Source organism: Bombina bombina, chromosome 7, assembly GCF_027579735.1.
Source record: "Bombina bombina isolate aBomBom1 chromosome 7, aBomBom1.pri, whole genome shotgun sequence".
NCBI classification, from domain to species: Eukaryota; Metazoa; Chordata; class Amphibia; order Anura; family Bombinatoridae; genus Bombina; species Bombina bombina.
Window position 1 is genome coordinate 559,186,213 of NC_069505.1, and position 72,089 is coordinate 559,258,301.

Consider the following 72,089-nt stretch of genomic DNA (forward strand, 5'->3'; position numbering starts at 1 on the left):
AATAAATATTAATCCTAAAATAGCTATAATATAATTATAATTTATATTGTAGCTATATTAGGATTTATTTTACAGGTAAGTATTTAGCTTTAAATAGGAATAATTTATTTAATAAGAGTTAATTTATTTCGTTAGATTTAAATTATATTTAACTTAGGGGGGTGTTAGTGTTAGGGTTAGACTTAGCTTTAGGGGTTAATACATTTATTATAGTAGCGATGAGCTCCGGTCGGCAGATTAGGGGTTAATAATTGAAGGTAGGTGTCGGTGATGTTAGGGAGGGCAGATTAGGGGTTAATACTATTTATGATAGGGTTAGTGAGGCGGATTAGGGGTTAATAACTTTATTATAGTAGCGCTCAGGTCCGCTCGGCAGATTAGGGGTTAATAAGTGTAGGCAGGTGGAGGCGACGTTGAGGGGGGCAGATTAGGGGTTAATAAATATAATATAGGGGTCGGCGGTGTTAGGGGCAGCAGATTAGGGGTACATAAGGATAACGTAGGTGGCGGCGCTTTGCGGTCGGAAGATTAGGGGTTAATTATTGTAAGTAGCTGGCGGCGACGTTGTGGGGGGCAGGTTAGGGGTTAATAAATGTAATACAGGGGTCGGCGGTGTTAGGGGCAGCAGATTAGGGGTACATAAGTATAACGTAGGTGGCGGTCGGCAGATTAGGGGTTAAAAAATTTAAATCGAGTGGCGGCGATGTGGGGGGACCTCGGTTTAGGGGTACATAGGTAGTTTATGGGTGTTAGTGTACTTTAGGGTACAGTAGTTAAGAGCTTTATAAACCGGCGTTAGCCCAGAAAGCTCTTAACTCCTGCTATTTTCAGGCGGCTGGAGTTTTGTCGTTAGAGCTCTAACGCTCACTTCAGAAACGACTCTAAATACCAGCGTTAGAAAGATCCCATTGAAAAGATAGGATACGCAATTGACGTAAGGGGATCTGCGGTATGGAAAAGTCGCGGCTGAAAAGTGAGCGTTAGACCCTTTAATCACTGACTCCAAATACCAGCGGGCGGCCAAAACCAGCGTTAGGAGCCTCTAACGCTGGTTTTCACGGCTACCGCCGAACTCTAAATCTAGGCCTAAGTGTCTTTACCTTGATACACAGCACTATTGAAACAAGATTTATAGCATATTTAAATTGAGGTTATACGTTAAATAAATTATGTTATATTGTTACTTCAAACAATATAAGAGTAGTGCCATTGTTTTTATTTATTAAATACATATACATTTCTAAAGATGTATATGTATGTATATTTATACATCTATATATGTATACATATGTAATTATATATTTATGTATATAGACATATATAGAAGTGCATTGGAGCCCTTTTCAGTTAAGTAGATTAAAACGTGTAAAAGCATATTTATGCAATAATCATATTTAATAAAGATTTTTTTTTTTTTTTTCGTTTTCAAAAGAGCTTTATTAAAGGAAATTCTAGTTACAAGCTTTTCAGTTTTTCCAAAGTAAATGTAAATACAAAATTGTTCGAATGTAGCTTTACAAAGTGTAACAGGGAAATACTAACACATAAAAATCGTTCTACCCCTGGCACCCTTGAGCATGTGAAATTATTAACCGATCCAAGAGCAGGTGGAGTATAGTTCCCAAGGGATTAGGACACAGTTCCGTAAGCACTTAAGTGATGAGAGTCCAAAAGTCCATTAGTGCTTTGTCCCTGGTGCTCTATGTCCATTCCCGCCAAGTTATACAAACATAAGCTAGGGTTACCAGAGGACAGGAAGCAAGAAAGGGTGAAGGGAAAAGGGGAAAGGAGGGGGGGGGTCTGTTTCCATTGGGCCGATTGGAAAAGTTTGCACAAACATTCCCTATACTGTGCACCCATTATCTGGGGTTGTTTGTGGCTCATTTGCGCATGTCTTGTGGAGGATAGGCGGGGGTGATGAGAAAAGGTGGAAAGAGGGGGCGGGGAAGGAGGGTGAGGTAGGGGGGGGAGGGGGGAGGGGGCGTCAGTGAGGGAGTCAGGGGACCAGAATGCGGTCTGTCCCATCCTACACTATCTGTTATCTGTGTGCTGCCCAGCTCTCCAGCATCATCTCGTGTGTGTCTACAGTCCCCTGCCGGATGTGGTGGTATCTTTCTAGTCGTAGCAGTGTGTCTACTTGTTCTCGCCACTCCTGAAAGGTCGGTGTGATTCTAGACTTCCAATGCTTTGGGATCAATAGTTTGGCTCCATTCAGCATAACCAATAATAGAGCCCTATTTGCTTTACAGGGTAATTTGGGCAGTGAAAGGTACAGCAGAGTGCTTGGGCTGTTCTGCAGGGGTTTCCCCAGGACTAGTTCTATGTGGTTGAAGACGCTGACCCAGTATTCATCTAGCTTAGGGCAGTCCCACCATATGTGTGTTGGAGTACCAGCTGCGCCGCAATCCCTCCAACATTTGCCTGAGGCCTGTTTGTAGATCCTCTGCAGCCTGCTGTGGGTGAGATACCACCTTGCTAAGCATTTGAAACTGGATTCCTGCACTCTCATAGAGATTGAGGCTGACTTGGTCACTAAGAAAGCATTCTGCCAATCCTCATAACCTATCTCGGTCTGCCACTCCTTTTCCCACATCTTCGTGTAGGAGGGAAGTGTCTGGGTGTCATCTATCAATAGCAGTTTGTAAAGTAATGAGATTGCGTGGGCTGTTGGCGTGTCCTTTAGACATAAAGTCTCAAAGGTGGTAGGTGTTCTGGTTAAACAGGGTCTGTGTTTATGTGTCGTGAGGTAATGGTTCAACCGCATATGTGAGTACCAGCTCAGCATCAGGTGAGGTTGTTCCTCCGAGATGTCTGTCAATGTCTTGAACCTATGTCCATCGGTCAGGGACCTGAAGACGTAGTCTTTCAAGGGTGTGTCAATAGTGGTGCTGCTGTCGGGTAAATTCCAGGGCAGGGCAGCGTTCTGATAGATAGGGGTTAATGGGGAGTGTTTAGTTGTTATATGAGATGTGGTATTAATTATCTTGTCCCATGTGGAGTAAAAGTCCATCAGCAGGGGGTACTTTGTTGTGGCTGTGTGCCTATCCTTTTCTAGTATCCAGGCGCCTAAGCCTGCGTTGTTTGTGTCTAAGATATCACAGTCCAGTCGTACCCATTCTTTATTGGGGTCATTAGAGCACCAGTCCAGCAGTCTGCTCAGCGTGATTGCCTGTTTGTATGTTAGTATGTTTGGGACCCCCAGGCCCCCCCCTGTCCCTGGACAGATACAAAGTTTTCCTGGCTACCCTTAGTCTGATCCCTCCCCAGATGTATTGTTCAATTAAGTTTTGAATTTTTTGTAGGTAATTCCTTGGGAGGGGAATCGGTGTCGTTTGGAGAATGTAAAGCAGTCTGGGTAGCACGTACATCTTGACGTTTATTCGCCCTAACCAGGAAATAGATTTGTTCTTCCATCTAGACAAGTCCGCTGTCAGTGCGGTTTCCAAACATTTGTAGTTTTCTTGGAAAACAGTCTGGGCGTCTGGGGAGATGTATATCCCTAGGTATTTGAGCTTATCTTGTTGTAATCTCAAGGGGCAGCTGCCTAGTGCTGTGGTCAATACCTCTGTGTTATATGTAATGTTCAATATCTCAGATTTAGCCACATTGAGGTGGAAGTTAGAGAATTGACCGTACTCACTAAAGGTGCTTAGAACTCTGGGAAGGGAGGTCTCTATGTCAGAGAGTGTCAGTAGGACGTCATCAGCGTATAATGCCTTTTTTTTGTGTACTTGATTTAACTTTAATACCCGAAATCTGGCGGTCCTCTCTAATTCTCTGCGCCAAAGCCTCTATTGAAATAGCGAACAGGATCGGCGAAAGTGGGCATCCCTGCCTGGTCCCGTTTCTGATGTGGAATCTATCTGACAGTAGGCCATTGACTTTTACTCTGGCGGAGGGGTTTTCATAGAGAGTGAATATCTGTCTGACAAAGGTTTCGCTAAACTTCATTCTGGCTAGTACCGCCTTCAGGAAAGGCCAGTGCACCCGGTCGAACGCCTTTTTGGCATCTGTTGAGACCAGTATGAGAGGTGTGTTCTGATGCTGCGTGTGCGATACAAGCTGTAGCACTTTCAGCGTATTATCGCGTGCCTCTCTGCCAGGCACGAATCCCACCTGATCAGGGTGTATCAGCGTAGGTAGAATCTTATTGATTCTGTTGGCTAATACCTTGGCATAGATCTTTACGTCCACGTTGAGGAGCGAGATCGGGCGGAAGTTTTCTGGCCTGTCCGGGGTTTTGCCCTGTTTAGGTAGAACAGTGATATTAGCCTCCAGCATCTGATCTGTGAATCCCCCCTCTGCCAGAAGTGAGTTGAACAGGAGTGTCAGGGGTGTTAACAAGTGATGTGTAAAGTCTTTGTAATATTTTACCCCCAGACCGTCAGGCCCAGGACTCTTTCCATTGGGCATACTCTTGATGGCTAATTTAATTTCGTCAGCTGTTATCGGTCTGTCTAATTGTTCTGAGTCTTCTTGAGAAAGTGTGGGAAGCTGGATGTCCCTTAGGTATGCGTCTATGTGTGGCTGTGGGCTTTTGTTGGTGATGTTGTAAAGTGCTTCATAATACCGTCGGAAAGTCTCAGCTATTTTCACGCTGTCTTTCTGCGTATGCCCTAGTGCATCTGTTAGGGAGTGTATATGTGTGTTTAATTGCTTGCGCTTCAGCGCCTTGGCTAGTGAGGGGCCTATTTTATCACTCATCTCAAAGTATTTTTGTTGTAGCATTGAAGCCTTTCTCTGATATTCTTTGATAAGGTGGTTATTCAGTTCGGTCTTAACCGTATTCAGGGACTTTAGTATTGTAGTGGAAGATGTGTTCTTCTTTAACTCAGACTCCCAGTATCGAATCTGTGACAGAGATGAGTTCAGGAATTGTCTGTTTTGTTTGGTTTCTGTGGCTTTTGAATTTCCCCCTTGAAACACATTTGTGTGCTTCCCATGTCGTGGAGGTGGGCAGGGCGTCTAGTGGGTTTTCGTTGAAGTAGTGTCGTAAGGTGGAGTCAATGGCCAGTTTGTGTAGAGGGTTATCTAGCGTATGGTCGTCAAGTCTCCAGATGTAGGATTTTACGGGTACATCTGGCCAGTCTAGCGTGCATTGTACAGGGGCGTGGTCTGACCAGGTAATTGGCAGTATGTCAGCATTGTCAATCAGCGAGAGGCTTAATTGGTCTGTTATGAGGTAGTCAATTCTGGTGTAGACATGGTGTGGGTGTGAAAAGAAGGTGTAGTCCCGTGTGTTTGGGTGTAGAGATCTCCATATGTCGTGTAGTTTTAGTGAGCGGAGTTGTGAGTTGACAGTTCTGATTACTCTGTGCGGTGTAGTGGTTTTCCCTGATGAGGTGTCAAGGGAGGGGTCTAGTGGTAGATTAAAGTCGCCCGCTAGGAGCAATACACCTCTCGTGTGTTCCAAAATCAGTTGTGTCAGCTGTTTGAACATGGTATGCTGACCTTGGTTTGGCAGGTAGGCATTGGCTATTGTGATGTGAGAGTTAAACATAATTCCCACCACTAACAGGTAGGATCCGTTGGGGTCTTTAAAAACTTTGGTTGGTTGAAAGGGGATTGAGCTCCTGACGAAGATTCCCACCCCGCCTTTCTTTGAACAGCCCGATGCTAGATAGAAGGTGTTGTACCTGCGAGTGATGTACCTAGGCTCCCTCCCTTTTTTGAAGTGTGTCTCTTGGATACAGATAATATCCCCTCCTGTTTTGTGTAACTGTGTGAAAGCGACCGATCTCTTTTCAGGGCTATTAAGCCCTTTGGCATTAATGGTTATGAATTTAATGGGGCGCGGCTGCATATTTCTGGGGTTTAGTAGGTCCGACCAAGCAGCACCAGAGTACTTCGGTTGCGTTTAGTCTGTTTGTTAATGTACGGGTGTACTGGAGGCTGGGCAGCGTCTGTCTAATCTGTGAGCCTTACTCCTTCTGTAAGTCTGTGGTATAAGTGGTGTCTAGGTCTCTCCAACCCTGTGTGCAGTGGTAGGTAGAAGGTGGGGTGGAAGAAGAGGGAGTAGGGAGAGGAAAATGGGGGGTAAAGAGGATGAAAAAGGAGGGGTGGGTTTACAAACAGTTGTGGTATTATAACAGTACGGCTGCCTCACTGTGGGAGCCGATGTTGTATAAGAAGATTTATCTCTAAAAAACTATAAAAGCAGCAGTCAGTGATAACAGTTAACTAGCAAAATAAGTAACTAGCAAATTAGGGTAGTATCCCCATCAACAAACCCAGCATTTGAAAAGGTAATTTTAAAGATAACATTATATTATATACGACCTGTTGCCTTGATTCAGGAACTGACCCCCAGCTTGGGCCGTGAGGGCGAGCAGTCCGAGTGTTGATGTGGTTCCTCCACATCATCAGCGACAGTCACTAATGTGGGGTGTTTGTGAAAGCCCCTTCCATTGTTGAGTGTAGATGCGGGTCGCACCCGGCTCCCTGAGGGGGGCCTCGGTGTAGGGCCTTCCTTTGTTTGGTCCTCTGTCTGGATGTGTATCTGTAAAGCCTCGCAAAAACGAGGTAAGTCATCTTGGGCTTTGTAGATCGCTGTGGTGTTGCCATTATTGGCAATGATGCTGACCGGGAACCCCCACCGGTAGGCAATCTTCTTCTCTCGGAGCACTGTGGTTATGTGGTTCAGTTCCCTCCTTTTCTGGAGTGTCGTGGGGCTCAAGTCTGTAAAGATCTGGATACGATTGCCTGCATGTGTGATTTCCTGTTTTTGCCGTGAGTGTTTTAGAATGTCCTCCTTGTCCTTGAAGTGCAGCAGCTTCAGGATGACGTCCCTGGGGGGTGCTTTAGGAGGAGGCTTTGCCCTGAGGGCCCTGTGTGCTCTCTCAATAATTACCTCAGGGGCATTCTCGTCACCTTTTAACTTACGGAACAGGGCCTGCAGGCAGCCCTCCAGGGCTCCTGGGTGTATGGATTCCGGGATCCCTCGAACTCTCAGATTGTTCCTCCTGCCCCTGTTGTCTAGGTCCTCAACCTTCTCTAACAAGTTGTATATGGTTTCTTCTTGATCATAGAGAAGGCGGGACATATGATTAATATCATTACTGGTTGTATTGTGATTTTCTTCTAAGTTGGTGACTCTCTGCGTCACCCTTGATAAATCCCTTTTGAGGTCGCCATACCAGCCCTTTACTTCAGTGAGCATTTCTTTAAAATCTTCTTTAGAGCATAAAGATTTAAGGTCCTCTCTAGTGATTGGCTGTGTAGTGCCAGGATCAGGGCTCACAGTCTGGGCGCTGGGCTGTGAACTAGTTGCAGGCACGCTGTTGTCTGAAGTTTGTTGTGTTTGCTTTGGTATGAGTTCAGAATGTTTTAAAAACTGCTGCATGGTCCTAGGTTGTGATATATTGTCCAGCCTAGTTGTTTTTTTCCCTGGCATGCTGATGTGATATGATGGAGGCTGGCGTGGATGATGGCTGATTGCTCCTTTAGGATTGTTATAGGCCAAAAATAAAGTTTATGAGGCGAGGGTGTTTGTGCTGCCATTTGAGCTTTTCCTCCCTGTACTCTTTAAGGGATTGCTGCCCTGTGGTCTGCTTTTTATGTAATATGAGGAAGGCTAGAGTGGATAATGGCTGGCCGTTTTTTTTTTTTTTTTTAGAAGCCAAAGAGAGAGTTTATAAAGCAAATGGGTTTGAGCTGGTGCTTGGGCTTTTTCTCCTACACACTTTAAGGGGCTACAGTCCTGTGGTCTGCCTTTTGCACAGTGCAGCTCAAGGGTCTCCTGAGTGTAACTGCTGCCTTAAGGGAACTGTGTAGGCGTACTATCTCTGGTGTCTGTGGCTTTATGGGCAGGTGAACCGGTAGCCTAGTGATGTGCAGCGGTAAAAATAAAAATAAATCCCCCAGGAGGTGCGCAGTATGTGTATTGCACAGTGACCACTATAGGCAATATGGGTATACCCCTTGATTCAGTGTCTATCTGGGTGCAGAGAGTGTGCTCCCTCCCCACTGCGGGCTCCGGTAATCTTGCGGGGTGCTTGGTCTCTGGACTCCCCTGTGCTGTGGTGGGTGGTTATGCGGCGGAGCTGTAAGAGGTTGAGTCCGTTGCCGCCTGAGGCCTGTGATGCGCGCCTTCTTACCTCGCCACCACAGTGTGTGGGTCGCGTCCTAGGAAAGAGTCACACCCGCGGGGCTGCGATGGGCTTTGGCGTGTGGGGTCGTTGGCGGGTGCCAGCAGCCGTTGGCTTGCCGCGTTGTATCTCGCTGGATTGAGCCCAACCCTGGTGCTGCTGAGGCCTGAGCGCGTGTCGTCCTCTCCCCCAGGTCCGGGCGCCACCCAATGTTATAAGCGGGCCCGGTGCCGATAAGAGGGGTTTGCGGCTGTTGAAATGTTGAGCCGGGTTCAGCGGGCTGTCACCTCTGATGTGGAGCTGTATTTAAGGCTTAGGTCAGGTATGGCTGCTGGGTTTGAAAACTTAGGGCCTAGGAGCTATTGCACTACACGGCCATTTCTCTGAACGGCCAAGCTCCGCCCCTTTAATAAAGATTTTTAAGTATGTATTTACTATAACTTTTTCACATTCCAATGTTCTGCACATAATAGAATATGTTCTATGTATTTTTAAATAGATATTCCTATATATATCTGTATATATCTATATCTAGATATAATCATCTATATACATAGGTATAGATATTTAATGTACAAAAATACATCAGATGTATGTAGAAATATTTATTTATGAATTTATTTACTTGTATGTGAAGAACATTGGAATGTGAAATATTCATATTTTCATGTCAGGTAAGCACACATGAGAATATGTGATCAGGTTTGCGTGAGAGTGGGGTGTTTTTTCTTCACTTTTTTTTCTCCATTGACTTCTATGGTGGAATACATGAACACTTGTTGGGTTAGCGTGCGAGCTACAACAGTTTACTTTTCAACTGTTGTAATAATATGAGCACAATCTGCCGCGCGCAAAAAACTTTCTTCTAGTGCAATTAATGATTAAGGCCTTGTAATCTGCCCTTAAGTAAGTGATTTTAATCTTAAAACCATCTGTTAAATCTCTTGAGGCAATATGTAATATTATCACCAAGGAGTGGTGTTAGCCGGGTGTTTCATTTAAACCAACAACTACATTAAAAAAAAATTGGATCTTTGAGGAACAATCCCTAAGAGAGAAGGTCCATTTCTACTCTTACAAGATGGACTACTATCACTTTAAAGGAGAGTTTCTCGCTTAAAGACCCTATGGACAAGAAATTAGGGTCATTTCTCAGAAAGGTTTTTATTCAAGATGGTTATCTGCTAAAAACAGCAATTACTATTGGTTGCATAGTGACTGACTCTACATTCAGGTGAGACATTATATCCAAACAGAGGTCAGAGGATTAAGAATATTCTCTTATGCTTGTTCGGTCAGCAAATGCATTTATAGGTGACTTTATTAAACTTAATGCCAGGAACATGGCATTAGCGGGGGAGCTTTGTGGCTCAAAGTTTGGTCTGCAGTCATGGTTTCTTAACTAGACTTTTATCTCTTACACTTCAGGGGAAGATTGTATTAATCCTGGTCTAGACACCATAGTTTTGCCTGTATTAAAGGAAAAGTAGTTTTTCTTCATTAAAAAAAGAAATGAAAAAAGAAGCACGATTCCTTAAGATCTTCCTCGGAGTCTAATCTTTTCTGGAACATGGTCATTCAATCAAAGAAGCACACACCTTCCCCCCCAATCTGTATGAAGGTACGGTCCCAATCCTGATCCAGATTCTCTTCTGGAAGGGGCAGATTATACCTGTTTTTTTTCACAGGGCCTGGTCTTGGTCTGTTTAGGATCCTTAGTTAGTATCTCAAGGGTTCAGAATGGGTTTCAAATCAAGGCCTCACAGAGGAAGGTTTTACTGGAAACATCTCTTAATTGTTATTCCAGAGTTTCCTTTCTAAGAGTCATAATATACTCAATGTCAATAAAGTTTTCATTTATAGATCTAAGAAGTAGGAATTTACAGTCTTTTTGTGATAAACTTCAGTCAATTTCCAATTCAACTATAGCTTTCTGTATGGAGTTTTCTGGGTCCGATGATTGCTGCATTCCCCCTTTGCAAAAGTGTGCAAAATTGTATGCTTTTTCAATGGGACAAGAACTTTTATGCAACTCCCTCTACATCTCATCCTCATCCAGGTGGATAATCATCCAATCCATTCATCTGGGAGCATCTTTCATTTGTTCAAATTGGACATTAACCACAACAGAAGTATTTCAGCTTGGGCGGAGTATGGGAGTCCAGGAGGACTCTGGAAATTTGTTCTCCTCCTGAAGGGAGGTTAGAACTTCAGGGCTCTTCAGTGCTGGCCTTTCTCAATAAAACAAAGTTTTTTTCTTATTTTCCAAACAGAAAATGTTACAACTGTGGCATATATTAATATCCAAATGGGAAGTAGCCTGTATTCCTTTTTTGGCAGAAAGAATTAATTGCACAATGTCAGCTTTTCTCTTTCGGCTAGTCAATCTTTTTATCTGGGGGAATAATCTGTACATCAAGTGGTATTCTATCAGATAGTAGACTAATAGGGTCTCCCTAATGTAGATAAAATTTCAAGGTTCATACTGAGATCCAGAGATACTGAAACAGATTCAGTGGATGCTCTAATAGCTCCTTGATCATTTCAGTTTGCTTCACCTTTCTTCCTTACAGTCCTGCTGCCAAGAGATCTTTTGGATCATACAAAAGCAATCATCAGTATTTTTGATTCTTCTACCCTGGTCACACAGGTCTTGGTTTGTGGACCTGATTCAGATGTCCTATTATTTCCTGTGGCCTCTTCCCCTGTAGCATGATCTTCTATCTCAAATTATGGTTTATCTGACAGTTCTTTAAAAGGTATATTTTCAGCCCTAACAGTTGTTTTTCATGAGAAGATTGCAGAACTTCTGGACATTCAATGATTCAAAAATTCATTAGGTAGGATTCAGTCTGTTATTAAGCCTATTCCTACTCTTTGGAATTTAAATGTGGTTCTTAGTATTCTGCAAGTTTTTTCTTTTGATCCAATGCATCCTATATACATATTTTTCTTTTATGGAAAGTGTTGTTTCTTCTAGGCATTTTATCTGCTACGGGTTCAGAGTTACCTGCTTTTTCCTGTGTCTCTCCTTAACTTATCTTTCTCCAGCAAAAAACTGTTTTAAGAGCAAAATTTGATTTCTTACCTAAGGTTGTTTTTTCGGAATCTATAATTCAAGAGTTTATAGTATCTTTACTTTTTTTCTATAATCAAAAGTAGAAGGAGAGTTTTCATTCATATTCTGGATGTAGTAGGAGCCTTAAGATTTATCTTCAGGTTTAGGGCTGCAACAACTAATCGGTAAGATTGATCATAAAAATAGTGAATCTCATTATCAATTAGGTGGTCTGCAATTAGTTGGTCAGTTGCATGGCACCAGCTGCTTCACTCCAATGAACTCCTGCTCATAGTATTATGCAAAAAATGGGATTTATTCTTTTTTTTTTCTATCCAATTAATCGACTGTTTATTATCCGATTAATTGTATATAAAAAGAAAAAAAGAAAAATTAAATACCATTTTTGCACAATACCATGTGCAGAAGTTCATTGAAGTGGATCTGCTGATGCCGTGATCAATCTTACTGATATTTTTTGCATCCCTATTCAGGTTACTACGGTTTTATAGTCTTTTCATTCATTTTCAGGTTCTCATAAAGACCAAATAGGTTTCAGCTGTCTCATTAGCATTGTGATTAAAATACCTGATTAACAAAGCTTACTTGGAGGCAGACAACAACTTGATCATTTTTACATACCTTTACTAAACTTTATCTTTTAATTATATTTTGCGTCCTCAGAAGCAGGTTTTTGGTAGGTAAGTACACCAGACAGCAGTGTCCGGAAAATAGGTTACTGCCTTCTTCAAATCTTTTTCTTCATCCCTTCCAACATTACGGGTTGAATCCACAGCTTGGGTATTTGCTCCCATGCGTAATGGATTGTGGACTCATTTTGGTGAGAGTCTATTAGCCCTGCCCAGGTTACACTAAATTTTCCCTGTTTTGTCCTTTTTTTACCTTTCTATTTCTCCTGCTTGGCTAAATGTAAGACTAAGATACCAGTGAGGTAGGAGGGATGAAGTCCTCTTAAAGATTTGGAATCTTTGCCTCCTCCTAGTGGACTCTCACCATTACCGTAATGGATTGTGGACTATCACCACCATGAAAGAAAGGTATCAAGAAAGCATACATTTTGTTTTGCTTCATTAAAGTGACATAAGAGGTTACATTTCTATGAGACATTTAAATAAGCAATTTTTTTTATTTTATCAGAAAATATGTTTCATATACACAGAAAACCTGCAGATGAAGCCCATTGCTACATCTAAACCTCTAAACAACTTGAGATTTTAATATAAGATGTATGGTTAATTGCAGTCAAACAATTTTGCATTATAATTGATTATTTATTTTGTACACTTTTCAAGTAATAAATGTAGATGTTCTCTTCCTCAGAACTGGAAATGGACACAGCAGACTTCCCAATTTACTTCATAGCTTTCCCTTATTGACTTAACAACTGCAAAACAATGCATTTTATACTAACATAATGACAGGGGCTAAGTCTTGTCTATTTCAGAAGCAAGCCATTAATAGTAAGGCAAGTGTTGGGTGTAGTTTGCCTAAGCAATTGCAGCAAACCATGGTGTTAATCACTTTAATACTGTTTAGACTTGGATTGAATGCTATCACTAGACAAAAGAAATGTCTTGTAATTAAAAGGGGTTTACTTTCCCTTTATTTCCCATACCCAGTCATAAGCTATTTACACAATGCTATTATATACTTGCAAGCAAAGCACTACGTCATATGAAAAATATCACTGTTATGCCAGAACTTAGTTTTATTTGCCTCTAAGCATAGATGTACAGCCAATTATTTCACCTGTGCAAGCAGTACCCTTCAAAAACATATTTGGTAAGGTATGTTTAATCAATTACAACATTTTCCAAACATATTTTAATCAAAATAATGCAAAATGTTACCTTTAAACCTTATTAAAAATCAGATATTGCAAATGTGCTTTATTCAAAATATTTATTGACATTAAATGGATATTCTAGTGTACAAATTTAATTCTCTATTGCGTTAGAGTAGAATATTTTTTTAAATTCAATTTTCTTACTATAAGGTAGATCACACTCCGTTAGAAAAACCTAATGATTTTTTTTAACAGAAAATCACTATTATAGTCTATAGTGAGTTTTGGAGATGCATTCCAAATATTCTGGTCAATCAAAATATTTATCTAATGATTTTTATAAATAATTCACTATTATAGTCTATAGGGATTTTTGTAAATAAATAATTTGAAAAGCTTTTCTAAAGGATTGTGATTTACACCAATGTTTTAGCTAAAACGCTTTCCTAGATTTCAAAAGCTGTAGAAAATGTATTAAATGAGAAAGCTCTAAATACACATAGCAATGTAATCCTATTTAAACGTCTTTATTTCATAACTCTTAGAATCAAACATTCAAGACAATCCATTACACTTATATACATAAATCAATACATAGAGAAAATACACTGTTTAATCTAATTATTTAGGCCTTTTGTTGTCAATTATTGATTAATTAGAATTGTATGTATTGTTATTTTGTACTAAATTCTAGTATTGTGTGATATAGCAATGTTTAATATACAGGGCCCTTGAGGAGCAAGCTTGCTCATGCAAGTCTACTTGGCACAAGTTTAGAACCAGTGGTCATTAACGGTCCCTGCTCACGAGCGATTGGTCGCGTGAGACAAGGGACCGGTCCTGCACAAGAAAATACTTGTGCAATGTTAAATGTGGGCAGCAGACTCTGTAGGGAACCTTGTCCTTCCATGATTTGATAAACTGAGCTGTTTCTGGGGAAACCAAATGTATTCTGTACCACATAATTACTCTAAAAACATCACAATCTATATGTTTACCAAAAAAAAAATATGGTCATCTTTAAAATAACCACTTTAAAAGTATATGGCATTGAAGGATATATAAAGCATTCCGTCAACTAAGTAAATGTGTCCCTAGATGTTAATCTGTTTCAGTAATTGATGCAGTTGAATAATAATGATGCGCTTGTTGAAGAAGAATCATAAAAACTTTATGCAACTAGAGAAGCAAATGTTCTGGCAGCCCACGGTCGCTGAGGATGTGACTGAACATGATTCTAGGCAGGTACCTGAAACAAAATACGTTATAGAGATTACCTATTGGAGGAAACTGTATTAAGAATGTTTAAGTGACAGTGTACTGCAAGATTTTCTGCCGTTTAACGTGTTTATATTTCATTCCATTTTACAGACTAGAGTGTATTAAGATAATTATTTTGCGAGCTAGCAAAGGGGTATATTGCAGCTGTTAGCACTCATAGGGAAGAATCAATCGCAATTGATTTTAACGCACTTCCGGATAACGCGTCTTTAGAGCTCTGGTTAACTGTTATGCATTGTACAGTACAGTAACACTTATATTAACACTGTCTGATAATTATTTCTTAATAAAATTATTGCACAGATAAGTTTTAAGTGTTCAAAGTTATGACATGTAAAGTGTTAGAAAAAAAACAGGCTGCAAAGTGCTTTTACAAAGAGATCCATTGAAACACATTTAAAAATAATAATATATATATACTAGGCGATAAGCCTGCCCAGAGGGCAGTCTATTTAAAAAAAAAAATACAACCCCCAAAAATTACAAAAAATAAAAAATGTAACATTACAGATAAAAAATAAACAAAGCTATCCAAAATAAAAAAATTAAACTTAAAATAATACCCCTATAAAAAGAAAAAACCCCCCCCAAATAAAAACACCCCCTAATCTAATACTTAAAGTGTCAGTAAACATTAAAAATAATGTTATATAATTCTGCACATAGTGCAGAATTATATAACATTATATTAGCGCAAACGTTTTAAAACAAAATTTCCCCTTTGAATTTTTAAAAAAACTGCTGTTTTACAGACCCGCTCTCTGTGATCTTCTGAGCGGGTCTGTTTTTTTCAAACAGCGCATCGGGCCAGCTGTATAGTCACAGCCCGGCCTGACCGCGCCATAGCACTAAGTGCAGCTCGCTCCTGCTCTGTCAGACAGCAGGAGCGAGCTGCACTTAGTGCTATGGCGCGGTCGGGCCGGGCTGTAACTATACAGCTGGCCCGATGCGCTGTTTGAAAAAAACAGACCCGCTCAGAAGATCACAGAGAGCGGGTCTGTAAAACAGCAGGTTTTTTTTAAATTCAAAGGGGAAATTTTGTTTTAAAACGTTTGCGCTAATATAATGTTATATAATTCTGCACTATGTGCAGAATTATATAACATTATTTTTAAGGTTTACTATCCCTTTAACTACCAATAGCCCTTAAAAGGGCTTTTGTAGGGTATTGCCCTAATTTAAACAGCTCTTTTACCTAAACAACTTAACAATTACCCCCTAACAGTAAACCAGCCCCACCCACCAAACCCCCCAAAATAAAAAAAAATGAACACTAAAAAAACCTAAACTACCCATTGCCTCTAAAGGGGCATTTGTATGGGCATTGCCTTAAAAGGGCATTCAGCTCTTTTCCAGCCCATTAAATACCTAATCTTAAAAAAAAAAAAAAATCCTAACACTAAGCCCCAAATAGGTACTCACCATTCCTGAAGTCCGGCGGAGAAGATCTTCTTCCAGGCAGCTCCATCATCTGCTATCTTCATCCAGAGCGAAGGCGGCACGGTGCGGAGCTGGGGATCCTCAGCGGTGGTTCTCACCGGCGGTGTTGAGCGGTGGTGCGGAGCTGTCTTCCCCGAAGCGTGGATCCTCAGCAGTGCTCCTCAACGGTGGTGGTCCTCGAAGGCGGTGGCAGCAGTCCTCGGCGGCATGGATGCTTCTCTTCATCCGATGTCCGTTGTACACTAAAGATTGAATGCAGGGTACCGCAATCAATTCAGTGTGCGACGGAAGATCGCATGAAGAGCAGCCTCCACACCGCTGAGCACCGCCGCCATTGAAGACCGCCGCTGAGTATCCAGACATCGGGAAGACAGCTTCACACCTCCGCTCCGTGCGGCCTTTGCTCCAGATGAAGATAGAAGATGATAGAGCCGCCTGGAAGAAGACCTTCTCCGCCGGACTTCAGGAACAGTGAGTACCTATTTTGGGATTAGGTTTAGGCTTTTTTATTTTAATTTTTTGGGTGTTTTTTTTTTTTAGATTAGGGTTTTTTTGGGCTTAAAAAAAAGCTGATTGCCCTTTTAAGGGCAGTAAAAGAGCTGAATGCCATTTTAAGGGCAATGCCCATACAAATGCCCCTTTAGATTAGTTTATTTTAGTTTTAGTTTTTTTTATTTTGGGGGGTTTGGTGGGTGTTTTTTTACTGGGGCTATTGGTAGTTTAGATTAGGGGGATTTTTATTTGGGGGGGACTTATTTTCAAAGGGGTTAGGTATAAAAAAAAATGTATTTTTGAAAATTTTGTTTGTTTTTTTCTGTAATGTTAGACTTTTTTATTTTTTGTAATTTAATGTTAGTTTTTTTATTTTAATTGTAATTTAGTAGTAATTGGGGTTAATTTAGGGGGTGTTAGGTTAGGGAGCTTAGTAATTAAATTAGTTATTTGCGTTGTGGGGGGTTTGGTGGTTTAGAGGTTAATAGGTTAATTAGGTTGATTGCGATGTGGGTGTTTGGCAGTTTAGGGGTTAATAGGTTAATAAGGTTTATTGCGATGTGGGGGGTTGGCGGTTTATGAGTTAATAGGTTAAATAGGTTTATTGCGATGTGGGGGTTTGCGGTTTGGGGGTAATTAGGTTTATTGTGATGTGGGTGGTTGACGGTTAAGGGGTTAATATTTTAATTATGTTATATGCGGATTATGGGTTAATTACTTTATTGTTTTGCAATGTGGGGGTTGACTGTTTAGGTGTTTGTTAATACTTTGTGCTGGAGTTTTTTTTTTGTTATACTTCGTGCGGGTGGTTACGTGTTTTTATTTTGGTTACGTGCTTTTTAGTTATTTAGTGCAGGCGGTTGCGTGTGGTGTTTTTTTTTAAAGCTTTGGGTTTGCCTACCCAGCATCCAGGTAGATTCCGAAAATGGCAGGGTGGTGAAAGAATCCACCTTAGGTTTGCTTTCACCACCCTGCCATTTTTGGAATCCACTGGGATGCAGCGGCAGGTGGATTATTTTGGCTGCGCGCGCAGCCAACATTCTTTTGGCTGCCTCGAGCAACCAACATTCTTTTGGCTGCCTCGTGCAGCCAACATTCCTTTGAGGATGTGTGCGCAACTGGCGACACCGACGGACGCTTTACAAACGCGATTATAGTATAGATGTGTGTGTATCTTAACATATACATATAAATACCTGTACATTAATATATATATGGTTAGTGTAAAATTCCTGTCAAAAGTGCCAGATTGTATTTGTGCAGGAATAGGGGTGTTAGTTTCCTTGCTCTATTCACTTCTATAGGGGAATATGTTAATACGATTGTGGTATTGTAAGTTTGGTTTTTTTTGGCGTGTCGGGTTAGCTCAAGTGTGAAAACTTTTTGCTTTCAACTTGTTATTGGTGCTCTACCCGGTGGGTGCAAAAAAACAATTTCTAGAGGACATAACAAACAAGCATATTACATAACGCGACACTAGTAATCTAGTCTTAAATTGTTTACAAATAACTCTTTTACCTTTATACTTTCATTTGAAATAGCTGGTTTTGCCTGTTGTATCCTTGTTTTAAGACTATCAATTTTACACTATTAAGTACGCTCAAAAAGAGTTACATCTGTCTATTTAAGGTCTATTTAATTTCTTTTTAAACGTCTAATAAAAGCTATTGCTATATATTACACAGCATTATTTTGTTCAGATTTGTTAAAGGGACAGTCAAGTCAAAATTAAACATTCATAATTAAAATAGGACATTCAACTTTACTTTTATCATCAAATTTGATTTGTTCTCTTAGTATTCTTTGTTAAAAACTAAATTTAGGTAATTTATAAGCCATTGAAGGCCGCCTCTTAACAGTGCATTTTGACAGTTTCTCACAGTTATACACTGCTAGTTTGTGTGTGCCATATAGATAACATTGTGCTTACTCCCATGAAGTTATTGATGAGTTAGCACTGATTGGCTAAAATGAAAGTTTGTCAAAAGAAAACAATAAAAACAATTTTGGAGTAGACTGTCCCTTTAAGCTTGGAAATTATAAGTAAGCACGATCTCACCTGTAAGGTCAGTGACCTCTTCCTCGGCTTTTGTTATTTTTTATTCCTTTAATAATCAGAACCATACCAGCAATAATTCCGATGATTCCCACAGCCAGTCCCAAGCCACAAATCATATTTTCTACTGCCTCTGATTCATGAGAAGGGACCTCAGTTACTAAAGGAAAAACAAATATACAAGGTTACTTTATGAAAAGTACATTCAGTTTAGGCGCCAATTCTATGGCAGATGTATTTATATTTTCCAATCTCCTGTGTCTCTAAGGGTAGAAAAATACCACTATAGTTTATAAGTTAGGGGTTAAACGTTATTAGGGGTTAAAATTTGTACTTGTCCGATGTAATTTATAGTGGACTAGTAGAAACTAGATAAAAAAAATGTAGCACACCAACGGGCAGGTTGTATTACTTCCCTCCCTTATAGGCAAATTAATTTGTATTACAAAAGAAAGTGAAAGGAAGGGAAGCTTTGTAAGTTCTGCTATGATAAGATATAGAGATTACAGTAAATACATTAAATACATGGGTGTCTGGGAGGGTATCAAATATCCAAGCCATCACACCCACTTGATTTACTGATTGAACCACTGTTTTTAAAATGATGTGCACCTTATCCATACATCAGACAACCATCCCATGCTGCACATGTTTGCTACTAATATAATAATTGCATGGTAAATTTTATTTCCCTTGCCCCCCCCCCCGAAAGATTTCTGTGGGAGCGCATAAGTACGTCCAATTTAATTTATGTTATCGGCTACTTTGGGGGTTTTGGTTTTACAATTTTCAAATTATGCACGTCATGAACTTATATTATTGGTTATCAATATGGAGTATGTTAGCCACCATGATTTACTTTCGCATTGGCCTTGTGTCTTTTACTATTGCAGAGGTCTTTACAAAAACACTGTAAAAGCCTACTTGAAGTGTCTGAAATACCGGTGTCACATAGCTCCTGCACTTTTATCTGTAGCGCCATGCATATCTGGAGTAGTGATGTCGCGAACTTAAAATTTTCGGTTCGAGAACGGCGGACTCGAACTTCCGCAACTGTTTGCGAACGGGCGAACCGGGCGAACCGCCATTGACTTCAATAGGCAGGCGAATTTTAAAACCCACAGGGATTCTTTTTGGCCACAATAGTGATGGAAAAGTTGTTTCAAGAAGACTAACACCTGGACTGTGGCATGCCGGAGGGGGATCCATGGCAAAACTCCCACGGAAAATTACATAGTTGATGCAGAGTCTGTTTTTAAGCCATAAAGGGCATAAATCACCTAACATTCCTAAATTGTTTGGAATAACGTGCTTTAAAACATCAGGTATGATGTTGTATCAATCAGGTAGAGTAAGGGTTATGCCCGCTTCACAGTGACAGACCAAACTCCCTGTTTAACGCACCGCAAACAACCGCAAACAGTCCATTTGCACAACCACGAGATAGATAGATTTGATAGATACATAGATACATAGATTAGATAGATAGATCAATAGATGCAATATACATTTGATAGATACGATAGATATATAGATTTGATAGATAAATAGATAGATTTGATAGATATATAATTTCCCAGACAGAGAATTACAAGACGTGCCGTCTGGGACCCATGGTAAGGTTCCCAGAGGCAGTTGCGGCGCCAGGGGACGTGTATATGGCATGGATTTTAGGAACCGGGAGATGGAAAAAGATGCTTGGTCGGTCCTCCTACTTCAAATTTGGGGCACTGCGCGTGCAATCTACTGTGCCACCAGATATGAGTGGTGTTAAGTAGTACTATTCTGATCAGTTTAATACCTGTTACTCCCCCTATCGGGGGAGGTGTATATGGCATGGATTTTAGGAACCGGAAGATGGAAAAAGAGGCTTGGTCGGTCCTCCTACTTCAAATTTGGGGCACTGCGTGTGCAATCGTGGCCGGACTTTTAGCCGACGGCCATTTGGCCGATGGACATTTGTCCGACGGACATTTGGCCAAAACACAAGTGGCTGTCACAAAACAGTCCGGCCACGAGATAAATAGATTTGATAGATAGATACATAGATTACATAGATCAATAGATGCAATATACATTTGATAGATACGATTGATAGTTAGATAGATTTGATAGATAGATAAATAGATAGATTTGATAGATATATAATTTCCCAGACAGAGAATTACAAGATGAGATGGGACCCATGGTAAGGTTCCCAGAGCCAGTTGCGGCGCCAGGGGAGGTGTATATGGCATGGATTTTAGGAACCGGGAGATGGAAAAAGATGCTTGGTCGGTCCTCCTACTTCAAATTTGGGGCACTGCACATGCAATCTACTGTGGCAGCAGATATGAGTGGTGTGTTAAGTAGTACTATTCTGATCAGTTTAATACCTGTTACTCCCCCTATCGGGGAAGGTGTGTATGGCATGGATTTTAGGAACCGGGAGATGGAAAAAGATGCTTGGTTGGTCCTCCTACTTCAAATTTGGGGCACTGCGAGTGCAATCGTGGCCGGACTTTTAGCCGACGGACATTTGGCCGACGAGCATTTGGCCGACGGACATTTGGCCGAAACACAAGTGGCTGTCACATTTCAGTCCGGCCACGAGATAGATAGATTTGATAGATAGATACATAGATTACATAGATCAATAGATGCAATATACATTTGATAGATACAATTGATAGTTAGATAGATTTGATAGATAAATAGATAGATTTGATAGATATATAATTTCCCAGACAGAGAATTACAAGACGTGCGGTCTGGGACCCATGGTAAGGTTCCCAGAGGCAGTTGCGGCGCCAGGGGAGGTGTATATGGCACGGATTTTAGGAACCGGAAGATGGAAAAAGATGCTTGGTCGGTCCTCCTACTTCAAATTTGGGGCACTGCGCGTGCAATCGTGGCTGGACTTTTAGCCGACGGACATTTGGCCGACGGACATTTGGCCGAAACACCAGTGGCTGTCACAAAACATACCGGCCATGAGATGGATAGATTTGATAGATAGATATATAGATTACATAGATCAATAGATGCAATATACATTTGATAGATACGATTGATAGTTAGATAGATTTGATAAATATATAATTTCCCAGACAGAGAATTACAAGACGTGCGGTCTGGGACCCATGGTAAGGTTACTTCCTTTTGCACAATCGAGTACAGGTTGGGGATTGCCTTTTGTGCAAAGAAATTTCGGCCGGGTACCTTCCACTGCTGTGTCCCCTATCAGGGGATGTGTATATGGCATGGATTTTAGGAACTGGGAGATGGAAAAAGATGCTTGGTCGGTCCTCCTACTTCAAATTTGGGTCACTGTGCGTGCAATCTAATGTGCCACTAGATAGGAGTGGTGTGTTAAGTAGTACTATTCCTATCAGTTTAATCCTGTTAAGTGTCTTTTTTTTTGGTTTTGTTTTTGAAGCCACAGTGCAGCACCAGAGGCCAGAAAAATTTGGCATGTACACATGCCTGAAAAATTAGGTATTGTTGCAGCCGCTGCTGTAGCAGCGGCCAGAAAAATTGATGTTTGTTTCCCAGGCAGAAAGTGCCCTAAAACATTGCGGCTTGAACCCTAGTTGGTGGCGGATAAGTCACGCAAGTAATCCTGCATTTGAAGATAAAATACAGCAGTGTGTGGACCATTTTTAGCCCAAGGCAGCTCATGTCATCGGGCCTTTTTTACTCGAATGTATCACCCACTGTCAGTCCCTTCGGGATCCATCCCTCATTCATCTTAATAAAGGTGAGGTAATCTAGACTTTTTTGACCTAGGCGACTTCTCTTCTCAGTGACAATACCTCCTGCTGCACTGAAGGTCCTTTCTGACAGGACACTTGAAGCGGGGCAGGCCAGAAGTTCTATTGCAAATTGGGATAGCTCAGGCCACAGGTCAAGCCTGCACACCCAGTAGTCAAGGGGTTCATCGCTCCTCAGAGTGTCGAGATCTGCAGTTAAGGCGAGGTAGTCTGCTACCTGTCGGTCGAGTCGTTCTCTGAGGGTGGACCCCGAAGGGCTGTGGCGATGCATAGGAGTTAAAAAGCTCCGCATGTCCTCCATCAACAACACGTCTGTAAAGCGTCCTGTCCTTGCCGGCGTGGTTGTGGGAGTCGGAGGATTACTTTCAGCTCTTCCCCTGTTAGATTCACGTTGTGCTGTGACATCACCCTTATATGCTGTGTAAAGCATACTTTTTAATTTATTTTGGAAATGCTGCATCCTTTCCGACTTGTTGTAATTCGGTAACATTTCTGGCACTTTATGCTTATACCGGGGGTCTAGTAGCATGGACACCCAGTACAGGTCGTTCTCCTTCATCTTTTTTTTACGAGGGTCCCTCAACAGGCATGACAGCATGAAAGACCCCATTTGCACAAGGTTGGATGCCGAGCTAGTCATGTCCCATTCCTTGTCCTCAGTGATGTCACTGAAGGTATCTTCTTCCCCCCAGCCACGTACAACACCACGGGTACCTGATAGGTGACAACGAGCACCCTGGGATGCCTGTTGTAGTTGGTCTTCCTCCTCCTCCTCAAAGCCACATTCCTCCTCTGACTCCTCTTCCTCACAATCCTCTTCCAGCGTTGCCGCAGGTCCAGCAAGCGATGCTGATAAGGCTGTTTCTGGTGGTGATGGTGACCACAACTCTTCCTCTTCCTCTTCACGCTCATCTACGGCTTGATCCAGCACTCTTTGCAGGGCACGCTCCAGGAAGAAAACAAATGGTATGATGTCGCTGATGGTGTCTTCGGTGCGACTGACTAGGTTTGTCACCTCCTCAAAAGGACACATGAGCCTACAGGCATTGCGCATGAGCGCCCAGTAACGTGGCAAAAAATTCCCAGCTCCGCAGAGGCTGTCCTAGCACCCCGGTCATACAAATACTCGTTAACAGCTTTTTCTTGTTGGAGCAGGTGGTCGAACATTAGGAGTGTTGAATTCTAACGCGTCGGGCTGTTGCAAATCAAGCGCCTCACTGGCATGTTGTTTCGCCACTGGATATTGGAAAAGTGCGCCATGGCCGTGTAGGAACGCCTCAAATGGCCACACACCTTCCTGGCCTGCTTCAGGACGTCCTGTAAGCCTGGGTACTTATGCACAAAGCGTTATACGATCAGATTACACACATGTGCCTTGCACGGCACATGTATCAACTTGCCCAATTTCAATGCCGCCACCAAATTACTTCCGTTGTCAGAAGCCACTTTGCCGATCTCCAGTTGGTGCGGAGTCAGCCACTGATCCACCTGTGCATTCAGGGTGGACAGGAGTGCTGGTCCGGTGTGACTCTCTGCTTTCAGGCAAGTCAACCCCAAGACGGCGTGACACTGCCGTATCCGGGATGTGGAATAGTACCTGCGGAGCTGGGGGGTGCCGTTGATGTGGAGCAAGACGCAGCAGCAGAAGAGGACTCAGCCGAGGAGGTTATGGAAGAGGATGGAGTAGGAGGAGTAGAGGAGGTGGCAGCAGGCCTGCTTGCAAGTCGTGGCGGTGTCACCAACTCCTCCTCTGCAGAGCCACGCATTCCATGCTTGGCAGCCGTCAGCAGGTTTACCCAATGCGCAGTGTAGGTGATATACCTGCCCTGACCATGCTTTGCAGACCAGCTATCAGTGGTCATATGGACCCTTGCCCCAACACTGTGTGCCAGACATGCCATTACTTCCTTTCACACAATCGAGTACAGGTTGGGGATTGCCTTTTGTGAAAAGAAATTTCAGCCGGGTACCTTCCACTGTGGTGTCCCAATAGCTACAAATTTTTTGAACGCCTCAGACTCCACCAGCTTGTATGGTAAAAGCTGGCAGGCTAAGAGTTCAGACAAGCCAGCTGTCAGACGTCGGGCAAGGGGGTGACTTTGTGACATTGGCTTCTTACGCTCAAACATGTCCATGACAGACACCTGACTGTGGGCAGATGAGCAGGAACTGCTCCGGAAGAGAGACGGAGTGGCGGATGGTTGAGAGGGGCCAAGGAGGACAGCAGTGGTTGACGTGGCTGAAGATGCTGGAGCAGTAGGAGGATGGTGGCTTTGAGTTTGTGTGCTGCTTCTACTCATGTGTTGATCCCATAGGCGTTTGTGATGTGCGATCATGTGCCTTCGCAAAGCAGTTGTACCTAGGTGGGTGTTGCACTTCCCACGACTCAGTTTCTTTTGGCACAGGTTGCAAATGGCATCGCTGTTGTCAGAGGCAGACACACAAAAAAAATGCCACACTGCTGAGCTCTGTGATGACACCATTCTGGTGGTGGCAACAGCATGCGTTGATTGGCGTGCTGTCTGGCTGACCCCGGGTGCCGATGCATGCTGTCTGACTGTGCTACTAGCTCCTTGCGACAACCTCCCCCTGCTTCCAACTCATCTCCTCCTACCCCTCCTCCTCTCTGTCTCCCCATCTGAACTTTCCCCCTGTTCTTCTCTTCTAGCGGGCACCCACGTGACATCCACAGACGCATAGTCATCATTAACCGCTTCACTTGTATCTTACAAATCAACAAAGGAAGCAGCAGCAGGTACATCATCATCATCACACCTAACGTCCATGTCTGTAATGCTGCCTGACTGAGACATATCACTGTTATCTACATCCTCTGTCAATGATGGTTGCGCATCACTCATTTCTTTCAACTGATGTGTAAAAAACTCCTCTGACACATCAAGTGAAGCAGCTGTGGTGCTAGTGTTGGTGGTGGCGGCAGGCAGGCGAGTGGTGGTAACTTGAGAGGTGCCCGAAGATAAGTTGGAGGAGGATGGTGCGTCAAGGTTCGGAGCGGAAGCTATAGAAGATTGGGTGTCCTGTGTTAAAAAGTCAACTATGTCCTCCTCAGAACTTTTCGAGTTCATAGGACGTGGCCTCTGAACACTGAGCATTATTCTACGGCCAAAGGGAATCACAGCACCACGACCACGACGGCACCTGCGGGGTGGCCTGCCTCTGCCTGTCATTTTTTTTTAAATGTACACTTACACTACTATTAAACAAGATATGAGTGGTGGCACTGGGCAAGTGGGCACAGTGTACGCTGTGAGCCTGACACAAAAAAGCAGACTGATGTTTCACAGTCCAAAAAGTTTTTATTTTTTTAAATGTACACTTACACTACTATTAAACAAGATATGAGTGGTGGCACTGGGCAAGTGGGCACAGTATACGCTGTGAGCCTGGCACACATGCTGGCAGGCAGGCAACTGCAATTAGATTACACTAGCAGACTGATGTTTCACAGTCAAAATTTTTTTTTTTTACAAAATTTACACTACTGTTACAACAGATATGAGTGGTGGTACTTAGCAAGTGGGCCTGGCACACACGCTGGCAGGCAGGCAACTGCAATTAGATTACACTAGCAGACTGATGTTTCACTGTCAAAAAAGTTTTTTTTTACAAAATTTACACTACTGTTACAAAAGATATGAGTGGTGGCACTAGTTGGCAAGTGGGCCTGGCACACACGCTGGCAGGCAACTGCTATTAGATTACACTAGCAGACTGATGTTTCACAGTCAAAAAAGTTTTTTTTTGCAAAATTTACACTACTGTTACAACAGATATGAGTGGTGGCACTTAGCAAGTGGGCCTGGCACACACGCTGGCAGGCAGGCAACTGCAATTAGATTACACTAGCAGACTGATGTTTCACAGTCAAAAAAGTTTTTTTTTACAAAATTTACACTACTGTTACAACAGATATGAGTGGTGGCACTAGTTGGCAAGTGGGCCTGGCACACACGCTGGCAGGCAGGCAACTGCTATTAGATTACACTAGCAGACTGATGTTTCACAGTCAAAACAGTTTTTTTTTACAAAATTTACACTACTGTTACAACAGATATGAGTGGTGGCACTAGTTGGCAAGTGGGCCTGGCACACACGCTGGCAGGCAGGCAACTACAATTAGATTACACTAGCAGACTGATGTTTCGCAGTCAAAAACATTTTTTTTTTAAAAATTACACTAATGTTACAACAGATATGAGTGGTGGCACTTAGCAAGTGGGGCTGGCACACACGCTGGCAGGCAGGCAACTGCAATTAGATTACACTAGCAGAATGATGTTTCACAGTCAAAAAAGTTTTTTTAAAAAAAATTTACACTACTGTTACAACAGATATGAGTGGTGGCACTAGTTGGCAAGTGGGCCTGGCACACACGCTGGCAGGCAGGCAACTGCAATTAGATTACACTAGCAGACTGATGTTTCACAGTCAAAAAAGTTTTTTATTAAAAAATTTACACTACTGTTACAACAGATATGAGTGGTGGCACTTAGCAAGTGGGCCTGGCACACACACTGGCAGGCAGGCAACTGCAATTACATTACACTAGCAGACTGATGTTTCACAGTCAAAAAAGTTTTTTTTTTAAAAATTTACAATACTGTTACAACAGATATGAGTGGTGGCACTAGTTGGCAAGTTGGCCTGGCACACACGCTGGCAGGCAGGCAACTGCTATTAGATTACACTAGCAGACTGATGTTTCACAGTCAAAAAAAGTTTTTTTTTACAAAATTTACACTACTGTTACAACAGATATGAGTGGTGGCACTAGTTGGCAAGTTGGCCTGGCACACACGCTGGCAGGCAGGCAACTGCAATTAGATTACACTAGCAGACTGATGTTTCACAGTCAAAATTACACAGGCAAAAAAAAAAAAAAAGATGTTCTAGCCCTAAAAAGGGCTTTTTGGGGTGCTGTCCTTACAGCAGAGATCAGATGAGTCCTTCAGGACTGTAGTGGACACTGAATACCAGCGCAGTTTGGTATCCAATATGCAGCGTAAGGACTTACGTGGCGAAAATGGAGAAAACTTACTCCATTTTCACCTCGCCACAAAAAGCAGCCGTAAGAAGCCTTACGCTGACTATTGGAGCCCCGTAACTCCCTAAACTGGCTGCTAAAATAAACCTAACACCTAACGCATGCGCAATGTCTATCTCCCTGTCAACCGCGATCTTCTAAAATAAACCTAACACCTAACGCATGCGCAATGTCTATCTCCCTGTCAACCGCGATCTTCTAAAATAAACCTAACACCTAACGCATGCGCAATGTCTATCTCCCTGTCAACCGCGATCTTCTAAAATAAACCTAACACCTAACGCATGCACAATGTCTATCTACCTGTCAACCGCGATCCCCCCCCGAAATCCCTAATAAAGTTATTAACCCCTAAACCGCCGCTCCCGGACCCCGCCGCCATCTACATAAACTAACCCCCTACTGTGAGCCCTTAAAACCGCTGCCATCTACCTTATCTATCCCCTAATTAGAACCCCTTACACCGCTGTCATCTACCTTATCTATCCCCTAATCTGACCCCTTACACCGCCGCCACCTATATAAAAATTATTAACCCCTAATCTAATCCCCCTATACCGCCGCCAGCTATATTATTATTATTATTAACCCCTAATGTAAGCCCCTTACACCGCCGCCATCTCTATTAAAATGATTAACCCCTAATTTAATCTACCTACCCCGCCGCCAGCTATATTATTTATATTAACCCTAAGTATATTATAGTTAATATAGGTATTACATTATATATATTAACTATATTAACCCTAATTATATTAGGGTTAATATAGTTAATATAGTTACTATAGTATTTATATTAACTATATTAACTCTATCTAACCCTAACACCCCTAACTAAATTTATATTAAATTAATCTAATTAATTTATAAACTAAAATATTCCTATTTAAATCTAAATACTTACCTATAAAATAAACCCTAAGATAGCTACAATATAATTAATAATTACATTGTAGCTATGTTAGGGTTAATATTTATTTTACAGGTAAATTGTTAATTATTTTAACTAGGTATAATAGCTATTTAATAGTTATTAACTATTTAATATCTACCTAGTTAAAATAATTACCCAATTACCTGTAAAATAAATCCTAACCTAAGTTACAAATACACCTACACTATCAATAAATTAAATAAACTACAAACATCTATCTAAAAATACAATTAAATTAACTAAACTAAATTACAAAAAAAAAAAAACACTAAATTACAAAAAATAAAAAAAAGATTACAAGATTTTTAAGCTAATTACACCTATTCTAAGCCCCCTAATAAAATAATAAACCCCCAAAATAAAAAAAATTCCCTGCCCTATTCTAAATTAAAAAAATTTCAAAGCTCTTTACCTTACCAGCCCTTAAAAGGGCCTTTTGTGGGGCATGCCCCAAAGAATTCAGCTCTTTTGCATACAAATACAATACCCCCCCCCCCATTACAACCCACCACCCACATACCCCTATTCTAAAACCACCCAAACCCCCCTTAAAAAAGCCTAACACTATCCCCCTGAAGATCTCCCTACCTTGTCTTCACCACACCGGGCCGAACTCCTGATCCGATCCGGGCGATCCGGAACAGCCAATAGAATGCGAGCTCATTCTGATTGGCTGATTGGATCAGCCAATCGGATTGAACTTGAATCTGATTGGCTGATTCAATCAGCCAATCAGATTTTTCTAACTTAATTCTGATTGGCTGATAGAATCCTATCAGCCAATCGGAATTCTGATGACGCCATCTTGGATGACGTCATTTAAAGGTACCTCATTCGTTGTTCAGTCATCGTCTGGGATGGATGCTCCGCGGCGGCGGAGCGAAGAAAGAAGATTGAAGATGCCGCCAGAAGAATGAAGACTTTGCTGCCGCTTGGAGGAAGACGTCGCCGGAGGAAGAATTCTTCTTTGCCGCTTGGAGGAAGACATCGCCGGAGGAAGAATTCTTCTTTGCCGCTTGGAGGAAGACATCGCCCGGATCGGATCAGGAGTTCGGCCCGGTGTGGTGAAGACAAGGTAGGGAGATCTTCAGGGGGGTAGTGTTAGGCTTTTTTAAGGGGGGTTTGGGTGGTTTTAGAATAGGGGTATGTGGGTGGTGGGTTGTAATGGGGGGGGGGTATTGTATTTAAAAAGGGGGTTTATTATTTTATTAGGGGGCTTAGAATAGGTGTAATTAGCTTAAAAATCTTGTAATCTTTTTTTTATTTTTTGTAATTTAGTGTTTGCTTTTTTTGTAATTTAGTTTAGTTAATTTAATTGTATTTTTAGATAGATGTTTGTAGTTTATTTAATGTATTGATAGTGTAGGTGTATTTGTAACTTAGGTTAGGATTTATTTTACAGGTAATTGGGTAATTATTTTAACTAGGTAGATATTAAATAGTTAATAACTATTTAATAGCTATTATACCTAGTTAAAATAATTAACAATTTACCTGTAAAATAAATATTAACCCTAACATAGCTACAATGTAATTATTAATTATATTGTAGCTATCTTAGGGTTTATTTTATAGGTAAGTATTTAGATTTAAATAGGAATATTTTAGTTTATAAATGAATTAGATTAATTTAATATAAATTTAGTTAGGGGTGTTAGGGTTAGATAGAGTTAATATAGTTAATATAAATACTATAGTAACTATATTAACTATATTAACCCTAATATAATTAGGGTTAATATAGTTAATATATATAATGTAATACCTATATTAACTATAATATACTTAGGGTTAATATAGATAATATAGCTGGCGGCGGGGTAGGTAGATTAAATTAGGGGTTAATCATTTTAATAGAGATGGCGGCGGTGTAAAGGGCTTACATTAGGGGTTAATAATTTTAATATAGATGGCGGCGGTGTTAGGGGCTCACTTTAGGGGGTTATAGATATAATATAGCTGGCGGCGGGGTACGGGAGCGACGGTTTAGGGGTTAATAACTTTATTAGGTTGCGGCGGGGTACGGGAGCGGCGGTTTAGGGGTTAATAGCTTTTTTATTGTTAGGATAGTGAGGGGGGATAGCGGATAGAGGGTTAGACGTGTCGGGCTATGTTAGGGAGGCGTGTTAGACTTGTCGGGCTATGTTTAGGAGGCGTGTTAGACAGTGCGGGTGATTTAGACTTTAGTCAGGTTTTATAGGCGCCGGCAGTTTCTAACGTGGCGCAAGTCACTGGCGACTCCAAAAATCTGTACTTACGCAGATTTCTGGACATCGCTGGTTTGTGAGACTTGCGCCACTTTAGCAAGTGACGGCGCCGCATATTGGATGGCTCGAGTTGCGAGCTGAAACTGCGGGCGACGTGGGTTCCCTCGCTTGCGCCGCAAACTGCGATCTATATCGGATCGCGCCCTAAGAATGCAGGATCAGAATGAATCTAAAATGGCTGCTGCCCAGGAGCTGGGAGGGTCTGGGAGGTAGTGTCTGCTGCTGATTGGCTGAAATGTGTCTGCAGACTGTGAGATACAGGGTCAAAGTTTACTCAATGATGACGAATAGGGGGTGGATCGAACATCGCATATGTTCGCCCGCCGCGTCAAACGCGAACAAGCTATGTTCGCTGGGAACTATTTGCCGGCTAACTATTCGCGACATCACTAATCTGGAGTTTCAGACAGCTGCTGCCACTCTAACTCTGCCCTGGGGCATTGCCTCACATGCAGTAATCTATATATTTGCAGGGTATTCCAAGTAGTTTTGGATTCTGTCAATCTGAATCTGCGGAGGCTTTAATTCTGGACTACATAATTATCAAGCCCTGTCTCGCCTCAAGCTGATGACCCTTTCATTTTCTAACTATGAGATTACCAAGTCGTCCCCTGCTTTATAACTGCAGACACACTCTGTTCGTGTCCAGTATGTTCCAAATTGCTGACTTTGTCTCTTCCCGTATACAAAATTAGCAACCCCTATACTGCTTCCAAACTGCTAACTCGTTCCTTACTATCAGACCATCAATTCTTGTCTAGTGTCCTTTGAGATGTTGACCTGGTCCATGACAGATTGCATGTTACTTAAAGTGGCATTAAACACTTTCACCTAGATTACGAGTTTTGCGTTAGCCTTAAAAAGCAGCGTTGAGAGGTCCCAACGCTGCTTTTTAACGGCCGCTGGTATTACAAGTCTGACAGGTACAGGTGTACCGCTCACTTTTTTTCCGCGATTTTAGCATACCGCAAATCCCCTTACGTCAATTGCGTATCCTATCTTTTCAATGGGATTTTCCTAACGCCGGTATTACAAGTCTTGGAAAAAGTGAGCGGTACACCCTCTCCTGTCAAGACTCCTACCGCATTTAAAAGTCAGTAGTTAAGAGTTTTATGGGCTAACGCCGTAACATAAAACTCTTAACTAAAGAGCAAAAAAGTACACTAACACCCATAAACTACCTATTAACCCCTAAACCGAGCCCCCCCCCCCACATCGCAAACACTAAAATAACATTTTTAACCCCTAATCTGCCGACCGGACATAGCCGCCACTATAATAAATATATTAACCCCTAAACCGCCGCACTCCCGCCTCGCAAACATTAGTTAAATGTTATTAACCCCTAAACTGCTGTCCCTAACATCGCCGACACCTACCTACATGTATTAACCCCAAATCTGCCGCCCCCAACGTCGCTGCCACTATAATAAAGTTATTAACCCCTAAATCTAAGTCTAACCCTAACACCCCCCTAACTTAAATATAATTTAAATAAATCTAAATAAAATGACTACAATTAAATAAATTATTCCTATTTAAAACTAAATACTTACCTATAAAATAAAACCTAAACTAGCTACAATATAACTAATAGTTACATTGTATCTATTTTAGGATTTATTTTTATTTTACAGGCAACTTTGTATTTATTTTAACTAGGTAGAATAGTTATTAAATAGTTATTAACTATTTAATAACTACCTAGCTAAAATAAAGACAAAATTACCTGTAAAATAAACCCTAACCTAAGTTACAATTACACCTAACACTACACTATAATTAAATTAATTACATAAACTAACTACAATTAAATACAATTAAATTAAATAAACTAAATTACGAAAATAAAACAAACACTAAATTACAGAAAATAATAAAATAATTACAATTTTTTTAAACTAATTACACCTAATCTAATCCCCCTAATAAAATAAAAAAGCCCCCAAAATAATAAAAATCCCTACCCTACACTAAATTACAAATAGCCCTTAAAATGGCCTTTTGCGGGGAATTGCCCCAAAGTAATCAGCTCTTTTACCTGTAAAAAAAATTACAATACCCCCCCAACATTAAAACCCACCACCCACATACCTAATCCTACTCTAAAACCCACCCAATCCCCCCTTAATAAAACCTAACACTACCCCCTTGAAGATCAATCTACTTTGAGACGTCTTCACCCATCCGGGCACAAGTGGTCCTCCAGACGGTCCGAAGTCTTCATCCTATCAGGCCAGAAGAGGACATCCAGATGGGCAGAAGTCTTCATCTAGGCGACATCTTCTATCTTCTTCCATCCGGAGCGGAGCGGGTCCATCTTGAAGACATCCGACGCGGAGCATCCTCTTCTTCTGACGGCGACTGGAACAATGACGGGTCCTTTAAATGACGTCATCCAAGATGGTGTCCCTTCAATTCCGATTGGCTGATAGAATTCTATCAGCCAATCGGAATTAAGGTTGAAAAAATCCTATTGGCTGATCCAATCAGCCAATAGGATTGAAGTTCAATCCTATTGGCTGATTAGAACAGCCAATAGGATTGAGCTTGCATATTATTGGCTGATTGGAACAGCCAATAGAATGTGAGCTCAATCCTATTGGCTGATTGGATCAGCCAATAGGATTTTTTCTACCTTAATTCCGATTGGCTGATAGAATTCTATCAGCCAATCGGAATTGAAGGGACGCCATCTTGGATGACGTCATTTAAAGGACCTGTCATTGTTCCAGTCGCCGTCGGAAGAAGAGGATGCTCCGCGTCGGATGTCTTCAAGATGGACCCGCTCCAGATGGAAGAAGATAGAAGACCGCCTGGATGAAGACTTCTGCCCATCTGGAGGTCCTCTTCTGGCCGGATAGGATGAAGACTTCGGACCGTCTGGAGGACCACTTGTGCCCGGCTGGGTGAAGACGTCTCAAGGTAGGGTGATCTTCAAGGGGGTAGTGTTAGGTTTTATTAAGGGGGGATTGGGTGGGTTTTAGAGTAGGGTCAGGTGTGTGGGTGGTGGGTTTTAATGTTGGGGGGGTATTGTATTTTGTTTTACAGGTAAAAGAGCTGATTACTTTGGGGCAATGCCCCACAAAAGGCCATTTTAAGGGCTATTTGTAATTTAGTATAGGGTAGGGATTTTTATTATTTTTGGGGCCTTTTTTATTTTATTTGGGGGATTAGATTAGGTGTAATTAGTTTAAAAAAAATTGTAATTATTTTATTATTTTCTGTAATTTAGTGTTTTTTTTCCGTAATTTAGTTTATTTAATTTAATTGTATTTAATTGTAGTTAGTTTATGTAATTAATTTAATTATAGTGTAGTGTTAGGTGTAATTGTAACTTAGGTTAGGGTTTATTTTACAGGTAAATTTGTATTTATTTTAGCTAGGTAGTTATTAAATAGTTAATAACTATTTAATAACTATTGTACCTAGTTAAAATAAATACAAAGTTGCCTGTAAAATAAAAATAAATCCTAAAATAGATACAATGTAACTATTAGTTATATTGTAGCTAGCTTAGGGTTTATTTTATAGGTAAGTATTTAGTTTTAAATAGGAATAATTTATTTAATTGTAGTTATTTTATTTAGATTTATTTAAATTATATTTAAGTTGGGGGGGTTAGGGTTAGACTTAGGTTTAGGGGTTAATAACTTTATTATAGTGGTGACGACGTTGGGGGGGCAGATTAGGGGTTAATAAATATAATGTAGGGTTTAGCGATGTTAGGGGCAGCAGATTAGGGGTTAATAATATAATGTAGGTGTTGGCGATGTCGGGGGCGGCAGATTAGGGGTTAATAAGTTTAAGATTAGGGGTGTTTAGACTCGGGGTTCATGTTAGGGTGTTAGGTGTAGACATAAATTTTATTTGCCCATAGGAAACAATGGGGCTGCGTTTAGAGCTGAACACTGCTTTTTTGCAGGTGTTAGGGTTTTTTTCAGCCGACTCAGCCCCATTGTTTCCTATGGGGGAATCGTGCACAAGCACGTTTAGCCAGCTCACCACTACCGTAAGCAGCGCTGGTATTACAGTGAGATGTGGAGCTAAATTTTGCTCAACGCTCACTTTTCTGAGGCTAACGCCGGATTTGTAAAAACCTGTAATACCAGCGTTGTCTGTAGGTGAGCGGTGAGAAGAAACTGCTTGTTAGCACCGCACACCATTACCGACAAAGCTCCTAATCTAGCCGTTTGAGATGGTAGTATAAAAGGATGCATTATATATATATATATATATATATATATATATATATATATATATATATATATATATATATATAAAACCTCTGCAAGATATTTTAATTATTTATTTTTTCCCCTTTCCTGTAATTCCATTCTGAAATTGTGAACTTTTCAGTTCCTGTTAGAAATGGAAGTACAGAACACTTTTATATTCCACACAGTCATTGGCTGCACACTCTAGAAACCTATTTAGAACTGTCCCTAAAATCAGAGAAGGTAATCTAAGTTACAACATGGCAGCTCCCATTGTTTTATAGACACTAAAACTTTACACTAATTTTGTCAATATTTAAACAGCTAATGAAACTTTTAAAAATACATCTACATGTTATTCTCAGACTAATCTTTTCTTTTAATGCATCATTCTGTCTAGCATTTATTTAGTGTTTAATGTCCCTTTAAAGGGACATGAAACCCAACAATTTTCTTTTACGATTCAGACAAAACATTCAATTTTAATGAACTTTACAATTTACTTTTATTATCTAAATTGTTTTGTTCTCTTTGTATGGTATCTTTGTTGAAAAACATATCTAGGTAGGCCCAGGAGTAGTAATGTACTACTCGGAGCCAGCTGTTGTATGGTGGCTGCATATATATATATATATATTGTAATTGGCTCACCAGAAGTGTGCAATTAGCATCCAGTAGTGCATTGCTGCTCCTTCAACAAAGGATACCAAGTTAATGAAGCAAATTTGATAATAAAGGTAAAAAGAAAAGTTGTTTAAAATTGTTCTATCTGAAGCATGAAATAAAAAAATAAATGGGTTGTATTTACCTTTAACTGGGTCCTGACTTTGATACTTTCAAGAACAGCTCTGTTGACTTCATTTGCTTATTTGGTTTATGCTTCTTTCAAATCCAGTTCTTGCAGTCTTCAGTCTAAGGGGCCGATTTAACAACTGTCGGACGGACATGATCCGCTTTAGCGAATCATGTCCGCCCGACATCGATAAATGCCGTCAGCATACGCTGTTGGCATATTAAATTGCACAAAGATTTCTTGTGAAATGCTTGTGCAATGCTGCCCCCTGCACATTCGCGGCCAATCTTGCTAGCAGGGGGTGTCAATCATCCTGATCGTATCCGATCGGGATGATTGCTGTCCGCCACCTCAGAGGCGGCGGGCGAGTTAAGGAGCAGCGGTCTTAAGACCGTAGCTTCTTAACTTACATTTCCAGTGAGTAAGAAGGCTCGCGCGGAATAAGCAGCATTGACTGCTTCATAAATTGGCCCCTATATCTATATATTTCCGTTGTGTATTCGTCTTTAAGGTCAAACAGATGATGCATCAAAAAATAAAAGTTAGTTGGTTGAATTAAAGCTATTTAACATTTTATTATTTGTTTTTGTAAAAATATACAAAATATCATTGTATACTCACCCCAGATCTTGTTAGTGGGTATGGTCTGCAGTCCAGCATGCTCCACAGAGCATATGTAGATATCGTCCTTTGTAGGAATGAAAGCCAAATAGAGGAACTTGCTGTAGGAACCGTCTTGTAAAGGGTAATAGTCTGTCTCAGATACTGCATTTGTAACAGGCTGGCCATTCTTTAGCCAGGTCATCTTTATGATTGGAGGAAAAAATTTGTCAGTGGCACAGATCAGGGTATTTGGCTCCCCCAGAACTATGGGGGTCTCTGCATATATACTGATTTCTGGTGGTTCTGTAGACAAAAATAGTTCAATATTATTATAATTATTATTTGTACAGTGCCCCAAAATTCACCTAATAGCACTTAAGGAAATGGTGGTTGGTTGTTCTTCCTGCCTTGTAAGATAAAAAAAACATAAAAAAACTCTTGCGTCCATAAGGCACAATGGATTGGTTACCTTTCCTGCCCACATCAAGCCTAATCCCACAGGTGAGACTTTAGGTTTAGGAATATTGCACATTTAACAACTCTGTGTTATAAAAATGTGACTGAATAATATTCTTGTATCTGTACCATGGGAATATGTGAGTCGCCAATACAAAGTAAGCTTTTGTAGGTCAGTAGAGGGTTAATATGATATACAATATATATATAAAATTACTTTATGGAATTAGGTGTATATATATATATATTAAATTACTTTATGGAATTAGGTGTATATATATATATTAAATTACATTATGGAATTAGGTGTATATATATATATATATTAAATTACTTTATGGAATTAGGTGTATATATATATATATATATATATATATATATATATATATATATTTTAAATAACTTTATGGAATTAGGTGTATATATATATATATATTAAATTACTTTATGGAATTAGGTGTATATATATATATTAAATTACTTTATGGAATTAGGTGTATATATATATATATATATATATTAAATAACTTTATGGAATTAGGTGTATATATATATATATATATATATATATTAAATTACTTTATGGAATTAGGTGTGTATATATATATATATATATATATATATATATATATATATATATATATATATATATATATATAAAATTACTTTATGGAATTAGGTGTATATATATATATATATATATATATATATATATATATATTAAATTACTTTATGGAATTAGGTGTGTATATATATATATATATATATATATATATATTAAATTACTTTATGGAATTAGGTGTATATATATATATATTAAATTACTTTATGGAATTAGGTGTATATATATATATATATATATATATATATATATATTAAATAACTTTATGGAATTAGGTGTATATATATATTAAATAACTTTATGGAATTAGGTGTATATATATATATATTAAATTACTTTATGGAATTAGGTGTATATATATATATATATATATTAAATAACTTTATGGAATTAGGTGTATATATATATATATATATATATATATATATATATATATATATATATATATATTAAATTACTTTATGGAATTAGGTGTATATATATATATATTAAATAACTTTATGGAATTAGGTATATATATATATATTAAATTACTTTATGGAATTAGGTGTATATATATATATATATTAAATTACTTTATGGAATTAGGTGTATATATATATATATATATATATATATATTAAATAACTTTATGGAATTAGGTGTATATATATATATATATATATATATATATATATATATATATATATATATATATATATATATATATATATATATATTAAATTACTTTATGGAATTAGGTGTATATATATATATATATATATATATATATATATATATATATATATTAAATAACTTTATGGAATTAGGTGTATATATATATATATATATATTAAATGACTTTATGGAATTAGGTGTATATATATATATATATATTAAATTACTTTATGGAATTAGGTGTATATATATATATATATATATTAAATTACTTTATGGAATTAGGTGTATATATATATATATATTTATATATATATATTAAATTACTTTATGGAATTAGGTGTATATATATATATATTAAATTACTTTATGGAATTAGGTGTATATATATATATATTAAATTACTTTATGGAATTAGGTGTATATATATATATATTAAATTACTTTATGGAATTAGGTGTATATATATATATATATTAAATTACTTTATGGAATTAGGTGTATATATATATATATATATTAAATTACTTTATGGAATTAGGTGTATAGAGAGAGAGAGAGAGAGAGAGAGAGAGAGAGAGCATACAACAGCTTGAGGTATTCTTAAAAAGCTCCTTTATTTCATTATTCCGAGTACATCAAACACACAGTATGCTAGAATGAAAGCCCTTAAACTTTTAGAGGGACAGTGAAATAAAATTAAAGTTTTTACTTCTATTATCCAATTTGCATTGTTCTCTGGTTTTCTTTGGAATCCTTTTTTGAAGAGCATACCGAGGCTGGCTTACAGGTGCTTAGCAGTTAGCACTATATTGCAGCAGTGTTGCAGCAACAAGCAATGTTGCAAGTACTATTGCAGTAGAGAGCTACAAACAAGTGCACCCTCCTGAGTGCCTATAAGCCTACTTAGTTATGCTCTTCAAATTTGATAATAAGTCATATTTTCATGTCAGGATAGCGCACATGAGAATATGCGATCAGTTTGCACTTGAGTAGGGTGTTAGTCTTTTCCCCGTTGACTGCTATGGGAGATTACGTGAACACGAATGCAATATTCTAACTTTGGCTTTTTGCGCTCGGCAAATTAGTGCAAGAGTAAAAACAGTTTATTTTCAACTCTATACTAGCGGAACCCGACAAGCACATAAAGCTTACTTCTAGCGCAGTTAGTGCTCGAGCCGGAGTGTTAAATAGCATTCTACTCATAATCTGGCACTAAATAAGAGTCAAGAGTATAATATTAAATGCTTGAAATTATGATTTGACATGTTGTAAAAAAACAAGGTAGAAAAATGTTCTAAGAGCAAATAAATAAGGGAGCCTTGGAGAATGTAAACAAATTTGGGCAAATAAGGGAGATCCCAGGAATTAGGGGAGGGCAATCCTAATACCAGGTCAGCTTTAAAATGCAATAAGTTATTGTTATAGTATTAGCCTCATTGTCAAACAGGATTTGATATAAAATGACTTTAAAGGGACATCAAACCAGAGATCTTTCTTTCATGATTAAAAAAGAGCATACAATTATAAACAACTTTCCAATTTACTTCTATTATCAAAATGTCTTCATTTTCTTGTTATCCTCTGTTGAAAAATAAAAGCAGGAAGGTAAGCTCAGGAGTGTGCATGTGTCTGCAGTACTATATGGCAGCAGTTTTATAATAATGTTATACATTAGCAAGAGCACCAGATGGCAGCACTATTTCCTGTCATGTAGTACTAATGTTATACATTAGCAAGAGCCCTAGATAGCAGCACTATTTCCTGTCATGTAGTACTAATGTTATACATTAGCAAGAGCACTAGATGGCAGCACTATTTCCTGTCATGTAGTACTAATGTTATACATTAGCAAGAGCACTAGATGGCAGCACTATTTCCTGTCATGTAGTACTAATGTTATACATTAGCAAGAGCCCTAGATAGCAGCACTATTTCCTGTCATGTAATACTAATGTTATACATTAGCAAGAGCACTAGATGGCAGCACTATTTCCTGTCATGTAGTACTAATGTTATACATTAGCAAGAGCCCTAGATAGCAGCACTATTTCCTGTCATGTAATACTAATGTTATACATTAGCAAGAGCACTAGATGGCAGCACTATTTCCTGTCATGTAGTACTAATGTTATACATTAGCAAGAGCACTAGATGGCAGCACTATTTCCTGTCATGTAGTACTAATGTTATACATTAGCAAGAGTACTAGATGGCAGCACTATTTCCTGTCATGTAGTACTAATGTTATACATTAGCAAGAGTACTAGATGGCAGCACTATTTTCCTGTCATGTAGTACTAATGTTATATATTAGCAAGATCACTAGATGGCAGCACTATTTCCTGTCATGTAGTACTAATGTTATACATTAGCAAGAGCACTAGATGGCAGCACTATTTCCTGTTAATTAGTACTAATGTTATACATTAGCAAGAGCACTAGATGGCAGCACTATTTCCTGTCATGTAGTACTAATGTTATACATTAGCAAGAGCACTAGATGGCAGCACTATTTCCTGTCATGTAGTACTAATGTTATACATTAGCAAGAGCACTAGATGGCAGCACTATTTCCTGTCATGTAGTACTAATGTTATACATTAGCAAGAGCACTAGATGGCAGCACAATTTCCTGTCATGTAGTACTAATGTTATACATTAGCAAGAGCACTAGATGGCAGCATTATTTCCTGTCATGTAGTACTAATGTTATACATTAACAAGAACACTAGAGGGCAGCACTATTTCATGTCATGTAGTACTAATGTTATACAGTAGCAAGAGCACTAGATGGCAGCACTATTTCCTGTCATGTAATACTAATGTTATACATTAGCAAGAGCACTAGATGGCAGCACTATTTCCTGTCATGTAATACTAATGTTATACATTAGCAAAAGCACTAGATGGCAGCACTATTTCCTGTCATGCAGTACTAATGTTATACATTAGCAAGAGCACTAGATGGCAGCACTATTTCCTGTCATGAAGTACTAATGTTATACATTAGCAAGAGCACTAGAGGGCAGCACTATTTCCTGTCATGTAATACTAATGTTATACATTAGCAAGAGCACTAGAGGGCAGCACTATTTCCTGTCATGTAATACTAATGTTATACATTAGCAAAAGCACTAGATGGCAGCACTATTTCCTGTCATGTAATACTAATGTTATATATTAGCAAAAGCACTAGATGGCAGCACTATTTCCTGTCATGCAGTACTAATGTTATACATTAGCAAGAGCACTAGATGGCAGCACTATTTCCTGTCATGTAGTACTAATGTTATACATTAGCAAGAGCACTAGAGGGCAGCACTATTTCCTGTCATGTAATACTAATGTTATACATTAGCAAGAGCACTAGAGGGCAGCACTATTTCCTGTCATGTAATACTAATGTTATACATTAGCAAAAGCACTAGATGGCAGCACTATTTCCTGTCATGTAATACTAATGTTATACATTAGCAAGAGCACTAGAGGGCAGCACTATTTCCTGTCATGTAGTACTAATGTTATACATTAGCAAGAGAACTAGATGGCAGCACTATTTCCTGTCATGTAGTACTAATGTTATACATTAGCAAGAGCACTAGATGGCAGCACTATTTCCTGTCATGTAGTACTAATGTTATACATTAGCAAGAGCACTAGATGGCAGCACTATTTCCTGTCATGTAGTACTAATGTTATACATTAGCAAGAGCACTAGATGGCAGCACTATTTTCGGTCATGTAGTACTAATGTTATACATTAGCAAAAGCACTAGATGGCAGCACTATTTCCTGTCATGTAGTACTAATGTTATACATTAGCAAGAGCACTAGAGGGCAGCACTATTTCCTGTCATGTAGTACTAATGTTATACATTAGCAAGAGCACTAGATGGTAGCACTATTTTCTGTCATGTAGTACTAATGTTATACATTAGCAAGAGCACTAGATGGCAGCACTATTTCCTGTCATGTAGTACTAATGTTATACATTAGCAGAAGCACTAGATGGCAGCACTATTTCCTGTCATGTAGTACTAATGTTATACATTAGCAGAAGCACTAGATGGCAGCACTATTTCCTGTCATGTAGTACTAATGTTATACATTAGCAAGAGCACTAGAGGGCAGCACTATTTCCTGTCATGTAGTACTAATGTTATACATTAGCAAGAGCACTAGATGGTAGCACTATTTCCTGTCATGTAGTACTAATGTTATACATTTACAAGAGCACTAGATGGCAGCACTATTTCCTGTCATGTAGTACTAATGCTATACATTAGCAAGAGCACTAGATGGCAGCACTATTTCCTGTCATGTAGTGCTAATGTTATACATTAGCAAGAGCACTAGATGGCAGCACTATTTCCTGTCATGTAGTACTAATGTTATACATTAGCAAGAGCACTAGATGGCAGCACTATTTCCTGTCATGTAGTACTGTTATAAACTAGCAAGAGCACTAGAGGGCAGCACTATTTCCTGTCATGTAGTACTGTTATACATTAGCAAGAGCACTAGATGGCAGCACTATTTCCTGTCATGTAGTACTGTTATACATTAACAAGAGCACTAGATGGCAGCACTATTTCCTGTCATGTAGTACTAATGTTATACATTAGCAAGAGCACTAGATGGCAGCACTATTTCCTGTCATGTAATACTAATGTTATACATTAGCAAGAGCACGAGATGGCAGCAGTATTTCCTGTCATGTAGTACTAATGGTATACATTAGCAAGAGCACTAGATGGCAGCACTATTTCCTGTCATGTAGTGCTCCAGACATGTGCACGCTGCCTATCTAGATATCTCTTCAACAAAGAATAACATAAGAATAAAGCAAATTTAATAATAGAAGTAAATTTGAAACTTTTTAAAATGTTATTCTCTTTCTGACTCATGAAAGAAAAATGTTGGGTTTCGTGTCCCTTTAAATCAGGTGTCTCAGTGCTAATGCTCTAGCAAGTGAATAAAAATTTACTTTAGATTTCTGGACATTGTCCTTGGTTATCCATGAATTTGTGAGCTCAGAATGTCACTATGTTTATGAGACGTTACAAATATGTGATGTTCATTCAGTTTTTTAAATGATCATATTCCAGTCTCTTTAGGTTATTGTACTAAGCTGTTGTGTTGTGTGTTAAGGTTATTTCTCCTTACCGTTTGTTGCTGCTGTATGGTTTGATCGCTTCATGGCTATATCCAGATTGAATTTCAAAATTGCAATATTCTGCAATGCTCCAAGTGCATCAAAACTGGCTACTTGTCCGAACTGAGGGAGTCTCCATATAGTCTCTTTCTTGTCAAGATTCACGTGAAATATCTCATCCCCATCAAACTGGAACATAAACTCTCCTGTCGGCTCCTGAGTCTGGACATAATCTGCCTCTGTCAATATGTTCTCTACTGCAGAGACAAAATATTATATCAAGTTAGTGTTACAGATATATAACAAATATGAGTATGAGTAAATAAAAAGCACAAATCCCCAAGGCGGAACATGCTGTGATGTGAGATGTCATTGCAGAAAGTGTTTGCAGAAACACTTAACAGAATAATCTACCCCTATAAATGCGCCAAGCATATATCTTATAGGTGGTAGGCTCTTACAAAAGACCCCAAATGTTTAAGAGCCTCCTATATTTTGCTAGGATATCTAAGTCATGGCTATTAAATTGTTAATGGAGAGCTAGGAACAAAAAAGTTAAATAAATGTAAATGAAGATTGTACTCTAATTTTATTTCCACTTTAATGTGTTCCCAATTGTCCACTTTACCTGCTGGGGTGCATTTAATTGTTTGCAAACAGCTAATTTACCTTTATTTAGTTATGTGAAATGGCTATTTTCTTTTACAAGATATGCCGAGTCCACGGGTTTCATCCTTACTTGTGGGATATTATCCTCCTGCTAACAGGAAGTGGCAAAGAGCACCACAGCAGAGCTGTTATATAACTCCTCCCCCCAGTCATTCTCTTTGCCTATGCTAGTAATAGGAAGGGTAAAGTGATAGTGGTGATAAAATGATAGTTTTAATTTCTTCAATCAAGATGTTTTTTATTTTAAATGGTAGCGGTGAGTACTATTTGACTCAGGGGGGATTTGGAAGAAGATTTCCCCCTGAAATTGATGATCTTAGAGGCAGTTACTAAGATCAATTATGGTTCCCACAGATGTGAAGGTAATATGGGAAAAATCTTCAGTGTGGAGAACAGTCTCATGCAGCAAGCATCATTTGAGGTATGTTTTCAGCCTTTTTATTTCTGAGGAGAGTTAATATATCAGAACTGGCTGATTGGGTTCCTCATAGTGGGAACAGGGTAAGCAGTAGTCCTATATGCAAAAGGGTGTTACTGTACTCCTGGGTGTTTGTTTTCTAATACTTATGCACTCAAAGTCACCATATAATTAAAACACTGGGACATATTACTAAGTCTTTATTATATTGTTAAACAAAAGGATGGCTTTTATTGTGTTTTTGGGGACCACATGGCAGTTTAAAACCGTTTCTCATTAAGTAGTTTAAATTTCAGTGCAACCTCCATTGTGGGCGGGGCCTAGTTTACACTGGGGGAGACAGCAGACATTTGTTCCGGTTGGGCCCTATCTGTGTTCTGTACTATCAGGATTGGTGTCAATTCCTTTGGCAGTATTCTGTGGGCAGGTAGGCGCCACAGCAGAGCTGTGGCGAGGTGCAGGGGTCTTATTTAGCAAAGTGTAATTTTTTTGCTTAAATGTTCCTCTAAAGTGTAAATTTCTACTCTTGCATTTGGGATGCAATAATTTTTGGCAACTCTGCATTTATATTCATAGTTTTTGAACGTTTATAGGCTACTTAAGTATGTTTGGAAAAAAATTGTGCGCTTTTATTTCTTAAAGGCACAGTACCCGTTTTTTACAAAATTAATTTTTTCAATAAATAAAGTGTTTACCAACTGTTATGGTTATTACTACTTTGTTTAACATGTCTGACATTGAGGAAACTCATTGCTCTATGTGTTTAGAAGCCATTGTGGAACCCCCTCTTACATTGTGTACCTCTTGTACTGATAGAGCCTTACACTGTAAAGAACATATTTTAGGAAATGAAAGTATGTCTAAGGATGATTCTCAGTCTGAAGAGAATCAAGATATGCCATCTAATTCTCCTCAAGTGTCCCAACTTTTAACACCTACACAAGTGACACCTAGTACATCTAGTGCGTCTAATTCTTTTACTCTGCAAGATATGGCTGCAGTTATGTAAACTACCCTCACTGAGGTATTATCTAAACTGCCAGGTTTGCAGGGTAAACGCAGTAGGCCAGGTATTAACGTAAATACTGAACCCTCTGATGCTTTAGTAGCCATTTCCGATGTACCCTCACAATGCTCTGAATTGGGGGTTAGGGAATTATTGTCTGAGGGAGAACTTTCAGATTCAGGGAATGTGTTACCTCAGACAGATACGGACTTAGCGTCCTTTAAATTTAAACTTGAGCACCTTCGCCTGTTGCTCAGGGAGGTCCTAGCGACTCTGGATGATTGTGAACCTATAACAATTCCTCCAGAAAAATTATGTAAAATGGATAAATATCTAGAATCCCCTACTTACACTGATGTTTTTTCCGGTTCCCAAAAGAATTTCGGAAATTATTAAAAAGGAATGGGATAGACCAGGTATATCGTTTTCTCCCCCTCCTAATTTTAAGAAAATGTTTCCCATATCAGACACCATCAAGGACTCCTGGCAAATGGTCCCTAAGGTGGAGGGAGCAATATCTACTCTAGCTAAGCGTACAACTATATCTATTGAGGACAGTTGTGCTTTCAAAGACCCTATGGATAAAAAATTAGAGGGTCTTCTAAAGAAATTATTTATTCACCAGGGTTTCTTGTTACAACCTGCTGCCTGCATTGTTCCAGTAACTACGGCGGCGGCTTTCTGGTTTGACGCCCTTGAGGAGTCTCTGAAAGTAGAGACGCCCCTAGACGACATTTTGGACAGAATTAAAGCTCTCAAATTAGCTAATTCTTTTATCACAGATGCTGCTTTCCAGATTACTAAATTAGCAGCAAAAAATGCAGGCTTTGCCAAATTTGCGGGCAGAGCGCTATGGTTAAAATCGTGGTCTGCTGATGTATCGTCAAAGTCTAAACTGTTAACAATTCCTTTCAAGGGTAAGACCCTATTCGGCCCTGAATTGAAGGAAATCATTTCAGACATTACTGGAGGTAAGGGTCACGCCCTACCTCAAGACAAACCCCTTAAGATGAGGGGTAAACAAAATAATTTTCGTTCCTTTCGAAATTTCAAAGGAGTACCCTCTGCTTTCCCTTCCTCTACTAAACAGGAAGGAAATTTTGCTCAATCAATGGCTGTCTGGAGACCTAACCAGACCTGGAATAAGGGTAAACAAGCCAAAAAGCCCGCTGCTGCTACCAAGACAGCATGAAGGGGCAGCCCCCGATCTGGGACCGGATATAGTAGGGGGCAGACTTTCTCTCTTTGCTCAGGCCTGGGCAAGAGATGTGCAGGATCCCTGGGCATTAGAAATTGTGACCCAGGGGTATCAACTGGAATTAAAAAAAATTCCCCCAAGAGGGAGATTTCATCTTTCACGTTTGTCTGTAGACCAGACAAAAAGAGAGGCGTTCTTACACTGTGTAAAAGACCTCTATACCATGGGAGTAATTTGTCCTGTTCCAAAACTGGAACAGGGACAGGGGTTTTACTCAAACCTTTTCGTAGTCCCAAAAAAAGAGGGAACTTTCAGACCTATTTTAGATTTATTTTTCTCAGAGTCCCATCGTTCAAGATGGAGACTATACGAACAATCTTACCAATGATCCAGGAGGGTCAATACATGACCACCATGGATCTAAAGGATGTGTACCTTTACATTCCTATCCACAAGGATCATCATCAGTTTCTAAGGTTTACTTTTCTGGACAAGCATTTTCAGTTCGTGGCCCTTCCCTTCGGGTTGGCCACAGCTCCCAGAATTTTCACAAAAGTGCTAGGGTCCCTTCTAGTGGTTCTCAGGCCGCGGGGCATAGCAGTGGCGCCCTATCTAGATGATATCTTGATTCAGGCATCAAATCGTCATCTGACCAAATCTCACACGGACATTGTGCTGTCCTTCCTAAGGACTCATGGTTGGAAAGTGAATATAGAAAAGAGTTCACTTGTTCCACATACAAGAGTTCCATTCTTGGGAACTCTGATAGACTCGGTAGATATGAAAATATTTCTGACGGAAGTCAGAAAATCAAAGATTCTAAATACTTGCCGAGCTCTTCAGTCCAGTCCTCGGCCATCAGTGGCTCAGTGTATGGAGGTCATTGGATTAATGGCAGCAGCAATGGACATCGTCCCGTTTGCTCGCTTTCATCTCAGACCACTGCAGCTGTGCATGCTCAGACAGTGGAATGTGGATTATGTGAATTTATCTCCTCAGATAAATCTGGATCAAGAGACCAGAGACTCTCTTCTTTGGTAGTTGTCACAGGATCATCTGTCCCAGGGAATGTGCTTCCGCAGGCCATCATGGGTTATAGTGACAACGGATGCCAGCCTCTTGGGCTGGGGTGCAGTCTGGAATTCCCTGAAGGCTCAGGGAACTTGGACTCCGACGGAGTCTCAATTACCAATCAATATTCTGGAACTGAGAGCAATATTCAATGCGCTTCAGACGTGGCCTCAGTTGGCTCTGACCAAATTCATAAAATTCCAGTCTGACAATATCATGACTGTAGCATACATTAATCATCAGGGGGGAACAAGGAGTTGAAATAACAAATAGATTTATAACTGCCCACAGAATCACAGAAGACCGGTTTAGTGCAAACACTTGATAGAGGAGTGTATATCTGTACCATTCTACTTGCTTCAACTGATTAATAGATAGTGGTACAAACACTCTAATTCCTATGTATTTGCATATAGTCTCTTGAAAAACTAGTGGTGGTTAATGCAGTATTTAATTCCCATCAAGTGGAGTGTCTAGAGGCATCAAAATATATATATATATGTTCCAGCACAGTATATGTGTACCCTTTGTTTAAGGACAAGCAGCAACAGATTACAAATGCAAATTCAAGTTCAGGAGCTAAGCAGCTCTACTCACGTCCCTTTGTTAGCGGTAGTCCTCCTTCCAGGTAGTGTTATTGTACACGGCATTCCATCTTCAGGGGTTGTTCCCACCCCTCCGTGCTCCTTAGTCCTCCTCGATTATCCACACAGGTACCACACACTAGTAACCGGTCTGCGAACTCCTCAGCATGTAATTACAGGCACATAAAAAGCAGGTGCCTTCCTCCTACTCTCCGTGCTCGCACTATATGGCCAAAGTTATGCGATATGAAAGAAAGAAAGTAGAGCACCGGGTGTTCACGGAGAGTAAAAATATATGATTTTATTGGTTAGGTACACAAACAAGGGACCATAGCCCCCGGGGTAAAATCTGACTAATGTGATAAAGGATAGAGATCGGCTAACATGTTTCGGCTCCCACGCCGTAATCTTAGGGGCTAAGATTATGGCGTGGGAGCCGAAACATGTTAGCCGATCTCTATCCTTTATCACATTAGTCAGATTTTACCCCGGGGACTATGGTCCCTTGTTTGTGTACTAACCAATAAAATCATATATTTTTACTCTCCGTGAACACCCGGTGCTCTACTTTCTTTCTTTCATATCGGGAACAAGGAGTTCTCTTGCGATGATAGAGGTATCAAAGATAATCCGATGGGCAGAAAATCACTCTTGCCATCTATCAGCAATCTATATCCCAGGAGTAGAGAACTGGGAAGCGGATCTTCTAAGTCGTCAGACTTTTCATCCGGGGGAGTGGGAACTCCATCTGGAGGTGTTTGCATCATTGACTCCACAATGGGGCACACCGGAATTGGATCTAATGGCATCTCGACAGAATGCCAAACTTCCACGTTACGGGTCCAGATCAAGGGATCCTCAGGCTCTACTGATAGATGCTCTAGCAGTACCTTGGTCGTTCAACCTGGCTTATGTGTTTCCTCCTTTTCCTCTCCTACCCCGTGTGATTGCGAGAATCAAACAGGAGAGAGCTTCAGTAATTCTAATAGCGCCTGCTTGGCCACGCAGGACTTGGTATGCAGATCTAGTGGACATGTTGTCTCTACCTCCATGGAAACTACCGTTGAGGCAGGACCTTCTCATTCAAGGTCCGTTCCAACTGCCTGGAGATTGAACGCTTGATTTTATCAAAGCGGGGATTCTCTGAGTCGGTCATTGATACTCTGTTTCAGGCTCGCAAGCCTGTCACTAGAAAGATTTACTATAAGATATGGTGTAAATATCTTTATTGGTGCGAATCCAAGGGCTACTCATGGAGTAAGATTAGGATTCCTAGGATTTTGTCTTTTCTCCAAGAAGGATTGGAGAAGGGGTTATCTGCTAGTTCTTTAAAAGGACAAATTTCTGCTTTGTCAGTTTTATTACACAAGCGTCTGGCGGATGTCCCAGACGTTCAGTCTTTTTGTCAGGCTTTAATCAGAATCAAGCCTGTGTTTAAACCTGTTGCTCCGCCATGGAGTCTGAATTTAGTTCTTAATGTTCTTCAAGGGGTTCCGTTTGAACCCATAGCTCTTGTGAGCTGCTGGTGCAATGCTGAATACGGAGAGCGTATTGCTCTCCGCATTCAGCGATGTCTTGCGGACCTGATCCGCACTGTCGGATCAGGTCCGCAAGACATTTGATAAATAGGCCCCATAGACAACAGTAGCAGGTCTGCTTTACCTGCAGGCTCAGCCCATTTTTATGGGCCTCTCCTTGAGAATAACAAGTATATGTGTGTGAATATATATGTGTGCGTGTGAATATATGTGTGTGTGCGTGTGTATATATGTGTATATGTATGTGTGTGTATATATTTGTGTAAATGCAGGGGCGTATTATGGCTTAGGCAAACAAGGCATTTGTCTAGGGCAGCAGATTTGGGGGGGTAACAAGTGCAGTATAATTTCCTCCTAAGCAGTGCTAGTGTTACAGGTTTTTCTGGGGGTAATTATTTTTACATTTATTTAAAAAACAGTGATTGAGCAGCGCGGCGCAGTGTGTGACCAGCGACAAGATTACGGCCTGCAGTTCCGTTTGACATTTTCAGTGCTGGCTACCCTATCCCCTCTCTCTAAAAGCCTGCGCACAGTACACTAAGCACTACAGTGGGCAGGCTTTTAGAGAGCTGGGGCAAGTGAAAGATAGTGAGTGAATGTTGACTCACCATTCGCTCACTATCTGAAGTTTGGCAGCATGGGGTTAGTGCATTGCCTTTGAAGATGGAGAGCTGCTATGGGGGAGTCAGTCAGTAGGCATAAAGAAGAAGAGAGGGAGGCTGCAGAGGAAGCAGTGGTGGCAATCCTTACCCACAGGTAAGAGGGGCCCACAGATGTGCTTTCTTAGACAGTGGCAGCGCTGACAGTGCAGGGAAATCAGCTTTGAGGGTCGGGCAGTGAAGGATCATGGATGCCATTTATTTCAACGGTATTTCATTTACTTTTCTTTGTGCATTATATGCTTTGATCAAAACATCTAATCCATAAAGAAAATACTCTTCAGGGTATTCCACAACGTAGGAGATGCTATTTCCAAAGAGCAACCTAAAGTGCATACTTCCATGTAAGGCAGCAGCAGGTCCCCCGTCCACATGAGTAGATCCCATCCCATGAGTGTCCAGGAGACAGATCTGAACCCAGAAGGTAGATCAAGTTATCTCCTCCCCTTTTAGTTTTTCTATTGAGGTCACAGTTCCCCTGTAGCACATAGTTTTTTACTTCACCATCCTGGATATTGCAGCCAACAAACAGTATAACGTGCTTACAGAGCTGCAATAGGATTCCCTCAATGTATGGCTCTGATTAATACAGGTGGATCTCCTTTTTAATATGTTCACTGTGTGCCCTACTCCAACTTTGTCAGCAGTACTGTGTGTGTATGTGTGTGTGTGTGTATATCTGTGTATGCATGAATGTGTGTGTACCTATGTATGTGTGTGTGTGTACCTGTGTGTGTGTGTGTATCTGTGTATGCATGAATGTGTGTGTACCTGTGTGTGTGTATCTGTGTATGCATGAATGTGTGTGTACCTATGTATGTGTGTGTTCATGTATCTGTGTGTGTCTGTATTTGTGTATGTGTGTTTGCATGCATATGTGTGTACCTGTGTATGTGTGTGTTCATGTATCTGTTGATGTATGTATCTGTGTGTGTGTGTTAATGTATCTGTGTGTACTGTGTGTGTACCTGTGTATGTATGTATCTATGTGTGTGTGTTAATGTATCTGTGTGTGTGTGTTAATGTATCTGTGTGTACTGTGTGTACCTGTGTATGTATGTTAATGTATCTGTGTATGGATGTGTGTGTACTGTGTGTGTACCTGTGTATGTATGTATCTATGTGTGTGTGTGTGAAAATTTGAGTCCCTAGGGCAGCACAAAACCTAAATACACCACTGTGTATATGTATGTGTGTGTTTTGTGAGTGTGTATATGTGTTTGTGTGTGTGTGTGTATGTATATATGTGTGTGTACATGTGTGTATATGTATATGTGTGTGTGTATGTATGTATGTGTGTGTGCGTACATTGTGTGTATATGTATGTGTGTGTGTGAAGATGAATATAGGGCTAATAGAATATATAGCAGAATTCTTCAGATAGGTTCACCATGAAATGAGATTTAGAATTGAGATTTAGTTAATAATTTAATAGAATGTATAAATAGATTGAAACCAAGAGTACCTTCAACAAAATGCTGCTTTATCTAGTCCAGTCCATGTATAGAGTCCGATTTACCAAATGGCGGGCGGACATGATTCGCTGTAGCGATCATGTCTGCCCGACATTGCTGAATGCAGACAGCATACGCTGTCTGCATTTAGCATTGCACAAACAGTTCTGGTGTATTGCTTGTGCAATGCTGCCCCCTGCAGATTCACGGCCAATCGGCCGCTAGCAGGGGGTGTCAATCAACCCAATCGTATCTGATTGGGTTGATTGGTGTCCGCCGCTCAGAGTCGGCGGACCAGTTAAGGAGCAGCAGTCTTAAGACCGCTGCTTCTTAACTCCTGTTTCCGGTGAGCCTGAAGGCACGTGCAGAAACATATGTATTAGGCACCATACAGTGGTTAATAATTCGGCCCCATTGTGCCTAATAATCTCTACTCTAGCTAGATTATCTATGGAGTCTCGTCAGTATTGCGTGGTCCCTCTAATAATTTTAGAAAGGCAAATTTCTGCTGGAGAGCTGTTTATCTCACTATTCAGGTTCTGGATATGAAAGACAGACACCTACATTACAATATAATGCTTAAAAAAGCCCTACAACATAATTTAACTTTAATCTTTCCTCTGTGCACAGAAAGAAAAAAAAAAAGCATTGGGCTATCATAAAAACATTTAATATTTTCTCCCCTATAGGTGTTATTAACCACTGAAATTGGTCAAATTTCTGTTCATGTACTGCTTCGAATATTTTTATGTCCCTTTTTTAGTCTGTTAATTGTGAAAAGACATATTTCCTATAAAAAAACAAATTATATTTACAATCTAAATCTATTTTAAAGGGACACTGAACCCAAATTTTTTCTTTCGTGATTTAGATAGAGCATGACATTTTAAGCAACTTTCTAATTTACTCCTATTATCAAAGTTTAGATGCCGGCCCATTTTTGGTGAACAACCTGGGTTGTTCTTGCTGATTGGTGGATAAATTCATCCACCAATAAAAAAGTGCTGTCCAGAGTCCTGGACCAAAAAAGCTTAGATGCCTTCTTTTTCAAATAAAGATAGCAAGAGAACGAAGAAAAAATATAATAGGAGTAAATTAGAAAGTTGCTTAAAAATGTCTGCTCTATCTGAATCATGAAAGAAAAAAAAAATTGGGTTCAGTGTCCCTTTAATATTGTTGAATAAATCACTAAAGCTACTGGCTGGCTGTGAAACTTGGCAAACCTACCCATCCTTGATGAAATGTGAAATATAGATCTTTTATTGAAATATATATACTAGGATTTCCACTTATATTTGTTTTTTTTGTGCACCTGGACTACCCTCTGAATATTTCCAATAGTGCCCCCCGCACTTTGTATAGCATTCTACAATATATATGGTTCCTGCACTACAGCGTGAGATCTGACGCTGCATCAGAAGCTGTTACTTCAGATCTCTTCATTGCGCATTCGTTGGAGCATTTTACAAGAAAAGGGCTGTGTTCCCCACTAAATCCCACGCTGCCAGGAGGGAGTTTTACACTCTATTGCAGTAGTGTTTGTAACAATTTTTATAGCAATGTTATACAAATACTGCTGCCATAAACTGCTCAAGACCCATGCACACTTCTAAACTCATATCAGTCTGCCTAGATTTACTCTTCAAAAAAGGATACCAAGATAATCATGAACGTCTTATTTTGACTTACTGTCCCATTAAGCTGGCAGACATGCACATACGCAAGACTAACCTTACTGGTGACTTGTACTGTATTATTCTATAAATAAAAACCAGTGTGAATCATTAAGCACAAAAGTACAAACTGTAATGTTTGGGGGGGGGGGAAGCCATATAAATGCTGTCTCTATTTAATTTTGTGTATTTGTATAACATTTTTTAACTACTAATAAAGTTTAACAATGATTTCTTATTTTTTTATCGTATTTTGTGCACCCTGTTTATCTATAATGCTTACTTATCTAACACTGATATACAGTACTTATACTGGTGATATTACTTACCTTTCACGGCCTGAGTGACGCAGAAAAGACATAACAGCGAATGAAGCCGTAGGTGGTTGTGTGTTCTCTCAGCCATATTCTCTCACTGATTTCTTACATGAAACATACAGTGCGTACAGAGAGTAGATGTAAAACTGAGTACACTAGCCTAAGACTTCTGTAATTCTTGCTTGTTATCAGGCGTGTCTATTATCATTCAGCCAATAGTAATATTTCTAGATTATGATTCATCAGTTACTAGGCAGCCACTTACAGAGCAGAGTGGACCTTAGATATGTGTATTATAGTTTATGATTTCTGATTGCAAGCTTCGATTATTATAAGATGTTTAATATGCTGAATACTAGTGGTGGGCAACTGGGGGCCTGAGGGCTGCATATAGTGACCAAGGCTTCCCCTAGAACCAACCATACCGGTTCTTTCCTCCAAAGAAAAAAACAAAGTCCCTTATTCACTCCCTTCATCACCCACATTAAACATAAATACTTTGGCTTTGTGTTTAATATAAGGGTTAAAAGAATATATATTTTATAAGCATACTTGTTGCTAATCCCAGCTATATATTATACATTTGGCAGTCATAGTGGTTGTAGCAATTGTAAAATGCTGAAAGAAGAACCATTATAAATGATGAATCTATATTCTGCCACTAATATGATCTTTCCTATGAATGTATGAGCTTTTTTTTTTAACTTTCTTTAGTTAATTGTTCTGTTTTATAAAAATGTAATATACAACAGGCAACATCATCACCTAGAAAAAAGTACAAAAGTTATATGACCTTAAAAAAACAACTTCTGCCTTAATTCTAATGCAGTCAAAATATAGTTTTTCTACTAAATATTCCATTTAACTCTAATGACATTTCTGTCAGATTTAGTTTGGGACAAACTTTTCAACTGCAATTGAATTTACATCTTAAAGGGATAGCAGAGTCAAAATTAAACTTGCAGGATTTAGATAGAGCATGTCATTTTAAGAGACTTTTTAAATTCACTTCTATTTTCAAATGTGCTTTGTTCTCTTGGTATCTCTTGTTGAAAATGAATACGCACATATCCTACTCTAGTGGGAGCTAGCTGCTGTTTGGTGCCTGCACACATTTGTCTCTTGTGATTGGCTAACTAGATGCATTCAGCTAGCTGACAGTAGTACAATGCTGTTCCTTCAGCAAATGATAACAAAAGAATGAAGCAAATTAGATAATAGAAGTAAATTGGAAAATTGTTTAAAGTTGTATGTTCTATCCAAATCATGAAAGAAAATTTTGGAGTTTTCTGTCCATTTAAGGCCAGATTACGAGAGGAGATAGTTTGCGCTCATCTTTGAGTATTAAAACACATATAAATACATAAATACATATGTGCGCACACACATATATATGTGTGTGTGTGTGTGTGTATGTATGTATCTGTATGTTAAAGCCCTTTGCCTGACTTTTTTTTTCTTCTATCATATCGTTGAGAACTTATAACTTTTTTATGCATTTTTAAAAAAAAACATAATTTATGCTTACCTGATAAATTTATTTATCTTGTGGTGTATCCAGTCCACGGATCATCCATTACTTGTGGGATATTCTCCTTCCCAACAGGAAGTTGCAAGAGGACACCCACAGCAGAGCTGTCTATATAGCTCCTCCCCTAACTGCCATATCCAGTCATTCGACCGAAAACAAGCAGAGAAAGGAGAAACCATAGGGTGCAGTGGTGACTGTAGTTTAAAATTAAAAAATACCTATCTTAAAATGACAGGGCGGGCCGTGGACTGGATACACCACAAGAGAAATACATTTATCAGGTAAGCATAAATTATGTTTTCTCTTGTAAGGTGTATCCAGTCCACGGATCATCCATTACTTGTGGGATACCAATACCAAAGCTAAAGTACACGGATGAAGGGAGGGACAAGGCAGGTACTTAAACAGAAGGAACCACTGCCTGTAAAACCTTTCTCCCCAAAATAGCCTCCGAAGAAGCAAAAGTATCAAATTTGTAGAATTTTGAAAAAGTATTAAGCGAAGACCAAGTCGCCGCCTTGCAAATCTGTTCAACAGAAGCCTCATTTTTAAAGGCCCATGTGGAAGCCACAGCTCTAGTAGAATGAGCTGTAATCCTTTTTGGAGGCTGCTGGCCAGCAGTCTCATAGGCTAAGCGGATTATGCTCCTTAGCCAAAAAGAAAGAGAGGTTGCCGAAGCCTTTTGACCTCTCCTCTGTCCAGAGTAGACAACAAACAAAGCAGATGTTTGACGAAAATCTTTAGTAGCTTGTAAGTAAAACTTTAAAGCACGAACCACGTCCAGATTGTGTAATAGACGTTCCTACTTTGAAGAAGGATTAGGACACAAAGACGGAACCACAATCTCCTGATTGATATTCTTATTAGATACTACCTTAGGTAAAAACCCAGGTTTGGTACGCAAAACTACCTTATCTGCATGGAAAATCAGATATGGGGAATCACATTGTAAGGCAGATAACTCGGAAACTCTACGAGCCGAGGAAGTAGCTACCAAAAAAAGAACTTTCCAAGATAAAAGTTTGATATCTATGGAATGAAGAGGTTCAAATGGAACCCCCTGAAGAACTTTAAGAACCAAATTTAAGCTCCAAGGTGGAGCAACAGGTTTAAACACAGGCTTGATTCTAACTAAAGCCTGACAAAATGCCTGAACGTCTGGGACATCCGCCAGACGCTTGTGCAAAAGAATAGATAGCGCAGAAATCTGTCCCTTTAAGGAACTAGCTGACAATCCTTTCTCCAATCCTTCTTGGAGAAAAGATAATATCCTGGGAATCCTGACCTTACTCCATGAGTAGTCCTTGGATTCACACCAATAAAGATATTTACGCCATATCTAATGATAGATTTTCCTGGTGACAGGCTTTCGTGCCTGAATTAAGGTATCAATGACTGACTCGGAGAAACCACGCTTTGAGAAATTAGATTTGGATGGTTGAAAGGACCTTGAAGTAGAAGGTCCTGTCTCAGCGGCAGAGTCCATGGTGGAAAGGATGACATGTCCACCAGATCTGCATACCAAGTCCTGCGTGGCCACACAGGCGCTATCAAGATCACGGATGCTCTCTCCTGCTTGATTTTGGCAATCAGGTGAGGGAGCAGAGGAAACGGTGGAAACACATAAGCCAGGTTGAAGGACCAAGGCGCTGCTAGAGCATCTATCAGCATTGCCTTGGGGTCCCTGGACCTGGATCCGTAACAAGGAAGCTTGGCATTCTGGCGAGACGCCATGAGATCCAGTTCTGGTTCGCCCCAACGATGAACCAATTATGCAAACACCTCCGGATGGAGTTCCCACTCCCCCGGATGAAAAGTCTGTCGACTTAGAAAATCCGCCTCCCAGTTCTCTACACCTGGGATATGGATAGCTGATAGATGGCAAGAGTGAAAATCTGCCCAGCGAATCATCTTTGAGACTTCTAACATCGCTAGGGAACTCCTTGTTCCCCCTTGATGGTTGATGTAAGCCACAGTCGTGATGTTGTCCGACTGAAATCTGATGAACCTGAGGCCAAACCTGAAGAGCATTGAATCAGGGCCGGATTGGGCCACCGGGATACCGGGGAAAATCCCCTTGGGCCGGGCTGAGCCTGGGCCGGCCGGTAGCTGCACAGTCAGACTCAGAGTGTGGACTGTCTGGAGAGCAACAGTGCCGCACAGGCTGAGGCTCACACAGCATGCAGAGCGCGGCATGCTACTACGGCAAGCAACCAAAATGAAAGCGCAGGAGGTCCAGGGGTAGGCTGCACTAACAGTAACAAGTGCATTTCAGCCCCCATTTAAAATGGCACCGGCCAGGGAATGAGGAGCGCTAAACTGTGCTAGAGAGCGCGAGATTCAGGTGTCAGGGACAGGAAGTCAAGTTCTCACAGTGCCTGCACTTGTGCCTCTGAATGGTGCGCCGAGGGACAGCATAAGAACAGCAGTGAGGTAAAAGAATGCTTCACTAGTGGCTAACTATTTGATTTACTTGGGAGCTCTCAGCTTATATTTTTGCATTTAGACTCCTGCACAGTACTTCTCCTTTTTTAAATAAACAATGTGGTTCTGGATTCCCAAACATTTTCCTCCATGTGCTTCTCATCAAATACCGTTTTGTGCATTAGCACAGTGCTGGCAGGGCTGTGACTGCAAACAAAAACACAGAGGAAAATGTTTGGGAATCCAGAACCACTTTAGCTCCGTGCTATCAGCAGTGCCAGTGTTGTAAACTCCCCCAGACACAGAAGATCTGCCGGTAACGAGTGTGACAGGTGGGGGAGGGGTGGGACTATTGCTGATAATTTACTATGGGAGAGCAGTGGAGAGCCTTGTGAATTTAACCTTCTGTATAATGTTTGTCTGCTAGAGAGACACAGAAGGTAAGGTAAGGTAAGGCTGCTAGTTACTGCTGCTTCTTGTGACAGCTGAGCTGGATTATGATGTGTAAAGGGCAGTGCTGTTATTTAAAGGAGAAACAACTGACTGGACATATAGTGATTTATACAGACACCACACCACAGGGCACAAGCAGAGCATTTTCCTTTTAATTTTCTCAAGTTGTATGCACACCCACACAAATCTTCTGCAGAAAGTTTACATGTAAAAGCATAATTCAAATGTGTGCCTATGTATTTATGTGTGTGTCTGTGTGTATTTGTATGTGTGTGTATATGTGTGTGTCTGTATATGTCTGTGTGTGTGTGTATCTATGTATCTATGTATGTGCGTGTGTTTGTGTGTATCTATGTATGTATGTCTGTGTATGTGTGTGTGTATCTATGTGTGTGTGTATGTATGTATGTATTTGTGTATCTGTGTGTGTGTGTGTCTATGTATGTGTGTGTATCTGTGTATGTATCTATGTGTGTGTGTATGTATGTGTGTATCTATGTATGTGTGTGTGTGCACTGTCTGTGTGTATGTGTGTGCACTGTGTGTGTGTGTGTGTGTGTATATATATATGTCTGTTAGTGTGTGTGCGTTTATATATGTCTGATTTAGTGTGTGTGTGTGTGAAGATATATAGTCCGGCCCTGCATTGAATATCGCTCTTAGTTCCAGAATGTTTATTGGAAGGAGTGACTCCTCCTGAGTCCACGATCCCTGAGCCTTCAGGGAGTTCCAGACTGCACCCCAACCTAGAAGGCTGGCATCTGTCGTTAAAATTGTCCAATCTGGCCTGCGAAAGGTCATACCTTTGGACAGATGGACCCGAGATAGCCACCAGAGAAGAGAATCCCTGGTCTCTTGATCCAGATTTAGTAGAGGGGACAAATCTGTGTAATCCCCATTCCACTGACTGAGCATGCAGAGTTGCAGCGGTCTGAGATGTAGGCGTGCAAACGGCACTATGTCCATTGCCGCTACCATTAAGCCGAATACTTCCATGCACTGAGCCACCGAAGGGCGAGGAATGGAATAAAGAACACGGCAGAAACTTAGAAGTTTTGATAACCTGGGCTCCGTCAGGTAAATTTTCATTTCTACAGAATCTATCAGAGTCCCTAGGAAGGAAACTCTTGTGAGGGGGGATAGAGAACTCTTTTCCTCGTTCACCTTCCACCCATGCGACCTCAGAAATGCCAACACTATGCCCGTATGAGACTTGGCAATTTGGAAGTTTGACGCCTGAATCAGGATGTCGTCTAAATAAGGGGCCACTGCTATGCCCCGTGGCCTTCTTAAGATCCTTAGATCCAAAATTGGTCTGAAGGTTCACTCTTTTTTGGGAACAACAAACAGATTTGAGTAAAATCCCTGTCCCTGTTCCTCCTTTGGAACTGGATGGATCACTCCCATAACTAGGAGGTCTTGTACACAGTGTAAGAATGCCTCTCTCTTTATCTGGTTTGCAGATAATTGTGAAAGGTGAAATCTCCCTTTTGGGGGGGAAGCCTTGAAGTCCAGAAGATATCCCTGGGATATAATTTCCAACGCCCAGGGATCCTGGACATCTCTTGCCCACGCCTGGGCGAAGAGCGAAAGTCTGCCCCCTACTAGATCCGTTACCGGTTAGGGGGCCGTTCCTTCATGCTGTCTTAGAGGCAGCAGCAGGCTTTTTGGCCTGCTTACCCTTGTTCCAGGTCTGGTTAGGTCTCCAGACCGTCTTGGACTGAGCAAAAGTTCCCTCTTGTTTTGCATTAGAGGAAGTTGATGCTGCACTTGCCTTGAAGTTTCGAAAGGCACGAAAATTAGACTGTTTGGCCCCTGATTTGGACCTATCCTGAGGAAGGGCATGACCTTTTCCTCCAGTGATATCAGCAATAATCTCCTTCAAACCAGGCCCGAATAGGGTCTGCCCCTTGAAGGGAATGTTAAGCAGCTTAGACTTTGAAGTAACGTCAGCTGACCACGATTTAAGCCATAGCGCTCTGCGCGCCTGGATAGCAAAACCAGAATTTTTAGCCGTTAGTTTAGTCAAATGAACAATGGCATCAGAAACAAAAGAATTGGCTAGCTTAAGTGCTCTAAGCTTGTCAAGTATGTCATCCAATGGAGTTGCTACCTGTAAAGCCTCTTCCAGAGACTCAAACCAGAACGCTGCAGCAGCAGTGACAGGAGCAATGCATGCAAGGGGCTGTAGGATAAAACCTTGTTGAATAAACATTTTCTTAAGGTAACCCTCTAACTTTTTATCCATTGGATCTAAGAAAGCACAACTGTCCTCGACAGGGATAGTAGTACGCTTTGCTAGAGTAGAAACTGCTCCCTCCACCTTAGGAACTGTCTGCCATAAGTCCCGTGTGGTGGCGTCTATTGGAAACATTTTTCTAAAAATAGGAGGGGGAGAGAACGGCACACCTGGTCTATCCCATTCCTTAGCAATAATTTCTGTAAACCTTTTAGGTATTGGAAAAAAATCAGTACACACCGGCACTGCATAGTATTTATCCAGTCTACACAATTTCTCTGGCACTGCAATTGTATCACAGTCATTTAGAGCAGCTAAAACCTCCCTGAGTAACACGCGGAGGTGTTCAAGCTTAAATTTAAATGTAGAGATATCAGAATCAGGTTGCATCATCTTTCCTGAGTCAGAAACATTACCCACAGAAAGAAGCTCTCCTTCTTCAGCTTCTGCATATTGTGAGGCAGTATCAGCCATAGCTCTTAAAGCGTCAGTATGCTCTGTATTTCGTCTAACTCCAGAGCTATCTCGCTTTCCTCTAAATTCAGGTAGTCTGGCTAATACCGCTGACAGTGTATTATCCATGACTGCCGCCATGTCTTGTAAAGTAAACGCTATGGGCGCCCTAGATGTACTTGGCGCCATTTGAGCGTGAGTCCCTTGAGCGGGAGTCAAAGGATCTGACACGTGGGGAGAGTTAGTCGGCATAACTTCCCCCTCGTCAGATTCCTCTGGTGATACATTTTTTAAAGACAGAATATGATCTTTATTGCTTAAAGTGAAATCAGTACATTTGGTACACATTCTAAGAGGGGGTTCCACAATGGCTTTTAAACATAATGAACAAGGAGTTTCCTCTATGTCAGACATGTTTGTACAGACTAGCAATGAGACTAGCAAGCTTGGAAAACACTTTAAATCAAGTTAACAAGCAAATATAAGAAACGGTACTGTGCCTTTAAGAGAAACAAATTTTGTCAGAATTTGAAAAACAGTGAAAAAAGGCAGTAAATCAAACGAAATTTTTACAGTGTGTATAATAAGCTAACAGAGCATTGCACCCACTTGCAAATGGATGATTAACCCCTTAGTTCAAAAAACGGATAAAAAAAACGATATAGACGTTTTTTAACAGTCACACCAAACTGCCACAGCCTTGCTGTGGGCCTACCTTCCCCAACAAACGATTTTGGAAAGCCTAAGAGCCCTTTAGAGATGTCCTATAGCATTCAGGGGGCTCCTGGAGGAAGCTGGATGTCTCAGTCTGTAAAATTTACTGCGCAAAAAAGCGCTAAATTAGGCCCCTCCCACTCATAGTAACACAGTGGAAAGCCTCAGGAAACTGTTTCTAGGCAAATTTAAGCCAGCCATGTGGAAAAAACTAGGCCCCAATAAAGTTTTATCACCAAAGTATATATAAAAACGTTTAAACATGCCAGCCAACGTTTTATATTGTAAATATAAAAGAGTATTACCTCAGAAAGTAAGCATGATACCAGTCGTTATTAAATCACTGTATTCAGGCTTACCTTACATAAATTTGGTATCAGCAGCATTGTCTAGCCTTCACATCTTCTAGAAATATCTTAACTGCACATACCTCATAGCAGGATAACCTGCACGCCATTCCCCTGCTGAAGTTATCGCTCTCTTCAGTCATGTGTGAGAACAGCAATGGATCTTAGTTACAACCTGCTAAGATCATAGAAATCACAGGCAGATTCTTCTATTTTTCTGCCTGGAACAAAATAGTACAACTCCGGTACCATTTAAAAATAATAAACTCTTGATTGAAGCAAAATAACAGCTACATTTCACCACTTCTCTCTTACTACCTCCATGCTTGTTGAGAGTTGCAAGAGAATGACTGGGTATGGCAGTTAGGGGAGGAGCTATATAGACAGCTCTGCTGTGGGTGTCCTCTTGCAACTTCCTGTTGGGAGGAGAATATCCCACAAGTAATGGATGATCCGTGGACTGGATACACCTTACAAGAGAAATAGGAGTTAATACATTTATTTAGGTGGGGGCGAGGTCCGGGAGCGGCGGGATAGGGGTTAATAACTTTATTAAAGTTGCGGTGGGGTCCGGGAGCGGCAGGATAGGGGTTAAAAATTTTATTATAGTGGCGACGTTTAGTGACAAGGTATAAATAAAGTTGGGAAAAAGCCAAATAGACGCGAGATCGATGACTGTTAGTTAACAACCCGTACTTGGTGCGTGGCTTTTTGCCGGCTTTGTTTAATAAATATGGAGATCGTATTCAGGTCCGCAGCCGCGATGTTAGGCGAGCATATTGGTGCCGGCGAATGCAGCATAGTTGAGGCTTTGATAAATATCCCCCTATCATTGTCTGCATTGCATGAAGTATAAAACATTTAGTTTTAATGTCTAATTTCTCTTTAATAGAGGCCTCCATTTTAATCCATAAGAGTTCCCAAGTGTCTTGACTTTTGTGGGTTTTTAAATTTTAAGCCAATCAAATTCATTTTAAAAACATACAATTACCCACTAATCACACGCTTTTTCAAATTTATGTTGGGGCAATAATAATTGTTACACCTTGAATACAAAACATTTTGATAGTATTATCCTATTGCTTTTCAAACTTCTCGTAGGATTTACTGAAAACCTATTTGGTCTGTTTCTAGCTGCATATCTTGCAAGTCCACACAGCTTTTTTTCAGTGCAAGGGCCAGATTAAAGGTGGAGTGCTAAATATCGCTTTAATAAAAGCGTTATTTGCGCTCCACTTTGTAATGCCAGCTCACGCTAATGTGTGCTGGTATTACAAGTTGTCAGCAATGTGGACGCAACCTCACGTTCACATTGCGCGCATGAGAGTGCGCTTCTATAGGCTCCTATTGGAGCCTCGTTCTGATGCTGATGCGAAGGGGGTAAGTAGCGCAGCAATATTAAATATATATGTATATGACTATATACATATATATTTATGTGTTAATATGTGTGAAAGAAGAAAAGCTCATCAGACCCTCCCAAACCACAGAGGAGTTCATGGTCCAAAGTAATTCCAAAACACAAAAGGAAAAGGCAATACACTATACCTGAGAGACTCAGAGAACCAACTTGATGCTCGGCCCTTTTAAGTAAACTGTTATCCAGATAGACTTTAGGCAAATGTGCCTCTTCTATTTATAGTATCAACTTTTTATGATTGTTTAATGTTTAGCAACTGTTTAAAAAGTTTTTTTCCCCTCAGTTACTCTTCTTATTGACCTCAGTTGCACCTCTATGTTACTCCTTATGAGCTTATAAGTTATATACTGTAGTTATATACTGTAGTTATATGTCCTATGTTTGTGTGAAACTGACTTTTATAACATTCCTGATTCTCTTAAAGGAACATAATACACTAGATTTTTCTTTGCATAAATGTTTTGTATAATGTTTTTTTTAAACGTATAGTTTTTCTTATTTTTAAATAACATTGTGCTGATTTTCAGACTCCTAACCAAGCCTGACCCCTAGTGCAGATCAATTAGATGTAAAATTCAAACCAACTGTTCACGAAGAATGGATACTCACAGATTAAGTTGCACACAGTAGTGCAAATGGAGCATACTAGGTATATTACGGTGACCTAGTGCACATATAAGCCCAGGTAATATTCTGCTACAGCGGTAGATAAACTCCAAAACGATGAATAAAAAGGGAAGGAGACTCCAGTGTATAAAAGAAAGATCACATGTATTTAATAAAAAAAGTTGTAAAAACAATTCACAGATATATAGTATAAACCTGTGGTCAGTACAAAATGCTACGCATTTCTAATCGCTAACCACGCTTTTTCCTCAGGCAAATCATTTACCTGAGGAAAAAGCGTGGTTAGCGCTTAGAAACACGTAGCATTTTGAACCTCATCATAACAACATCTACTAATGCTATTGAATAGACGCTACTTTATTCCACCTCTTTGACTCCCTACTAATATATCATGACCTCCCACAACCAAAAAGGCTTCTTAGCTATAGCAACCTAAAATGTGAAGGGCTTTCTATCTGCCGAGAAGAGATCCATAGCCTATCATGACTTCCATAAAAAAGGGTTAGATATAATACTGATTCAGGAATCACAATTCAAAAAGAAAAACAAACCAGTATTATAAACTAGATACCATGACCAACACTTTGTAAGTTCAGAACCAAACAAAAAAAAATGGTTTCTGAGTCTCAATAAGAAGAGGAACCCTATTTAAATACTGATAATAGTAGGCCTATTCTGTGGAAACCTTATCACAATAGCAATATATATATACTCTGATAACGCTATTTTAGACAAATCTAATGGTTCACTAATCTTGGGAAGTAATTTTAACTTTCCAATGTGCCCCCCTCCCCGGACACCTCCACGGGGAAATCCTTTATCCAAGCTAATCAACTTAACGCTAACCGATCTATAATACAAACTTTAGCATTATTTGACACTTGGAGACTAACAAACTCTTCAACTTCTTCTCACATTCCCAACACAGTTACTCTAGATTAGACTATATATTTTGTGACCAACAAATGCTAACTAACCTGACAAATGGTCTACTAAGCCTAATACTAATACTAAATGGAGACTCAATGATAACATATTCACGGACCCAGACATAATAGAAATACTTATTAATAGAACCAACAAATATTTCCAATCTAATGACCCTAGAGACACCTCACTCATGAACAATCGGGAAGCATTCAAAAGCTATATCGGCAGAGAACTTATTCATCACACAGACTTAGGAAACTAATAATAACTGTTTAAATCCTTATCAAACACCCTAAAAGCTTTAGAACTCTTATACAAACAAAACCCAAATTCAGAATAAGCGCTTACAGAATTAAGAACCACCAGAGAAAACTTAAACAGGTTCCTCATCCAAAATGCACAAATGCCAGCTCTCACTACTAAGACAAAATTATTCGTGGACAGTAATAAATCGGGCCGCATGCTAGTCAGATCCCTCAAAAAACAGAAGCTTAGCACCTTCATTAGAACTATAGTAAGTCCAACTGGCACACCATGTAATAAAAACAAGGATATTGTACACAATTTTGCCTCCTACTACACATCCCTTTATAACCTTAAATCTACAGATCCCAGTGGCAAAAAGTGCCCGTATAGAAATCTATTCAATCTCACAGTACCTACACTTGCAGAAGATGACATACAAACTATTGATTCCCCATTTACACTACAAGAAATATGTGACACTATCCAATTGTTGCCATCTGGAAAGTCACCGAGTCCTGAGAGTCTTACCACAAAATGTTACCAACTCTTCTCACCCTAATTCAATCTATCGACAAGGTAACACCTTCTCCCAACCTCTCTTAGAGGCCTCAATTACAGCCATACCAAAACCAGGCTAATCTCCAGATAAAGTAAGTAATTACAGAATAATTTCATTGTTAAATATTGACGTGAAAATATATGCCAAAATACTTGCGACCAGACTAAACAAAATTCTTCCTAATCTAATCCATCAGGAACAGGTAGAGTTCATTACAGAAAGAGAGGCCAAAGATAACACCATAAGGGTCTTACAAACTCTACAGGAAGCTTTAGATCACAAATCCCCACTAATACTCTTCTGCACAGACGTGGAAAAGACATTCAACAGAGTGGACTGGGACTTCATGTGGTCTGCCCTGTCAAAGTTAGTATATCCACTAAATTTATTGTGCAAATCCAAGCCTTATATGCAAACCCTTTAGCCAGAATTAAAACCAATAATACACTCACAAATTACATCCCTATTAATAACGGTACACGTTTCGCACTTATGGTAGAATTCTTAGCTATTCAAATTAGAAAGCATCCGAACAATAAAGGAGTTAAGTTTGGTGACATCTCCCAAAAATGTCTTCTATTTGCAGATGACATTATATTTACGCTTACAATCCCCTACTACCTCATTGCCCTTATTAAAAGTCAACTCCAAAAATGTTATTGTTTAAAAATATAGATAATCTCTTTATTACCCATTCCCCAGTTTTGCACAGCCAACATGGTTATTATTCAGCATTGCACCAGCAGCTCTTGTAAGCTGCTGGTGCAATGCCGCCCCCTGCAGATTTGCGGCTAAACGGCCGCCAGCAGGGGGTGTTGAATTGCGGCAATGTCTGTCCGCCTGCTCAGGTTATGGAGCAGCGGTTTTTAAACCGCTGCTTCATAACTGATGTTTCTGGCGAGCCTTCAGGTTAGCCAGAAACACGGGGCTTCAAGTTCCGTACGGAGCTTGATAGATATGCCCCTAAGCCTCTTCTGATAGCCCCTTGCCACGTGACTTTTTATTTATTATCAATTGACTTGCATTTTAGCTAATTAGTGCTGTGTTGTGCACAAATCCAGGAGTGAGCACAATGTTATCTATATGACTCACATGAACTAGCAGTCTCCTGTTGTGAAAAGCTAATAAAAAAGCATGTGATAAGAGGATGTCTGTAGTAGCTTAGAAATAGGCAGAAATTTAGAGGTTTAAATGTTATAAATGCTGTTTGTGCAAAGCTGGGGAATGGGTAGTAAAAGGCATTATCTATCTTTTTAAACAATAACAATGTTGGTGTCCCTTTAATACAAACTTTCAAAGACTACAAAAAAAGTCTCTAACTTCTCCATTAATCAAGAGAAATCAGCAATCATACCCATTAACTTATCATCAGCCGATCTAGACTACCTTACACACAATATAGCTTTCACAATCACTAATAAATTTAAATACCTTGGACTAACCATAACGGCCGACCCACGAGACCTTTTTGATTCTAACTACAAGCCACTTCAACACGAATCATTCAAATTACTAGAAAAATTGCATAAATAAGGCCATTTATCCTGGCTGGGACAAATAAATACAGTTAAAATGATTATAGTCCCTATATATCTTATCTTAACATCTTCCAAACATTTCCTTTAACCATCCCCAATTCCTACCTTGCGACACAACAGAAAATAATTGAATCTTTCATGTGGTCCCATAAAAAAACAAGAATTGCAAGACAGACTTTATACCCGGAAAAGGAAGATGGTGGACTTAATGTCCCGAACCTCGCAAACTATTATAGAGCAACACACTTGGCCCGGGTAGAGAACTGGAACCATGCAAACCCCTGCAAGGTATGGTTCCGAATTGAATCACATTTAGCTAAAGTTTAATATCTATGCTGGCTACCTAAGATGGCAAGACCAGATACAATCGCTAGCAATAGAAATATCAACTGTACCTTGGAAGCTTGGGATAGGGTTCTTACCAGTTCTAAAGAAATCTCCAATCCCATTTCCCCGCTACTGAGCAACCAGATTTTTCTCCAAAACAACCTTCTTCAAAAACAAAACCCAGAGAGAGATAAACTCAAACCTCCCCATATACCTGTGGACCAGAAAAGGCCAACTTAAAGACCGACTATAGTTAAATAATGATATAGGACCACCTTTGCATAAATAGTATTCGTACTTTCAAGTAAGGCATGCTATCACTACAAGTCCTCATAAATCAGAAATCTTAAGACCCCTTACACCATTTGCAAACCTAAGCATTAGCCATACTATTAAAAAGCCACATGTCTCAATGATTTACAGACTTACTCAGGGGGTCCTTCCCTAAAGCAACACCATTATATATAGCTAAATGGGAAAAAGAACTCCAAAGTCAACTAACAGATACACAATGGAAAATCAAAATAACTTTCACATCCTCCATCTCCCCAATTTTGTTTGAACCTAATTAAAAAATTCTATCTTGCTGGTACCTTACTCCCATAGAATAAGAAGAATTTTCCAAAATGTCTTTTCCAGTTGCTGTAGACGATGTGGAGAGAGATGTAGGTACTACCTCCCATATTTGGTGGTCAAGCCAGAAACTTAAATCCTACTGGGAGCAAATAGAAAAGGAAATTATGCTTACCTGATAAATGTATTTCTTTTACGATATGACGAGTCCACGGATTTCATCCTTACTTATGGGATATCGCCTCCTGGTCCGCAGGAGGAGGCAAAGAGCTCCACAGCAGAGCTGCATAAATAGCTCCTCCCTTCCCCCCCAACCCAGTCATTCGACCGAAGTTAGGAAGAGAAAGGAAAAGCCAATGAGCAGAGGTGACTGAAGTTTAACAAAAATAAAAACCTGTCTTTAGAAAAAACAACAGGGTGGGCCGTGGACTCGTCATATCGTAAAATAAATAAATTTATCAGGTAAGCATAAATTTCCTTTTCTTTTACAAGATATGACGAGTCCACGGATTTCATCCTTATTTATGGGATACAATACCAAAGCTATAGGACAAGGATGAAAGGGAGGGACAAGACAGGAACCTAAACGGAAGGCACCACTGCTTGAAGAACCTTTCTCCCAAAAACAGCCTCAGACGAGGCAAAAGTATCAAATTTGGAAAATTTGGAAAAAGTGTGAAGAGACGACCAAGTTGCAGCCTTGCAAATCTGTTCAACAGAAGCATAATTTTTAAATGCCCATGAGGAAGCCACAGCCCTAGTAGAATGAGCTGTAATTCGTTCTGGAGGCTGCTGTCCAGCAGTCTCATATGCAACACAGATGATACTCTTCAGCCAAAAAGAAAGAGAGGTAGCCGTAGCTTTCTGACCCCTACGTTTCCAAGGAAAAACAACAAATAATGAAGATGATTGCAGAAAATCCTTAGTCGCCTGCAAGTAGAACTTCAAGGCACGGACTACGTCCAAATTATGTAACATACGCTCCTTCTTAGAAGAAGGATTAGGACACAAGGAAGGAACAAGAATTTCCTGATTAATATTTTTGTTAGAAACAACCTTAGGAAGAAAACCAGGTTTGGTACGTAACACCACCTTATCATAATGGAAAATAAGATAAGGAGAATCACATTGTAATGCCAAAAGCTCAGAAACTCTGAGAACAGAAGAAATTGCAACCAAAAATAAAACTTTACAAGATAATAACTTAATATCTATGGAATGCATGGGTTCAAACGGAACCCCTTGAAGAACATTAAGAACTAAATTCAAACTCCAAGGAGGAGCAATTGGTCTAAACACAGGCCGCATTCTAGTCAGGGCCTGTCAAAAAGATTGAACATCTGGAACATATGCCAGACGCTTGTGTAGCAAAATAGACAAAGCAGAAATCTGTCCCTTTAAAAGGAACTTACTGACAACCCTTTCTCCAATCCTTCTTGGAGAAAAGATAAAATCCTGGGAATCCTAACCCTACTCCATGAGTAGCCCTTGGATTCACACAAATAAAGATATTTACGCCATATCTTATGGTAAATTTTTTGCGTGCCTGAATCAAGGTATCAATGACCGCATCAGAGAACCCCGCTTAGATAAAATCAAGTGTTCAATCTCCAAGCAGTCAGCTGCAGAGAAATTAGATTCGGATAATGGAAGGGTCCCTGAATGAGAAGGTCCTGCCTCAATGGAAGCTTCCACGGCGGCAGAGAGGACATGTCCACCAGATCGGCATAGCAAGTCCTGCGAGGCCACGCAGGAGCGATTAGAATCACTGAAGCCCTCTCCTGTTTGAACCGTGCAATCACCCGGGGAAGGAGAGCAAACGGTGGAAACACATAAGCTAGGTTGAACGACTAAGGCACTGCCAAAGCAACTATCAGTTCGGCCTGAGGATCCCTGGACCTGGATCCATATCTTGGGAGCTTGGCATTCTGACGAGACGCCATCAGATCCAATTCCGGTCAGCCCCACCTGAGAATCAGGGTGGCAAAGACCTCCGGATGGAGTTCCCATTCCCTAGGATGAAACGTCTGTCTGCTCAAAAAATCCGCCTCCCAGTTGTCCACTCCTGGGATGTAGATTGCTGACAGATAACAAGAGTGAGACTCCGCCCACCGAATTATCTTGGATACCTTTGTCATCGCTAAGAAACTCCTTGTTCCTCCCTGATGATTGATGTAAGCCACAGTCGTGATGTTGTCCGACTGAAATCGGATGAATTTGGCCGAAGCCAACTGAGGCCAAGCCTGAAGCGCATTGAATATTGCTCTCAATTCCAGAAAATTGATTGGAAGTAGAGACTCCGGCCGAGTCCACACACCCTGAGCCTTCAGGGAATTCCAGACTGCACCCCATCCTAGTAGACTGGCGTCCGTTGTCACTATCACCCATGAAGGTCTGCGGAAGCACGTCCCTTGGGACAGATGATCCAGCAACAACCACCAAAGAAGAGAGTCTCTTGTCTCCTGATCCAGATCTATCTGAGGAGACACATTTGCATAATCTCCATTCCACTGTCTGAGCATGCTCAGTTGTAGAGGTCTGAGATGAAAACGAGCAAACGGAATGATGTCCTGAACATCTCTTATCCAAGCTTGGACAAAGAGAGAGAGTCTGCCCCCTACTAGATCCGGTCCCGGATCGGGGGTCGCCCATTCATGCCGTCTTGGGAGCAGCAGCGGGCTTCTTGGGTTTGTTTGCCCTTGTCCAGGTCTCCAGGTGAGCTTGGTTTGAGGATAATTCCCTTCCTGTTTAGCTGAAGAGGGAGTGGGGACTCCCTTGATATTTTACGAAAGGAGCGAAAATTACTTTGTCGTCCCCTTTGCTTAGTCTTATCTTGAGGGAGGAGGTGACCCTTACCTCCTGTAATGTCAGAAATTATTTCTTTCAAGTCAGGCCCAAATAGGGTCTTTCCCTTGAAAGGAATAGCCAAAATTTGGATTTAGAGGACACATCCGCAGACCAGGATTTCAACCATAAGGCTCTGCGTGCTAAAATGGAAAAACCTGCATTTTTAGCCGCCAATTTGGCAATCTGAAAGGCGGCATCCGTGACAAAAGAATTAGCCAGCTTAAGGGCCTTAATTCTATCCATTATTTCCTCTAAAGAAGTCACAGTCTTAAGAGACTCTTCTAAGGCTTCAAACCAAAAGGCAGCCGCAGTTGTGACTGGTACAATGCAGGCCGTCGGTTGTAATAGAAACCCTTGATGAACAAATAGCTTTTTTAGAAGACCCTCCAACTTTTTTCCATAGGGTCTTTGAAAGCACAACTGTCCTCAATAGGGATAGTCGTACGCTTAGCCAGGGTAGAAATAGCACCCTCCACCTTAGGGACCGTCTGCCAAGAGTCCCGAACGTTGTCAGTTATAGGGTACATCTTCTTAAACATAGGGGAAGGAGAGAAAAGGATACCCGGTCTTTGCCATTCCTGCGAAACAATTTCCGAAATTCTCCAAGGAACCGGAAAGACATCAGAGTAAGTAGGAACTTCTAAGTATTTGGCCATCTTACACAATTTCTCTGGAGGTACCACAATAGAGTCACAATTGTCCAGAGTCATCAAAACCTCCAGCAGCAACACGCAGAGGTGTTCCAGTTTAAATCTGAAGGACATGACGTCCGAATCTGTCTGAGGCAACGCACTACCTGAGTCAGACAGTTCCCCCTCAGAAATTCAGATCCCTGGGAAGGTACATCGGAGATAGGCATCAAAGCATCAGAAGTCGCAGGGACCACATGGGTTTCTGCCCTGCTGCGTTTGCCTTGCAACGCTGGCAACTTAGACAATACTTCTGTGAGAGTGGATGACATAACTGCAGCCATATCCTGCAAAGTGAAAGAAGCAGATGACGTTGAAGAACATGGCATCGTTTGTGCGTGCGTTAAAGGCTGTGACGCTTGGGGAGAAGATTGCGACATACCTTGAATCTCATTGGTTTGAGAACATTCTTTAGACATATCTTTATTAAAAAATATTTTCTCTTTACATTGTAAGGCTCTCTCTATACAAGTGTCACATAGTGTAACAGGGGGTTCCACAATGGCATCCAAACACATAGGACATGTATTTTGTTCTAGGTCATCCATGATAACTTAAACAAAAGGTAATCTTGGTCAAATCACAGAAAAAATCTGTTGTACTGTTTTACTTTTGCAAAATACACAGACACTCCGCCGCCGCAGTTCCGCTGCGGCTCCTACCTGCCTCCTGACCAAGTTAAAACATCGCCACACTGTGCACCTAAGTCGCTTGTAATTTCCCCACAAGCGGACTTAGGGACCGAGTAGATGCTCCACCGGAACAGAGAGAGCTGCGCTGTTCAGAGCGCGCAAAAGTAAGCCCCGCCCTTCGTGGGCGTAACAGTCAGACACTCAAAAT

At 40.3% G+C, this 72,089-nt stretch overlaps 1 protein-coding gene across 1 annotated transcript; it reads right to left on the reverse strand.

Moving 5' to 3' along the window:
• Positions 1 to 13,463: 13,463 nt before the first annotated feature.
• On the reverse strand, positions 13,464 to 53,491 carry LOC128667044 (mamu class II histocompatibility antigen, DR alpha chain). Its single transcript, XM_053721916.1, has 5 exons — positions 53,345 to 53,491; positions 42,757 to 43,002; positions 35,871 to 36,155; positions 18,225 to 18,381; positions 13,464 to 14,201 (listed from the first exon to the last, which is right to left on the reverse strand). Exons 1-4 carry the CDS (start codon positions 53,418 to 53,420, stop codon positions 18,233 to 18,235), a joined length of 756 nt encoding a protein of 251 aa, XP_053577891.1. The 5' UTR covers positions 53,421 to 53,491; the 3' UTR covers positions 13,464 to 14,201; positions 18,225 to 18,232.
• Between the last annotated feature and the right edge of the window lie 18,598 nt (positions 53,492 to 72,089).

Excerpts from the sequence above, each read along its gene's own strand:
- LOC128667044 (XM_053721916.1), bottom strand. The coding sequence starts at position 53,420 with ATGGCTGAGAGAACACACAACCACCTACGGCTTCATTCGCTGTTATGT. Across the intron at positions 36,156-42,756 it reads CCATACAGCAGCAACAAACG|AACCACCAGAAATCAGTATA; the intron begins GTAAGGAGAAAT and ends TTTTGTCTACAG. Across the intron at positions 18,382-35,870 it reads ACCCACTAACAAGATCTGGG|TAACTGAGGTCCCTTCTCAT; the intron begins GTGAGTATACAA and ends TTTTTCCTTTAG.